We start from the raw sequence: 72089 nt of genomic DNA on the forward strand, positions 1-72089 counted from the left end.
CTGAGCATTTTCCCCCAAACTCATAATACCACTTCATCATGACAAAGTATCAGACAAAGACAAATATGGAGACATTCTACAAAATGCCTAACAAGTACTCTTCAAACTTCTTAGAATCATAAAAACAAGAAAAGACCATCACAGATCAGAGCGACACAGAAGATTTGGTGAATAAATGCAATGAGACATCCTGGGCAAGATTTGAGAAGTGACATTAGAGAAAAATTGGTGAAATCCAAATAAGGTGTGTCGTTTAGTTAATAGTATGTGACAATGCTAATTTCTTAATTTTTATGATTATATTGTGGTTAAGTAGGATGTCAATATTAGGGGACACTGAGTGCAGGATTTGTGAGAATTCTGTACTATTTCTGCAGTTTTTCTGGAAATCTAAAACTATTTCATAATTGTTTATTTACTATAATAATGCAAATTCGTGAGACTATTTATATTTTTGAATTGAAACATGAAGAAAACAACTAAAAGAGAGGAGCCATGGCTCGCTTTGAGTCTCAAAGCTATCTATTGACAGAAAGAAAATGCCCCCAATGAGAACTGCTCTGGAGGTATCATCAAAATCTTTGAAAAGGAGGTAGATATTAAAATTACGATTGTCCAAAAACGTACAGTTTTGTTACTACTGTGTGGAATTAAGTGTTAAAAAGTTTTCATAGAACAAGATACATTTTTAGCTGTTGGTATAGATCCTAGATTATTTTAGCCAGTCAACTCTGAGGAGACAGTTGTCAAATGTAACTTCATCTGAACAGAAGCTTTGCAGGATTTATTCTGATTCTTTAGAAGGAGAGAAATGAAAGAAAAATTTTTTTGAAGTACAGAGTAAATGATTTTTAGAATGTTCTATATATCTTTAACGTCAAGAAAACTGTCACATGAATGTTATTTTAACATTCAATTGAATCAATGAATCCTGCTTTGTAGAGGTACTTATCAATCAATAAATACTGTCAAAGAATCAAGACAATTTCCTTTTTACTCATGATTAGTATAAATAAAATTTGCAGTATCTTTTGGCAGCCCCACAAACACCCAAGCGTTCAAGAGGTGTCTCATCATTGCTTTTCAAAGCACAATATTTCCAAAGCCTATTTATTGTCCTTTCTTAAATTATTCACCATGTCTAGAAGATTTGTCATGTGACAGGAACACTTTGAGAAAACAGAAGAAGCTGTTTTTGAAAAACAGAATTAGATTCAAGAACTTGCATGTGGCCACTGAAGTAATGCTTTTCATTTTTGACAGAGAATGTAGGAAATTGATTGTAAAAAAAAATGTGTTGAATTTTTATTTTACTTTACTTTTTTCAGAAAGAGAGGGACACAAGTGCTATCTTGATACTAAAATTGGACATTAACTTGCATATATGTGTGACATAGTCTCTCTCTCTCTCTCTCTCTCTCTCTCTCTCTCTCTCTCTCTCTCTCAAGAAAGAAGGGATCAAGAAAACTTTGGTCTTGTCCTATTAGAGAATAGTTTCATCTTCTTATTGACAGTGAGGGAGCCTGTCTGGCCTTTGCTTCAACTTACGGAAGAAAAATCAGTATTGGTTCACTCTCTTCTGTCAATAAAAAGCACACCTTGCCACTTCTAGGCTGAGGGATAATAATGAGAGCAGTTGGAACAGAGCCATATGGTAAGTCAACTACTATCTTTTCACCACTGGGATCCTAATCAGAATCATTACCTACTTTTGATGTATTGCAAAGGTATGCCTTTGCCAAGAAAGTTTGAGACAACAAGTTTCTTTGTGCCTCAAATATTACACTTTCTTACATAAAATTGTTACCATCTGCTTACCACCCAGGTGTTCAATGATGAAGTATTGTGAATGAAAAGCTTGTATTACTAAAAGCTTTGAAGACTTATGCTTCATTCTTCACATTGGTATTTCTAATCATTTGATTTTCCAAGCTATGTTTAAGGTTTTGTTTTTCCAAACTATATAAAGGGATAACTAGCTTCAAGATTTAGGGGCTTTTTCCACCTTAGGCCATTTGAGTATTTCCAACTTTTTATACTAACATATATTTTATTAGGGTGAAGATATTTAAAAAACTATACATAATATTATATTATAAATGAACATACACAATGTTTAATAATTGGAAAATTTTTAAGAAAATAGATTGCTTAGCAAATCCTAATTTTGGTACAGAATTAAAGAGCTCAGCTGAACTATCATAGAATCTATATATTCTACAAAGAACCATGTTTGGTCATTTTTTAATATAATTTAAAATTTATCAAACTGGAACCACTTTCTTCTTCAATTTTCAAACAGCCAGTGGAAACACATTGAAGAGAGTATAAGCAATAATAATTTTGTCCCCCAATCATTGGTTTCTTCAAAAAAAAATTGAGCCTCTTCTCAGCTGACAAGCACTGGTCTTTAAGATTTGCTATTGCTATGTTGACACCAATTCTCTCATATTTGTGTGACATGTAATCTGTTTAAACAATCATTAGGAAAATTTTCAAGTTCTTTTTATTATTGAGAAACAAGAAAAAGACAGTAGAAGTCAGATTGTTAGGAAAAATATCCAAATAAATATGATATACAATTATCTCCTTTGGGGAAAATAAGTCTCTGTTTTTAATAATTTTGTTTATATCACTAAGAACCAGCAATGAAATTGTTTTGATTTCTGATCAAAAATTCTGAATTTAAAGAAAAAGCAAGAAAGCAATAGAATTTATGAATAAATATACTAATCACAAAATAGATAATTTTCAGAGGAATCATGAATGTCCAAAACTGACAAAAGAAATAGAATATTTAAATAATAAAGTGTCCTTGGGAAAAAAATGGATTATACAAAGCAAATATAACCCTGAGAAAATATTATAGAAATACCTTTAAATATATAGTGAAGGAAGAACACCAAGGAAAAGTGAAATTTTAAAAACAATAAGTCAGATCATTGAATGTGGTGGCAGCTTTTGAGATTTGCATTTTTTTTTTTTTTTGGAAAGTATATTCTGGCCTACGGAATATTCTGGCCTATGGAATCATGTCTAAGGGACCTGCAGTCAGCATTGATCTTCAAACCACCAACTCTTGTGTGGGTGTCTTCCAGCATCGAAAAGTGGAGATAATTATAAATGATTGGGGAACCCAGCTATCCCAAGCTATGTCTCCTTCACCGTCATTGACAAAGAATGATTGATCAGTGATGCTGCAAAGAATCAGGTTGCAATGTGCCCAACACATTTTTTGATGCCAAATGTCTGATAAGACAGAGATTTGATGATGCTGTTGTCTAGTCTAATATGAAGCACTAGTGGTGAATGATGCAGGAAGGCCCAAAATCCAGTAGAATACAAGGGTGAGACAAAAAGTTTCTATCTAGAGGAGGTATCTTTTATGGTTGGGACAAAGATGAGGGAAATTGAAGAGGCCTACCTTTACCACTGGCCTACTATTACCACTGCTGTGGTCACAGTGCCAGCTGACTTCAGGGACTCTCAGCATCAGTCAACCAAAGATGCCGGGACAATTGCTGGTCTCAATGTACTTAGGATAATCAATTAGCCAACTGCCACTGTTATTGCTTATGATTTAGACAGAAAGGTTGGAGCTGAAAGAAATGTGCTGATTTTTATTTAGGAGGTGGCACTTTTGATGTGTCAATCTTCACTACTGAGGTCAAATCCACAGCTGGAGACACCCACTTGGGTGGAGAAGATTTTGGTAACCGTGTGGTCAATGTTTTTATCTCTGAGTTCAAGGGAAAGCATAAGAAGGACATCCGTGAAAACAAAAGAGCTGTCCAACGTCTCCATACTGCATGTGAAAGAGCTAAGCATACCCTCTCTTCCAGAAAACAGGCTAGTACTGAGATTGATTCTCTCTATGAAGGAATCAACTTCTATACCTCCATTACCTGTGCTTGATTTGAAGAGTTGAATCCTGTTCCGTGGCACCCTTGATCCTGTAGAAAAATCTCTTTGAAATGCCAAGTTAGACAAAGTTACATATCCATGATATTGTACTGGTGGGTGGTTCTACTCATATCCCCCAGATTCAGAAGCTTCTGTAGGACTTCATCAATGGAAAAGAATGGAATGAGAGTATCAACCCTGATGATGCTGTTGCTTATGGTGCAGCTGTCCAGGTAGCCATTTTATCTGAACATAAGCCTAAAAATGTTCAAGATTTTCTGCTCTTGGATGTCACTCCTCTTTCCCTTGGTATTGAAACTTCTGGTGGAGTCGTGATTGTCCTTATTAAGTGCAATACCACCATTCCTACCAAGGAGACACAGAGCTTTACAACCTACTCTGATAACCAGCCTGGTGTGCTTATTCAGATACATAAAGGTGAGCATGCCATAACCAAGGATAACAACCTGCTTGGCAAGTTTGAACTCACAGGCACATCTGCACCCCTTGGTTTTCCTCAGATTCAAGTCACTTTTGATATTGATGACAATAGCATCCTAGATATCTCTGCCATAGATACGAGTACAGAAAAAAAGAACAAGATTACCATCACTAATGACAGATTGTTCAGGCAAGGAGGACATTGAGAACCTGGCTTAGGAAGCTTAAAAGTACAAAGCTGAAGACAAAAAGCAGAGGGACAATATGTCATCCAAGAATTTGCTGGAGTCTTATGCATTCAACATGAAAGTGACTGTTGAAGATGAGAAACTTCAAGGCAAGATAAATGATGAAGACAAATGCAAGATTTTGACAAATGTAATGAAATCATTGACTGGCTGGATAAGAATCAGACTGCATAATGTTAATCTTTTCTTCCTGCTCTTCCTCCCTGCTCTGTTCTTAGTTGCTCTCATTATATCAAAGAAGACATTTGGAATTTGTTTTTTAGGGATTGGCTAGCTTCACTAACCATAATCTGCTCTAGTGCCATCCATTTCCCTGCAAATTCCATGATTTTGTCATTTTTTTAGTGCTGCATAATACTCCATGGTGTATAAATGCCACATTTTTTTTTTATCCATTCATCTATTGAAGGGCATCTGGGTTGGTTCCACAGTCTAGCTATTGTGAATTGTGCTGCTATGAACATCGATGTAGCAGTATCCCTGTAGTACGCTCATTTAAGGTCTTCAGGGAATAGTCCAAGAAGGGCAATAGCTGGATCAAATGGTGGTTCCATTCCCAGCTTTCCGCAGGAAGAAAAGATTAACATTAAACAGAGACGTGAGGTGGGAGGGAAAGAAAAGGGAAATTGCATGGAAATGGAGGGAGACCCTCATTGTTATACAAAATTACATATAAGAGGTTGTGAGGGGAATGGGAAAATAAACAAGGAGAGAAATGAATTATAGTAGATGGGGTAGAGAGAGAAGATGGGAGGGGAGGGGAGGGGGGATAGTAGAGGATAGGAAAGGTAGCAAAATACAACAGTTACTAATATGGCATTATGTAAAAATGTGGATGTGTAACCGATGTGATTCTGCAATCTGTATTTGGGGTAAAATTGGGAGTTCATAACCCACTTGAATCTAATGTATGAAATATGATATGTCAAGAGCTTTGTAATGTTTTGAACAACCAATAAAAAAATAAATAAATAATAAAAACATAAAAAAAAGAATCAGACTGCAGAGAAGGAAGAATTAAACATCAGCAGAAAGAGCTGATCTGCAACCCCACCATTGCCAAGCTGTTCCAGAGCGCAGGAGGCCTGCCAGGAGGAAATCCTGGAGGGTCACCTCTCTTGTGGTACTTCCTCTGGGCCCACTATTGAAGAGATTGATAAAGTTAGCCCAAATACAAATGTAGCATTGTTCTGCACAGTAAAATATGGAAGGGCTCAAATTTGTAGCAAATTTAAAGTTGCTTCTATAGAAAATTACTGGGCATTCTCAATATTTGCATATAGAACAGGTACACAGGTAAAGAAAATAACATTGTACTTTATAAGCACTGTATTGCAAATGGAAAATGCAATGTCTTAAATAAAACTATTTAAAATTGGCAAAAAAAAATCCTCAATAGGTCAAAGTATATGACAATTTGAGTCTTCAATTTCAAAATGAAATATGGCAAATTGAATTTAGCAATACACTAAAATAATTGTTCAGAATGGTCAGGGAATTTTTATTCTAATATGCCAGAATGATTGAACATTAGGCAATATTTGCATATAATTAATCATAAAATAAAATACTTGAAAGAAATTACATGGTAATCTTGATTTTTTTCACTTTTTAAATTCTAATTTGTTATATATGACAGCAGAATGCATTACATTCATATTACATATATAGAGCAGAATTTTTTATATCTCTGGTTGAACACAAAGTAGAGTCACGTCATTCATGTCTTCATTCATATACTTAGGGTAATGATGTCCATCTCATTCCACCATATTTCCTACCCTCATGCCCCCTCCTTTCTCCTTCCTCCTCTTTTCCCCATCTAGAGTTCATCTAATCCTCCCATGCCCCATCCCACCACATTATGAATCAGCATCCTTAAATCAGAGAAGACATCTGGCATTTGATTTTTTAGGATTGGCTAACTTCACTTAGCATTATATACTCCAAATCCATTCATTTACCTGCAAATACCATGATTTTATTCTATTTTAATGCTGAATAATATTCCATTGTGTGTATATATTACATTTTCTTTATCCATTCATCTACTGAAGAACATCTAGGTTGGTTTCACAGTTTAGCTATTGTGCTGCTATAAACATTGATGTGGCTGTGTCCCTGTAATAAGCTGTTTTTAAGTTCTTTGGGTATAGACTGAGAAGTGGGATAGCTAGGTCAAATGGTGGTTCCATAACCAGTTTTCCAAAGATTCTCCATACTGCTTTCCTTATTGGCTTCACCAGTTTGCAGTTCTACCAGCAATGTATAAGTGTGCCTTTCCCCCCACATCCTCATTTAAATACATCTTCAGATTGATTTTAGAAATTTACTAATTCAGTAAGAGTTAAAGGATGGTTTGGAACATCCTGTTTCAAACAAACTGCTAAGTTTATGTTTACAGGTTTGACTTAGTGTCATCACCACTAAAATAAGTGTGATAATCAGGATGTGATGATTGCTATAACAAGCAGTCCTCCAAGTATGTGACTCACCCAATAAAATTTGCTCATACACCATTTCCCCATGAGAGTTCTCAGCCCAGTAGTTTGGGTCAGCAGCTCTTCACTAAGTGCAGAGTCAGCAGTCAGACAGTGGTTTTTTGGTCTGAAATCCAGTGAGGAATTGGAACATTCCTAAGCCCCAGTTAGGAAGAAAGAAAGAGTAAGGGAGATCACTTGGGAAGATTTTAAGGAACAGGCTTTGAAATGATGTATATATCGTTTTTACTATATCCCTTCTAATTCTTTGAGCAAAGAAGGGTGGATAATACCATTTAGTTGTATTCCACGAAGGAGAAGAAAACTGTGGTCTGGTAAATGCATAGAAGTTTCTTCCTTGAGAAAATCCAGCCAAGACTTCCTCCTTCTGTTACTAGTTTGAATAATCATTCCAGGAATGCTACCTAAAACAATCATCTGATACAGACACAAATAGTAAAAAATATTGATAAGAGTAGGAAAAATAATAATTATTTACTGATGACCCCATATAAAAAAAAATAAAAGTTTTAGAAATAGTAGCAATTTGGTCAGTATACCAGTTGCAAAATGATTATACAAAATACAATAGTTTTCCTATTCAACAACAATAATATCAGTTAAATAGCATAAGGAAAACATTTAGGGATACACATAAAAAGAACTATGTGAATCCTACCGGAATAAGCCATTAAAATTATACAACTACATAGGGAAAACCTTGTATCATTGGAGAAATATGTTCCTATACAGAAATATTCAATGGAGTAAATAGATCTATTCCCCCACCCTCCAAAAAATAAAACTATAAATTTAATGCAGCTTCTAGTAAAATCTCATGATAATTTTGTTTAAATTTCATAAAATAGTTCTAGAATTTATGTGAAATAATAAATAGTGTTTTGAGAAAAGCAAGTCTAAGTTTGTCATATCAAGCAGTATTTATTCTAAAGCTATAGTATTTAAAACAATGTATTAGGGATGCCAAAGAGCAGAAGAAAAATATTTTTAAAAACACTAACACTAAAGTAATGATAAAGTGCCAGAATGATGCCACTCATAGTTATATGATGAAAAATGCAGGATAAAGCAGGGGAAAACTCAGGAAGAGAATATAGCTCAGTGGTAAAGCACTTGCCTAGCATGCATGAAGCCCTGGGTTTGATCCCCGCCCCCTGCGCACACAAAAGAAATTGAAAAAAAAATTCTGTTTTTCAATAAATATTTTTTATTTGTAGAAAATACTTTAGGAAGGTCAATTCACAATTTTAAATAACATGTCAAAATATATTGTATATTGATAGATGAATTAAAGATGCCATAAAGGCAGTAAAAGTAGCATTAAATATTATGTACTGGGGAAGTTATTTTTAAGGACAATGCCAAAGGTAGAATCCATCCACACAATTCTGTGTTTTAAAATTCTGCAAATATTCACTGAGAGCCAAATATATACTGGACATGAGTGCTCCGTATTGCCCCATTTTCCATGTTCTGAACATCTAAACTATTATAGAAATATTGAATGTAACTGAATGCTAACGTGAAGGATAATTATGGGAAAATACAAGTCATGATGTGTAAAGGTGAACTTTTTCAATCCAAAATTTTTCATCACAAAAAGCTCTGCCCAAACAGTAAAGATATTAAGAAAATAACAGGTATTTGATCATCACTGAGGCAAAATACATGAAAAAAAATCAACTTAATAACATAAAAGCCTTATTTTCTCTCACAGTTCTAGAGTTTCAGCCTGTGGTTGGTTGGTTACGTTGGTTTTGGGCCTTGGTTGAAGCAGAATATCATGATAGGGAATATGTGGTGGATCAATGCTGCTCACCTCATGATGCTGGTAAGCAAAGAAAGAGTCAGAAGGGGCTAGGGTCCCAATATTTTCTCTGAGGGCACCCAAATGACCTGACTTCCTTATAGGAGGCCCCACCTCTTAAAGGAGAGCAAGCATTCAACACATGGGCCTTTGGAGAACATTTCCAAACCAAAACATGTAGATACAAATGGAGCATTTTATTTCTGGAAGGAAAGGATGACTAAAAGTAATGCAAATTGTATTATTACCTACTTTATGGAACTTCAAATTTACATAGTCAAATGATGATATCACCAAGGGAGTTTCATGTACATAGTGTCCTTTTAAAATGACTCAATCAGTCATGTATGCAGTCTTTTCATTTATTCAGCAAATCCTTTTTGAGTATTTCCTAGGCTATACTAAGGCATTGATGCATGAGGAGTAACATCCAAGTAAGGACCAAGTCTAGCAAAATTATCACACAGCAAGCAGAGGGAAGAGGTCTTAAAAATGCTTAGTGGCTAGAGGACCACACCACACATTGTAAAACTTAAAACAATGACTGAGAAGGCCTGGAATAAGGCAGAAAAGCTATGGAGCTTCTCAGTCACTTGACAGATTTCGAACTAAGAAGAATGACTTTATGGCATTTCCCAATAAATGGATAGAACTGGAGACAAGCCAAAAATCAACTCAAGATAGATTAAAGACCTAATATTTAGATAAGAAACAGTGAAATAATTGGAATAAGACATAGTGAAACACTCCAACATATTGGCATAGGCACCAGCTTTCTTAATAAGATTGCTAAAACTCAAGAAATAAAATCAAGAATCAATAAATGGAATGGCATCAAAGTAAAAAAAGCTTCTGTGCAGCAAAGGAAGCAATTAAGAATGTGAAGAGAGAGCCCACAGAATGGGAGAAAATCTTTGCCAGCTCCTCTTCCAATGGGGGATTAATATCCAGAATATGTAGAATTCAAAAATCTTTACACCAAAAATAATAATAACCCATTCAATAAATGGTCAAAAGAACTGAATAGACATTTCTCAAAAGAAGAAATGCAAGAGGCAAAAAATATGAAAAATTGTTTGATATCCTTAGCAGTTCAGGAGATGCAGATCAAAAAAAGTGGTAGATTTAGAACCTGTTTGTTCAAGGTTCTATTCTGACAAGTAGATTTAGAGTTGTGGGATTGACAAATGGACTTATTTTCCAAATATATTGACCTTCCTTTCTAAAATCAAAGAGGCAACTTTCCAGCTATCTCTACCTTGATTTACAAATTCTTGCTTAGGAATTATCTTGTCCATTCAACTCATGTAGGTGGTTTTCAGAGTTCTTCCAATTTCTCACATTTGCCAGCTGCTTTCCCTCACATGAATAGGCCACAGCTGCTCTATTCATCAGCTGATGTTGCTCAAGTTATTGAAAGACATGACCTTAGTTTGCCTGGGGAGGCTTATTAGCAGTGAACATGTGCTTTTGCTTCTGATTTTAAATTATTGTGTTCAAGTGGGAAGGAAAATAGCACTGCTTCACCATGCAATTAAAACGGATTTATTAAAATAGGAAGATTTCTTCCTTTATTTTGGAAAAAAAAGTTACACAAATTTTTACAAAGTTCCTTTGTTGGTGAGGACCAACACCGTTCCTTTTCTTCATTTTCAGAAATTCCACGTTACAGAGTTTTCAATTTATGATTTTTTGTTATTGATACACTTATGTGTACACATAAACATAGTAGATGGTGTATTTTCATCATACGGAAATTTTCATAAATGATATACTGCACTGCATGTATCTTTAGTAATCAGCTTTTATTCACATATTATATGTTTGACATCTCTTCATGCCAATACCTCCATGCAGATGTATATTCAATATTGGAATTTTTCAAAATAAGATTTTTTCTAGGATTTGAACAGATTTACTCTCCAACCAGGCACAGGAGTTTCCAGAAATATGTATTGTCTTTCTGCTTATCCATTATGGGAGATGTATACTGGTTTGCATTGTTGTTACAATTTGCATTTTCCTGTCTTCTATTTATTTATTTTTATTTTTTTCACTTAAAATTGAGATAAAATTCACATAACACAAGATTAATCACTTTAATATGTGTGATTCTGTGTGTTGTATTATATTCACTTGGTTATGCAAGCATCACCATTATTTCATTCCAGAAAGTTTTCATGTCCCAAAAAGAAATCCATGATTGTTATCAGTTTCTCTGAGTTAACCCCTCCCCCATCTCCTAGTAATCACTAATATTCATATAAATAGAATTTGCTTACTATTTTAGTCAGCTGTGACCTACTCGACAGAAACAATTTTAGAGGAGAAAAAGTTTATTTGGTGCTCATCCTTACAGAGGTGTCAGTCCACTCCTTTGTTCTGGGCCCAAGTTGAGGTAGAGCATTATGGCAGAAGGGTATGGAGGGGGAAAGCATCTCAGGACATGGCAATCAGGATGCAGAGAGAGCTGTGCTCACTGGAAACAAAACAACAACCTCCAAGGCACACCCCAGATATCTCACCTCCTTCTGACACCACCCACCTGCCTACAGTTACTGCCCAGTTAATCCACATCAATGGATGTATATACTGATTGGGTTAAGGTGCTCATAACCCAACCATTTTATCTCTGTACTTTCTTGCATTGTCTCCCACATGAACTTATGGGGGACATCTCATACCTACACCATAACACTTACTTTAGACATTTTATATAATGAAATCATACAATTCTTTTAGAATCTGATCTTTTAACTCAACATCTGTAATGTAGTATGTCATCAGTGCTTCAATTTTTCTAATTCCTGGATAAAATTCCATTATATGTGTATACAACATTTTATTTATTTATTCAGCAGTTAAAGGATATTTGGGTTATTTCCACTTTTTGGATATTATGAATAATGTTACAATGAGTATTTCCATACAAGTTGTGGTTAGATATGATTTCAACATCATATGAAATGAAATATATTATGATAATTAAATGTAAGAAAATTAAATATGTGAATTATATCCATATAAAATACATGTTTTCAATACATAGGAGTGGAATTTCTTGGTAACATTCTAAATCTGTGTGTAACTTTTCTGGAACTGCCAAACTGTTTTCTACAGCAGCTGCACCATTGTACTTAACACCAGCAACGTTGTAGGTAATGATTTCTCCACATCTTCACCAACACTTATTATTTTTCATTTTTAAATTAGAGCTATTCTAGCTGCTGTGAACAGGCATCCACTGTGGTTTGCATCTGCATTTCTTGGTTGACAAATGATGTTGAGCATCTGTTCATATCCTTATGGGCTGCTGTGGTCTGGATGCATCTCTTAGAATTCCAGTGTTTTAAATTCAGCCACCAAAGTCATAAGTTAATGGTATGTGGGAGGCAATTAGGATTAAATGAGGTTATATAGGTGGTGCACCCATGATTGCCTTAGCAGTTTTATGAGACGAGAGACTTGAGTTAGCTCACTGGCTGTTTTGCCATGTGATGCTTTGGGCTGCCTTGGGACTTCGCAGAGTCCCCACCATGAGATGGCCCTAACTAGATGTGGCCCTTCAAATGTGGACCTCCACAATGGGTAGCTAAATAAACCTTTAATTTTTATAAACTACTTGTATGTAGCATTCAGTTATAAAAACAGAAAATGGACCAAGACATTGGCCATTTGTATATCTTATCTGGAGACATATCTATTCAGGTACTTTAGCTATTTTTAAATTAGGGTTTCTGTTTTTTTCTTCCTGAGCAGTAAATATTCTTTACATATTCTGAATACTAGCCCCAATCAGATATGTGATTTGCAAATATAACCTTCTTTATTCTGTAGGTTTTTACTTTATTTTTACTTCTTTATAGGTGTTTTGGTGCATGAAGGTCATTTATTTCAAATAAAGTTCACTTTTTTTCCCTTTGGTTGCTGGTGTTCTTAATGCAATGCCTAATAAATTATGGGTTAATACAAAGTCATGAAAATTTACATGTATGTTTAATTATTAAAGTAGATGTATCTTTCAGAGTTCTCCAGAGAAACAGGCCCCAAAAGATGGATAGTTAGATTGATAGAGAAGTTAGAAATAAATGCCTACTTAGAGAGTCATTTGATATTAAACAAAGATTCCAATGAGAAAAGAAAGTCCGTTAAAAAAATGGTACTTACTAATTGGACATGTGCTTTTTTTTTCTCTGTGTAAAATTCTTAAAAATTCCCTGAAGACCTTAAAAGAGCATACTACAGGGACACTGCCACATCGATGTTCATAGCAGCACAATACACAATATCTAGACTGTGGAACCAACCCAGATGCCCCTCAATAGATGAATGAATAAAAAAAAATGTGGCATTTATACAAAATGGAGTACTACGCAGCGCTAAGAAATGACAAAATCATGGAATTTGCAGGGAAATGGATGGCATTAGAGCAGATTATGCTAAGTGAAGCTAGCCAATCCCTAAAAAACAAATGCCAAATGTCTTCTTTGATATAATGAGAACAACTAAGAATAGAGCAGGGAGGAAGAGCAAGAGGAAAAGATTAACATTAAACAGAGTCATGAGGTGGGAGGGAAAGGGAGAGAAAAGGGAAATTGCATGGAAATGAAGGGAGACCCTCATTGCTATACAAAATTACATATAAGAGGTTGTGAGGGGAATGGGAAAAAATAAGAAGAGAAATAAATTATAGTAGATGGGGTAGAGAGAGAAGATGGGAGGGGAGGGGAGGGAAGGGGGGATAGTAGAGGATAGGAAAGGTAGCAGAATGCAACAGTTACTATTATGGCATTATGTAAAAATGTGGACGTGTAACCGATGTGATTCTGCAATCTTTGTAATGTTTTGAATAACCAATAAAAAAATTACAACAAAAAAAGAAAGACAATATATATATATATATATATATATATATATATATATATATATATATAAAATTTATGTAAGAAAAAGGCACACTTCCTTTAAGTTGAATATAAGAGATTGCCTGGGAAAGAGATAAGTTCCCTATTATTCTTAGAATGTATTATAATTTCAAAAAATGTTCAGTAAGTAAAGAGGAAGTTTTTATTGTCTGCCTTCTGACAGAGACTTCAGGTTATTGTTGTATGACACCTGTCAAATTGTTTGAAGACTGTTATTAAAGTGGTAGCTCATGTGGAAAAATATATTTATTTTTCAAAAATTAGTTTCTCAAGGTTTTAGTCCTAGTTCTCACATTTCTAGTTCTCATTCATACCTTCCACCAAAAATCTTAAGCATCAACGTTGACAAATCTGCCTACATTTTTTTTTCTTTTTGGGGAACTGGACTGATTAGATACAGAGCCTTGTGCATGCCAGGCAAACATTCTACACTGAGCTACATTTCTAGCACTTTTTATTTTTTATGTGGAGACAGGGCCTTTCTATGGAGCCTGGACTGGCCTTGAACTTATGATCCTCCTGCCTCAGCCTCCAAAGTAGATGGGATTATAAGTGTGCACCATTGCATTTGATCCTGCCTACTTATACTTAAATATTCTATAAGGCATACCATAAATATATAAAATACCATCCTTATCTGGTATTTTCATAACTGTACCCTTTTAGTCTTAGTTCCTCATTGTGAATGAACATTAACTATCATAGATAGGAAGAGTGGATATCTTATATATATATATATATATATATATATATATATATATATATATATATATATTTAAACGGGATATTTAGTCATTCCACTAGAATCAGTATCATGTGATGATACAGGGAAATGTCATTTTACTTATAAGGTCACAGGATTCATTAGAGGGGATGGAAGGGGAGAAGTACTTTAGATTAGACAAAGGGGAATGGAGGCAATGGAGAGAAGATGGGAATAAAAAAGACAGTAGAATAAATTGGACATAATTTTCCCGTGTTCCTATATGATTACATGACCAGCATAACTCCACATTATGTACAACCACATAATAATGGCAAGTTATACTCCATGTATGTATAATGTCAAAATACATTCTACTATCACATACAGCTAGAACAAAAACAAAAAATTTTTTAAAATAAACATAGTTCAGTGACCTCAAGGGGAAAAAGGAGGGCCACGGGATTGTTTAATGTGAATTGATCTGCATGTGACAAACTGAAAACATTTTGGATACAGCTGAAATCCAATAGATGGCAGTGAAATACAGAAAATCCACTGATTTGGGGATCCTTATTTGATTGCTTTCTGTGGTAAGCTGTTCGTTTATTGCCAATTAAAAGTTTCATCAAATTGTAGAAGATCTTTAGAATCATATTACATCTTAAAAATACTGTGAGATCGTGGATAAGACAAAGCTCCCTACTTACTGCACCCATGAGGATGCTGTGGCTTTGTGGAAGTAAAGGACTTGAGGTTATGCAAGCAAGTTTGGGGTAAATTCAAGTATGAAATCAACAGGATCAATGGTGCTAGTGTAGATTCTACATACTCTCACAGCTGGATGTTTCTTGAAACATTGGAGCTGTTTTAAAGGAATGCTAATAATCCATGAAAGAATGGAGGAAAGGTGCGAGGTGAATCTGGAGATGGCAGCAGGGAAACCATTAAAGGGTCACCTAAGCCACAATAAGTATCAGCAGTGTCACTGTAAGTGTCAAGCCTAATGCAATGGAGCATAATTCCGGCTTTCATCATTATAATCTTCTGAAGGGTTTTAAATAAACAAAATCACATCAATAGACTATCTGCCTACAACTCCCCCCGCCCCAGAGATGCTTGTTGAATTTTCCTGGGAAGAAGTCTGAGAACTGGCAATTTACAAACTTCTCCAAATGTTTCTAATATGTAGCCAGGACTGTGAACCTTGGGCACAACTGTAAAAATAATTTTATTTCTGTGTGAACTTTAGTGTCAAAGACTTGGGATTTGGTTTGTGCTCTTCCGCTTCATCACTCAGTGAACTAAATCTATGGTATTTTATTTTCATGTTAATTTGTGAATTTCAAAGTTATAATTACATATTTTTGAAGACATTCATGGTAACCTGAATACATGTTAGAATAATCAAATTTGAAAGAAAATGATATTGAACTAAAATGGTATTTTCCTGAATAAAGTCAGCATTAAAATACTTTTTGTATCACAGATGTAAAGATTGTCATGTAGAAAGGGAATTTATCTTTATATCAGTTAACTATGGCTACAAACCACTTTAAAATTCAGTGGCTTAAAAAAACTATGTATTCAGTTTTCAATTCTGTGTGTCAATTTAGATTGGTCTCGGCAAGGATCTATGGTTTCAGGTGATTGCCACTATAATTTCTCATGTGTTGACAGTCCTAGCTACTGATCTTTTATGGGTTGGTGGTCAAGCATGGGCAAAACCGAGGCGACACCTCTCTGCTCCAGGTGGTCTCCAGTCTTGTAGCATGCTAGCTGAGGTTTCTTCTCAGGGAATGGCAGGTGTCCCAGGAAAGTTGGCCAAAGCACACAAGGCCTCTGAAGCCAAGGGTCAGAATTGGCACACCATTACCCTTGCTGATTTCTGTTTGTCAAAATCAGCAACAAAACCAGCCCCAGTTTAAGGGAAATGGAAGCACTCCTCTTTCCCTAAGGAGCAGAGATGCAAGGAAAGTGGCCCAGAGGAAGTGTAGTGATAGGAGGCATTTTTGCAATTTACCTTTTTTTTTTTTTTTGGTGGAGCAGCAGGGTGGGGGAGGTTGTCCTGAAATGAAAAATCTAGTCAATTGCTAGAATTACAGAGAAATGGATACAAAACAACAACAAATTTATAACAGTTGAATGGATGAATAATAGATGAGCTCCCTGTCACTGCAAGAAAGCAAGCAAGCCTAGGCCAGCCAGATGCCATTCTGCACATATAATATAGAAATAACTGATGCACTGTTTAGAAGGTGTGATGAGGAACAATCGTGATGGTGTTTGATTATAAAGTTTCATTCTTTGATATATTTTATTCTGGAATTTAAAGGGTGAGTAAAAAAATTAAATGAAAACTAGATCAAGCAATCAAGGACCTAAATATACAATGTAGAAACTTTTACGTTAAAGAGAGTAGAATCTTTTTATACAGAATAAAAAACACTAAAAGATTGTGGAACTAATAGTAATAAGGGATACAAATGAAATACTGTTGTGCACTTCATAGGATGATAAAAAGTAATAAATAACCTGTCGATATTAAGTTTTGATAAGAAAGTGAAGCGATGGGAACTCATGAACCACTCTCTTAGGAATACAATTTGGACTACCACTTTGAAAAAAATCTGGCATTATTTTGTAAGACAAAGGGATATGCACCCTGCAGCCAGAAATTTTACTTTTCATTTAGGAGAAAATATTTCACAGGAACACAAGAAAGCACATAAGAGAGTATTCAGAGAAACATTATTCTTCATAACATGTTTTTGAAAAAGAAATGAGCCCTAAGATCATCACTAGAATGCATAAATAGATGACGGTGTACTCACACCATGAATACAATACACCTGTGACACTGAGGGGATTACAACTAGAGGCGTCAACATGGGTAGATCTCATAGTGTTGAGCTATAGAAATGTTCATAATGTTGGTAAAAGGTCATCTACTAAACATTTCCTTTATAGAGAGTAAAAATTTTGCAAGGCAAAATAATTTATTGCTTATATATGCATATATACATATATACATACATATGTGTGTATATGTATGGTAAACTATAAACAAATGAAATAAACCATTAACTATAGTAGATACCTCTGAGAAACATGCTATTTCTTAAATTGGCTGGCGATCATTAAGTGTTGGTATTTTTTAAGATTATAAATGCATATGTACAAAATACAAATAGTTATTTCTAGTTATTTGTATGTGTATCTCACCTTAAAGAAATTTTGAGGAACTGACATTGGCACATTCATCTTTATGTTAAATATAAAAATAATTTGTTTTCTCCTGTGTGAAAAAGTAGCTGCCTTTGTTGGTTTCACTGCTCAAATTTCTCTTGTGATCATAAAGAGAGTTTTAACAATTTCCTGTTTGGGAAGAATGAGTTAAAGTTTGTAAAAAAATTTTTGATGGCACTTTTTTTTCCCCCTGAGATGCTGTCAGATACTAGTCACTGCTAGACCAGGTGTTAACACAGAAATTCAATTTGAGGATCAAAGAGTTCATTCTAGGATAAATGATACAAAGGAGACTCCTCATTCCTCTGCACGCTAGGGATGGGTACTTACTCTTGTTTAAGACAGAATTAACCCTATTAGGGAGGTTGAAGCAAGAGGACTGACAGTTTGAGGTCAGTCTGAGAATCTTGGTAAGATCTTGTCTCTAGGCAAAATGAAAATAGGTTGGGGATGTAGCTCAGTGATGGAGTGCTTGCCTAGCATGTGAATGGCCCTGGGTTAGATCTCTAATACTTAGGGGGAAAGAAGGGGAAGGGGAGAGATAGGCTAAGGGAAACGGGAATGGGAAAGGGAAGGGAAGGGGAAGAGGAAGAAGGAAGAGGAGGAGAAAAAAAATCATGAAACTAGACTCACCAAATCTTTTCAGAGGTGATTTCTAAATCACCACTTCACCCAATTAGGGTAGTAAAAGAGCAGGCTCATTCTTCAAATCTTTTAGTTACCTGTATCATACCCTTTGTTCATTTGCCACCCCACCATTGGACCTCCAAGGTCAAGTCCTGGTCCTGAACCTCTCTCCACCTCAAGCATCCTACTTAGATAATAATAATATCCCTTTTGGTTACTTGATTATATTCCACAACTACCCATTAGTGCCTCGAATATTGCACCTCCTGTGCTGCAGTCCTGCCCATCTGCGGATGATAATGACTATCTGGTTGAAGGCAGATCTCTATCCAGATGTCTCAATGTAGATCAGATCTAACCCAATATGTGGGCCTTCTTCTCACTGCTGAAAGGACTCTTGCAACAGTCTATTTCTAAAGCAAATATCCCTAGAAGGTAGCTGTAGTGACAAAGATTCAGTCCCAGATGACCTATAAGAGCACCAGTTGTTATTTTTCTTCATGATTCATACTAAGGAGGACCATACTGTTCTGTTGGCTTGGACTGAATTCTGTGCCCCCAACTGATAGTGGATACACAGACCTCTCTCATTGTTCCTCGTATCTCTTGACCCCTTAGACTATTTCAAGTTTTCCTGTCAGGAGAAGAGACCAGGGCATCTAGACTCTGCTACTTCATGAACTCTCCTGCTGCCACACCCTCTTCTCTCAGTTTGGTGACCTCAGTCAGGGACTTTAGCTTGGGTTGAATTGAAGTCCAGATGTTTCTCTTGGCCTCTGATTCAGACAGCTGTCTCCTTCCTGGTATGGTGATGCTCTTCCCTGCTGGTTGCCTGTGAGCTATGTATTCAACCCCTGCAAATTTTGTGCACCTGCTTCCTGAGCTCCTAGCAGTCTCTGGGTGGTAGCCACATGGCTGGTGAATTCGGTCATCTACCAGTTCTCCTTGACAGAACCTCAGGCACCACTGCTTAACCTGTGGACACCTGATAAACTCTTCCCTGAAAGGCTGAATACTTCAATCTTCAACCTCTACCAAGTGTCATGGAAATTTGATTCAAGAAGTATTTCTAAAAAGAAATGTTTCCTACATTTCAAATTCTTTCATTCTCTCTTTGGATATCCCTTTAATAGCACTCACTTTCAATGTTTTCTTTTTTAAAGCAGTGTGTGTTGTGTGTGTGTGTGTGTGTGTGTGTGTGTGTGTGTATGTGTGTGTGCTTTACATTTATCTATATGAATTGTAAGACAGAATGTCCTCTGTAGGTGATGATAACCAGATGTTAAACATTTTCTAAAAAACTGATACTTAGAAGAAAGCAAACATCAAAATTAAACTTATAAACATGATCATTTTGAATATGATAACTCACACACAATAGGTGCACCATAGGTGGTGGTGGATTAAGATAAATTCTTCTTAGGTTAATTGCTTTTAACAGAGCTTCCTTGAATCATTTAATTCCCTGGTCATTTTTATAGTTACACCCCGTTAGCTACTGTTATCTCAGAGGGCATTGACTTGATAGTTGTTGAAGATGACAATTAGGATGAGAGCATCAAACTAGAAGCTTTCCTAGCAAGGCCCTGGACAGAATGAAGCATATTAACCATGTACAGTGTTTGTGTTCCTTTTCTTTTTCTTTGTAATCCCTACCTCTGAAAAGGACTTCTAATGCAAACATGGAACTAATTAAGTCCCTTTGAAGGGCCCAGAGTGGAAGGAGGGAAAAACAGCTGAACTGAAGGATCTCAGAAAAATGGGTAGGAGAGAGAGATTTGTGGAAAGGATGTTAAAGTAAAAGAGAAAATAGTGATGATTGAAATAAAAACAAGCCCTATGGAAAGTCAACACATTTATTTGTTTCCTGAGGTAGTAAAAACCTTAATACACAAACACACAGGACACTGTGAGCCACTGTGGGGAACTTGTCATTATTATGGGCTGGAGGCAGGGATTCAGTGCCATTTATTTTCCTACTCTTTGTATTCCCTTCAGCCCCATTTGGCAAATTACAGAAGTTACCAGAAACAAAGTGAGGAAGAGAGGGGAGGGAAGGAGAGAGGAGGGAGGGAAGGAAGGAAATTTAAGAAAAAAACACATCTTAATAGATGTGATCCTTTCCTTACTTTGGCCCCTCAGATAGCCCTTTGTTCCTAGAACAAAATCCAAACAAAACCCCTTCTCTTGGTTTACACCATCCTGCATAGTCTGGTTGCTCACCATTCACAGTATCCCACCTCCCTCCTCATATGAGGCACCCCACAGCACTGACTGCTTTTTCTTACTTCACTGACCACCAAGGTCACTGACCACTTTTTCCTGTGGAAAGTCACCTATGAGAAGAAGGATCCCACTGCTTAGAATGGTCTCTGCAGGGAGAGACCATTAATTCAGGCCACTCAGAACTCAGCTCAAATGTCCCCACCCTGCCAATTATAACCAATTACCCTTTATCCTGCCACCTTATTCCATTCTCTGTGCAGCACTGATCAATAACTGTTATATTTCTTGCTCATTACTTTATGAATCAATTAATAGATAACCCCCCTGCCCCAGAATCCAAATGCCATGAAAACAGATGTTGCTCGCCTACCAAGATAAAAGCAGACTTTCCCCTTAAAGATTCTAGTGGAATAGTAGAAATACACCTAAATAATATTATGGAAAGGAGAAAATACCATTTAAGGGAAAGTTCAGTTCAATGGGCCATAAAAAAAAATGATGAAAATGATCTACACTGAAGCTATCAGAATAGGCTTCCTGAAAAGAGCTCGAAGATAACATTTAGAGAAGTAATAGAATTGGAAGAGAGAATAGAAGGAAGAGATTTCAGTCTCAAATTTAAAAATGGAAGAAAATTCCAGAGCTTAGCAAGGCCCATGGGGCTTTGTCACGGAGAACAAGGTTCATGGGAGATCATCACAGTGAGAAACACAGTCATGGGAAGTCCATGATCACACAGAGGACCCTTTGTGAGGAGGGAGACATAATTTTTCACATACTTTAAGGAAAGGGTCATGGCCCAGGCACCCTCACCAGCTTCTCCAGGGAATATTCCTCATGACCTATACAGTGAACTTACTAATGGCAGATCTAAGTAGTAAATTCACTAAGCAAGTCACTACTTATTGCTTCCGGTGTGCACTTACAGTCTTAACGAAAATAAACAATAAGCATTGACAATAAAAAGAAGTTGGAGAAGTAAAGAACTTAAAACTACTAAGTGCAAGATCAATTTGTGTTTATCTTAAGAAATAATTAGAAAACATTTATGGGCCAGGAGCTATCTCCAGCAGTGAGCAAGGAGATAAGGTCCTTGTCACAGTTTTGTCATTTTGAAGTGCAGGGACAGAAAAAAATATATATATATATATATATATCAAAAATTAAATATATAGCTTGTTCCACAGTGGTGAGTGTTATCTTAATTCCTCTGCCCCACCTAGTCATGTTCCCACATAGTCAGTACTGTGTATGTAGCTCAGACTGCAGTGATCCAACTTCTATGGACCATGTCCCTAGATAAAGCTGGGAGATTTGTTTTATTAAGTTTTTTTAACTTTAAAATATGTGTCTCAAAATTTGGTAGGAATCATTGCAATGCTTGAGACTATCTTATTACTGTGTAATTATTATTATGTATATTTATAGGTTGTGATGAGATATCTAAGTTCACTCTTAATTTCTCTTCAGTATGCCCCCTCTGCTATCTTAGACACATTCTAAGAGAATTTAATAGTGTTTGTATAACATTAGCACATGTTTCAGCCTAAGGATATGTAAAGTGCCCATTATGCTATCTGGTAACATTTCGGAGGTTTTACTACACTCTTGGACCAGAAGGATTTTGTTATAAACTATAGCATTTCTGGCATATGTCTTCAATTTTGACTCTGGGGGTAGTATTCACAGGAAATTAGATTTCACAAAAAGTTAATGAAGAACTGCCCTCTTTGGGGAAAAAAGTAGTTGGACCATGAACAATTAAACCCGAGGTAAAATGTGATAATACCCAAACAAAAATGTATTCTATCTGAAGAAGTTTCTGGAAAACTATCAAAAACTCTTGAAATGGACGGTGAACTGTAAAAACGATAAATGCTTTTTACCTCTGTAAAAAAACTACATCTGTGTTTTAGTCTTAATTTTTCTGGTAACACATAAGGGTCTGATTGGGCATTATAGATAAGATTGTAATAAGGATATAAAACTCTTTGAATTTTCCCATTTTCTTTGTTTTTGCCTCACTTTAAACTAGCTCTCTTTCCTTCCACAGTTGATGATTATATATTTTCCACAGTTACTCATGCTGAGAAATATGGTGAGTTCTCAATGCATATACCTGTATATTCTTATATGTCCTGGAAATAATATTCTATGCTATTATTTCTACACTAAGAAAGAATAAAAATGTAAACATGTTTCTTTTTCTCTTCAATCCTGATTTGACCTTTGTGATCTTTTAGAAGTATCTATTTCCAAAAAAAATATTAAACTGTGTTTTAGAATGTTATTAACTAAAAGTCAGTGAAGCCATTATAATTTTGGAAATCCTTTTACCATAGTTCAATAAATGTGGCAAGCACACAGCAGTAGAGTTTTTCCCTTAATATTACTAATTCAAGGAAACGTAATATAAGAAATGAAATAATTATGTGAATAAATGAAAACAATAGCTGAATAACGAAGACTTCAGTGGAAGATATCCCTCCACAAAGAAAAGAAGGGGCGACAAACCCTAACTATCCTATGGAAATCACTTAGTATCTTTTGTTTCCTTCATAAAGTCCAAGTCGAATCAAAAGTTTCCAGATCACTACAGAGAACTACTCTAACCAAGAAACCACAAACTAATATTTGGAGGTGACTTTCCAGCGGCGAGAGGTGCCAGACCTCATAATTAGCACTCCTTCAGAATTGTGCTGAACAAGGCCACACTTGTTCATGTTTTCTTGTGCAAGGATTGTTCTCAAAGGGCAGACACGAACTGCGGTGAGAGAAAATAGAGATACAGAGTCACAGAAGTCTTCAGATGATGGTGTATGCAAAACCAAAGAGCTTCAGTCATGACCATGGCTAATAACTGTTATTTGGACAGTAAAAAGAAAGAGAAGGAGGCTGCCCAAGTCAACAACCAATGTACTTTCTCAAGGACAACAAGGTCCTGATGGGTTCTGGTCTAGTAGAAAAGTAGAGACTTGGAACAAAGAGAGCCAGTTCAAGTTCTCCTTGGACTACTGCTTACTTTACCTCCTTGTCCTCTTGTCTCTTAATATGAAGACAGTGAAACTGAGGAGGGCCACATCTCACCCTTGCATGGGTAGATATGGCTCCACTACCATCACACACCTATTGCTTCATCCACTTTCCCCTGTTTTACAAAAGAGCCTCCTGACGGGATTCCCAAAATATTTGCACTGTTCTCTCTTCGCTAACTTTCTAAAGCAGAAACATGAATATGGTACACTCTGCATTAGTTACTCCTATTCAAAGTTAATATATAACATGTTGATGTTGACGGAAACATGCACACTATAGGATCTACCCCACACAAAATTTTCTTGCTTTGGAAAAACACCTTGTTGCACTAAGATTGTGGTTCTCAAGTTTTCTCATTCTATGACCCTTCACCTGCTGAAAAAGAACTGAGGGGGCTGGGGATGTGGCTCAAGCGGTAGCGCGCTCGCCTGGCGTGCGAGCGGCCCGGGTTCGATCCTCGGCACCACATACCAACAAAGATGTTGTGTCCGCCGAGAACTAAAAAATAAATATTAAAAATTCTCTCTCTCTCTCACTCTTTCTTAAAAAAAAAAAGAACTGAGGACTCCAAGGGGGTCTTTGTCTATAGTTTATATCTATGAATCTTTATTTTATTTGAACTTAAACCTGAAAACTTTCTTACGAGACAAGTAAATGTTTTATTAGCCATCAAGGGATGCTGTGTCCCTACAGCACCTGGACAGCTTCTCTGTACAACAGTGAGACCACAAGAATGGAAAAGGACATGATTGCTGACCAACACCATGAAGATTTGACCTTGCACAGCCACTGGGAGCAATGCAAAACCTTTGCAGAATCACTACGGATAGGAACAAATTCCTGAGCCCCAGGAATTCTCAGGAATCTTTAGGAGAAGATTTAGTCTTTCATAGGTTCTGGAAGTGGCAGTCATGTGAGTATACCTACAAAGACCTTAAAAAGCAGGGAAACCCTCAGATATATCTGGGCCACATTTATGTATAATGATAATAAATCAGATGGCAACCCCCAACCGATACCAAAATGATACTTAGATGATGAAATAATTTTAATGTCAAGTCAAATGCTAAAAGTGATGATTTCAACAAATTACTTAATGGAGAGTATAATGCTAACTTTCCCCAGCATGATTGAGTAAAATATTTTGTAAATCAGAAAATCTCTAATTGGAAAGGTTTTAAAAGGTTTTCCTTGCCCTCAGGTAATAATGCAAACTGTTTAACGTTGCCTTCCAGGTATTCTGGTGGTGCCTACTTCTCCATCCCTGACCTCTCAGTCTTCCATAATGCACTCACCTTTAGAAAAATGTACCTGCTTGAAATATATATGCCATGCTTCCCCGTGACTCACATACTACTCTAGATACATGAAATATCCTTTTCCCCTTTTCCATGTAGCTAACTTTACAAACCAATATTTGGCTTATTGGCATTCTCTTTAAGAACTTGCATTCCTTTGCTCCTGTGACAAGGTTGCGTGCATATCTGACCCTTGGGTGTCAATTGTATTTCTTCCTCTTCTTCTAAATGGACAACTACTTAGAGTTGGGATTTCTTTTCTTTTCTATTCACTTGTTTGGTTTTGAGCTTCTGGCTGTTTATTTTGCTCTACTCAGATACTGAGAAGCCAATACCGAGGGAAACTAAAGAAGCTTTTATGTTTATGGAATACACTCTCCCGACTTCTGCCTTTTCAACAATATGTGAAGCAATATGTTTACATGACTGTGGTTCACTTTGACTCAAAATAGTTGAAGCAGTATGATGAGATCCAAAAAGTTGGATATGTAGAGAAGGAGTCAGGGGATGAGGCTTTTAAAAATGTATTTCCTATAAGACAATCTCCTGGTCTCTCTCACCCCCCCAACCCAAGACTTACTTTCTTTGATTTTTCTCATTTAGTGTTTTATTTTGTGACTAATTGCTAGAAGGCACAGGAATGAATTGTGGTTGAGAAGAATTCAAAGTGTGATACATTATATACATTGTTGGTGCAAAGCCCTCTACAACAAAATTTTGTCCACGTAGACATTTATGACTCATGGAGGGCAAGAGAAAGGCAGAGCTGCTGACTCGGGAAAGAAAGTGGGTCATAAATTACAAACAAGAAAGGAAGGCAAGAGAAGAAACCACTTCACATGCTGGGGCATAGTTGAAGTCAGCTAGGAAACTTCAACCAATGTAGAGCAACCAAGACAGGACAGTCCAGGAGATGAAACATGGGAGCTGTAACGAGGGGGCATGTTATGCAAATGGAAGGCTACTACATAAAACAGGGGGTGTCCTTAATGATCTTTACTGTAGTGAGGGAAACATATATACAGATCATCAATACACCTAGCATATCACTCTCAGATTTTAAAAAAAGCAATGCAAAACAAACACATGTATATGTACACAGATCATTAAACATCCCTTTTTTTCACAACAATAGTAATGTTTCTGTAGAACACTTTTAGATAGCACTATGTTAAAATACTAACCAGTTTATATTCATTGCTGGAAAGAAAATTCTAACCCATAGATTTAAAATCCATGACACAAAAATTTTAATACATAGGTAGATAATTTATTGAGCACAATAGTACAATTGCGTTTGTTCACTTCAACTTGTATTTGGGCCACATAGTCACTTTAGATCTCATTGTTTTTTTATCTGTAACTTGAGGGACTTACATTGATCAGCTTTAGAGTAATTTCCAACTCAAAACTTAGAACCCAACGAATGGGTTCAATCATTCATAATTTCTTTTTTTTTTCCTGACATGTTAAAAATTTGTCACCTTATGGGTAAAAAAAGAGATAAATTTAAAATAACATTAAATTTGAATAGAACCACAGAATTGAGGGAATTTGTAATACAGGAAGAACAACTGTATGTCTGTCTTTATTCGATTGTTCTTGTGTCGTGATTGGGTGGTTACTTCAATCTGTAAGCCTAATGGGGTTAATTAAGGACCTCAAATATAATTTGAAAATGTTTACAGACAGCACATTTCAGGTTGCCAATCCCATCTGTGGACTCTGCTATATTAATGACACAATATTTGTTTTAGAGGTCATCGTGCTGTTTGCCAGGTTAAACATTTGTAATCTGGATCCAGCTCTAATATACCCTTTCAAAGAAAGCCACAGGCTGCTATACACTACATCAACAGGGCTCTTCAATTGAATGGTTTGTCAGGATTACAGAGGCAACGAAGCCAACAATAACAGGCACCTTCCATGTGGATGCTAATTAGAATGTTGACATACTAAAACCCTTCACTAGAGACAAGTCGGCGTTCAGTACTCACAACCCAACATCATGCAGAAGGCAAAGCTGTTAATAGAACTTGTCCCCAGAGTGACCAAAGGCAGAGCTTGAGGAGCCTCCACCGTGTTTGTCTCCTGTGGTGGTGGAGAGTGTGGGGGTGTACGCTGCTGGCTGCACATCGGCCTCGGATGACCACACAGTGGTTAATTTGTACTTCTCCTTTCAAATATCATTTTTAAAGGTCACTCTTCTGTTGACTAAACTATAGATAGGTAAGCAACATCAGGAGAGAGACCTAAGTGTGCATTTGAGGTTTGCTTTCATCACAATTTTAAAATGATTTCCAGAAAGTTTTACCTTTGTCTTATTTTTTAATATATTAGGAGAGTTTGGGGTCTATATTGTGTCTCACTCTTTTCAGCTTAAAATATTGAATGTATCTTGTATTTGTTTTTAATAATCCTATGAGATAATAAAATGATTTTTTTGTAAAAAATTAGCAATAATATGGACAAAAAATTAAAAGAAAGAAAGATATAACTGCCAGGTGTGTTTTATTGTAGAATGCAATAGCAATACCAGCAATAAAAAAAGAAAATATTGAAACTGGGTATCAAAGGAGTAGATGATTTTCAGAGGAGAACTACCATATAACTTCCACAATCTCAGAATTGTATGAGTTCGCTTTTGTTCAGAGAGGATATATTCTGAGACCCCTAGTGGATTCTATAAAGTTCAATTTATATATAAAGTAAGAATTTAACAATAATTAACAATAAAGTGGGGCAATTATAACTATGCACTATAATAAAATTTATGTGAATTTGGTCTCTCTCTCACTCAGAATACCTTGCTGTACTGGACTCACCATTCTTTTTGTGTTGACATGAGATTATACAAAATGGTTTGTATACTTTCTGGCCTCTCCTTAGCATACTGAATTGCCAGCATCACTATGCTTGCACTTTGGGGTTATTATTAAGAAAGAAGGGTTACTTAAATACAACAGTCTGGGTATGATACACAGCTTGGTTGATAACTGTGATACTGATACCCAACACAGCTATTAAATAACTAATTGGTGGGTAACATATACAGTGTGGAAAAGCTGGACATAGGGATGATATAAGTCTCGGGCAGGATGGAGTGGAGGTTTTGGAACTTTTTCATGCTACTCGAACAGCATGCAACTTAAAAAACTTCTGAATTATTTATTTCTGAAATTTTCCACTTCACATTTTTGATCTGTTATTGACTGCAGGTAACTGAAGCCAGGCAAAACAAAATGAAGATAGAAAGGGACTCCTGTAAAACACAAAAAGACAGTCCAGCAACCTATCAATCATCATTAGGCATCTATGATGCATCTCATTCTGTTGTCACAGATCTTTCATAGAACATCATTATGTTATTTACTTTGAGAAATTCACCTTAATTGGGCATTGCCAAAGAGAAGAGAAGGAAGAGTGTTAACAGTCCCTTATAATTGCCATGGAGCATGTCCTATTTTTGTCATAGTGACTTGTTTTTGCTCTGTCTGAATTTTTTTAAATTTTTTTATTTTTTATATGTGTGATGCCGGGAATCCAACCCAGGACCTGAGGCATGCCACATCCCCAGCACTCATGTTCTTGCTGATCCCCTTCCTTTGAGTGTGCACTGGCCTAGCCATTTGTTTTTAACTAATATACTACAGAAAAGATAACCATGTCATTTCTGTGATTACATCACATAACATAGTTACTTACATCTTATTCCAGACTCTTTTCCTTCCTGGTTTTGATGAAGACAGCTCCCATATGGAGAGGCCATATGGAACTGAGAGTGGTGTCCTGCTAACAACCATGTAGGAACAGAGAGGTCCTCAGATCAGCAACACTCAAGGAACTCAATCCTGTCAGCAACCACCCAAGCTTGGAAGTGATCTTTCCTAGTCCAGTCTTCAGATGACACCCCAGCTTGGCTGATAACTTAATTGCAGTCTGTAAGAAACCCTGGAGCACAGAACGCAGCTGAGCTGTCTGGATTCCTGACCCACAGACGCTGTAAGACAACAATATGTTTTGCTTTAAACTGTTAAATTTCTTGTGATTTGTTATGCATCAGGAGGTAAATAATATTGTATTTGATGTGGGGAAAATGTATTACAGGCTCAAGTTAATTGTTTACTTCAAAGGATGCCTTGATTTAACTATTGGCACAGATTGACCCAAGAATTTGACACTGTTAAGGATACTCTGGTAAATTACCAGGTACTATAAATTACTGCTCATCTTCATGTCCAAATTAAGTTCAGAATGGCTAACTATTGACATCATCAGGTATTACATAAAATATATTGAAACATTCTTTATCCATTAGCCATTCACCAAATGTCTTCTGTATTGAAATATCTAAAAAAAGTAGAAATTTAAACTTGTGAAAAAAATATAGTTCACATCTGATTATAACATAGAAACATTAGAAATTATTGGTCAGATCAATAAATCATTCTGGGAAGTTTGTTTTTGATGGAGGAGGGCAAGGAGAATCAGGCTACACTTCACAGTGTTGAATCTTGATCAAAATTACTTTCAGGGTTTAAAAACTACTGTGAAAGTCCATGGCACTGTTTGGAGTAATGAAGATGTTAATGATGTTATGAGTTACCATATATTAGAGTATTCATTAAATTGGATATGAATAAAACTCCCAAATTTCATTTAACTTCATGTACTCATTTTAATATACAGTGATAAAATCTAGAAAAGGTCAATGTTCATATTACTCACACAGGATTTCTGATTTTATAGTTTTGACCATATTTCTGTCTACTTTTTTTGACCTTAAATAATCTTATTTTTTAAAAAAAACCTGTTATCACATGAAAGAGGACTTTTTATTATTTTAGCAACACATTTGTAAAATGAGTCCTGCTTCTTTATGTCATCCATAATGTGCCCAAAGTATTCCAGATGCACAGTAAGAGCATATTCTCTTCCAGCATCCTGTTCCAGGAGGCTGTCCATTCTGCTTGGCCCAGCTTTCCTGTGTCAAGCCATAGAGTTCCCCTGAGCATGGAGCTTAGGAACAGATCACTTAGAACCTACTGTATAACACTGAGCAAAATATTAAACTTAGTTTTAGATTCTTCCTTCATAAAACAGATAATGTTTTTAGAGAATCCTAATAGGTAATGCAAGGAGGAAAATAACTTTTACATTTAAAAACTGAGAAACATAAAGGGAATGTATCTTTTTTTTTTCCATTTGACTTTATCTTTGCCTACAGATGCAAGGAAGTGAAACAGTCAGGGATAATTTTTCAAAAGGGAAAAAATAGAGTAAGCTGAATTTCTCAGCACTAAGAAAATACACAGACGAATTGGAGTAAAGGAGATCAAAGAAGAAATCAGGTGAGTGTGTGGATGACAGAGGGATTAAATACACAGTGTTAGCATAAAGGGGTGGATGGCTGTGAATAGTAGACTGAGACTTTCCCAGTGATGGGTAATTCTAAAAACAGTGGAGTGACACAAGGTAACCCTATTGCCCCCAAACTTAATAGATTCTCTTTCACATAGAACTTCCTGTTGTGAATGTTGGGGGAAAGCATGCACAGGGGACAACTGAGAACCATTTCTGGCCCAGGAAAGAGGAAAGGACCCTGTTAATGGTTTGCAGTAATAAACCATTAAGAATGGGGAAACAGGAAACTGGAGAAATAACTGACTTTGAGAAAGAACATGCAGAAACCATCATCAGGAAGTCAAACTCCCAAAGGAATATGAAATAGAAGGTTTAAACTAATTGTCTGCAAATCCCAAAGATCAGAGTGATTTCAGTGACATCTGTATTATTTAAAGATTCAAGAGTTCATAATTAAAATATTCAGCACTAAATGAAACAAAAATTGAAATAAACTTACAGAATCCTAGGAACTATTTGTCCCACATTGCTGCAAATAATTCAGGCAAAAATCAAAGAATTTAACGTATTAAAGAAATTCACTTCTTTGGATTTGAATTGTTTCCAACTAATTATAAGGATTTTTAATATTATATCTGTTATCTGTAAATATGTGTATTCTCTATACACATGTAAATACCAAGCCACAATTCAAATTCATTGAAATTTCATTATCAGTATGTTCTTATCACAGAATTCCAAGAATACTGTAGCATGTGGACGTTAGCTAAGTGGCTCTTTCTTTGGGAGCCCTCTGTTGGGATCTCATTCCATGTGTGAGAACATCTGTCTTCCCAGCACGCTCTGACCCCATTCCTGCCTTTTTTTTTCTCTAAAACTCACTATGTTTCCTACTTGTTTACTTATTATTTAACAGATTTCTCTCCATAATATAAGCTTCATTAAATGGAAATTTTTATTTTCTTCACTACTGTTTCTCTAGAAGTGTCTGTCATATAGAAAACGTTCAATGAATATTTACTAATTAAATAAAAGCATGAATGAGTTATTAACTAAGAGTGGCATTAGGAAATGCCGTACCCCATGTTCTATCAGGGCTTTTTAAAAAATTAATGTCACCGGTCCTGTGTTGCTCACCTGGTCCTATATCCTCGACCTATTTGTGCAGCATTCATCGTGTTTTTTTAAATAGGACCTTGTTACACACAAAACATTCTCATCATTTCAACCCACAGAAAGTTCTTTAAACTTTCATTTTAAAGAACAAGTCTTTTGAGGGTTTTGCATTTTAAAAAGATGTTTTGCAACATGGCCATGTCTTACTCTCTTCGGGCTTCTGTAATGAAATATGCCTCACTAGCTAAACTATGGACATTTATTCCTTTCATTTCTGGAGGTTGGCAAGTCCAGGATCAAGGAGCCAGAATATACAATGTGTAGTGAAAGTTCATTCCTCATAAAAGGTCCCTTCTATGTACCCTCACATGGTAAAGAACAAATCAGCTCCCTTGGCCTCTAGCAAAAAGGCACTAAGTCTCTCATGAGGATTCCACCCTCATGACCTAATCTCCCCCCACATCTCCCCACCTTTTAAAACTATTGCATTAAGAATTAGATATAACCATACAAATGGGGGAGTGAGGGACACAACTATTCAGACCATACTAGATGATAAAACCTTTTGCTTATTTTTAAAAAATAACTTGTAAATAGTAGTACTTGCTCAAGTTCAATCACTTTATTTAAAAAATGTTAAAGATTAATTTTTGGGCAGCGCACTCACCTGGCATGCGTGCGGCCCGGGTTCGATCCTCAGCACCACAAACAAACAAAGATGCTGTACCCGCCGATAACTAAATAATAAATATTAAAATTCTCTCTCTCTCTCTACCTCTCTCTACCTCTCTCTCTCTTAAAAAAAAAAAAAAGATTAATTTCTATGCCAGAGGAATATGGCGGGGACTGACCTTGCCACTGGACCCTTGCTCTCAGGAACTAGTTCATTTTCTTTCTTCTCTGGAATTCTCAGTTGCTGTCATTGATAGCCACTAAGCTGCTGTTGCCACCAGGTCTTTGCATTTGGCAAGTATCTCCCTCTATGAAAACTATTCAAGCATCTCACTCTTCTATTACAAGGTCACTCTGAAGCTAAAGAAGGTAACACTTAAGGGATGCTCCCTTGCATAGCCCCATTCAAGTCCTTGTGCCTAATTTTGTATTTATAGTTTTGTTTTCTTTTCTTAAAGCCTCCTTCTGCCCAAGGCCCTCCACCTGCCCCTCCCACAATCATGTCAAATTGTGTAAGCTTCAGACACCATATAACCCAACCTATTCTGCTCTAGAATTTTCCAGAATCTGAAAAAATTATCATCTATTATCATAGATATTTGTTTATCATTCTATTTGTACAGAGTTTGAACTTCTCAGGACTACAGATCATTTTATGTCATTTCTATCCTAGGGATGTGGCACAGAGCGGGTGTGTGGTGTGTGGTGGTACTCAGTACTTTCTACTTTTTTTTTTTTTTTTTAGAAAAAAAAGTCTGCCATTTCCAAGACTCCATCTCACTACTCTCTCCACTTATAACAAAAGGCTACTTATTTCCTTTCTACAAATCATTTAAAAATTTCCTTTGGGAAATACAAATAGTCAACAAATACATGAAAAAGTGTTCAATTAGAGAAATGCAAATCAAAATTCCACTGAGATTTCATCTCACTCTAATCAGAATGGCAGTTATCAAGAATATAAGCAACAATAAATGTTGGTGAGGATGTGGGAGAAAAGGTGCACTCATACATTGCTAGTGGGGCTGCAAATTGGTGCAACCACTCTGGAGAGTAGTATGGAGATTTCTCAAAAATCTTAAAATGGAAACACCATTTGACCCAGTTATCTCTCTTCTCGGTATATACCCAAAGTACTTAAAAGCAGCGTACTACAGTGAGGGGCCACATCAATGTTTATAGCAGCACACTTCACATTAGCTAAACTATGGAGCCAACCTAGGTGCCCATCAACAGATTAAATGATAAAGAAAATGTGGTGTATATACAGAATGTAATATTACTCAGCCATAAAGAAGAATGACTTTATGATATTTGCAGGTTAATGGATGAAACTGGAGATTATCATGCTAAGTGAAATAAGCCAATTCCCCACAAAACAAAAGTAGAATGTTCTCTCTGATATGTGGATGCTAACACACAACAAGGAGGGAGAGTGTGGGAGAAAGAACAGAAGTTCAGTGGATCAGAGTAAGGGGAATAAAAGAAAGGGAGGGTGAATAGGGATAGGGAAGACAGTGGAATGAATCTAACATAACTTTCCTATGTACATATATGAATATACCACAGCAAATCTCAACATCATGTGCATCCACAAGATTGAGATCTTAATTAGAATAAGATATACTCCATGTTTGTATAAATGTGTCAAAATAGGCTATCATGTATAACTAAAAATAACAGATAAAAATTTTTAAAAATAAGTTTTATTCTGGTGAATAGCCAGGTTTAAAAAAAGAGCAATTACATTTTTTTTCTTTTTTTGTCTAAGTTAAATTAGTTTTAATGTGAGTGTGATGTCATGGAGAGAAGGGTGAATTTCTTAGCTTTCTATCTGAATCAGTCACCTACTCTTTGATTGTACAGAGATCATTTTCCATCTGTATGCTTCAGTTTCCTTATTTATAAAAACAAACAAACTGAAGGAAGGAGGAGCCTGGGGGAAAAGCAATATTTGTCCTGGTAGAGTCACAAGCTTTTCCATAATCAGATGAAATTATATATTTATATATGTATATGAAACCCCTGCACAACATAAACTTAAATTATAATATTATTTTGAAAAGTTAGAGGATAATGCTATATAATTTTATTTATATAAACACATGGGTTAGCACTACTCTTTAGTTAAATGATTATTATCGCCCACATTCACAAATTTAAACTTCAGAATCAGAAGATCAAAAGAAAAATACATAAGTGTACTCATAATTAAAATGCCATAATAATAAAGTTTACTTGCTACTTTTGATTTCCCCAGGACTTAGAAATAAACAACTTGCTCAGCATATTTTGGCAGAAATTCTTTTTAAAAAAACAAGAAGGTTAACTACCAAATTATGAGGACAGCAAATGGAAAAAAACAACCGTCATGCTGCTAAATAAAGATATGAACACAAATTCTATATTGGAAATCAAACTAGTGTGTTTTAAATTGGAGGTTGTGTGGCTTTCTTTCTTTTTTTTAAACTTTTTTCTTATATTGGATAATTTTTCCAAGAGTCTTACTTTACTTAAAAGGGAGTTCCATTTTTTTGGTTCTTTCACCCAGAAGTATGAGCATTTTTTTAAAAAAGAACCATGACGTCTATTGACAGAGAAATAAATATGTTCCTCTATTTTTGTCTTACTTAAATACATGTGGTACATAAAGGTGTGATTAACACTAAAAATACATACTCCATGTTGAGAAATTGTATCCTTAGGATATAACATGTAGAAATATAGAAAAGAACTTGGAGTTACATCGAGTGTGAAATAATATCCCACAGCTTATTTTTCTTTAACTGAGAACATAAGTGTGGATTTTGATCATCAACTAGGGAGAATCATAAAGGAAGCCAACTTCTTTGGAAAGAAGACAGATAACTTTTCCAAATAATGCAGTTCTGAAGGATTTACCTCAAGAAAATCCCAAAGCTCTACCAATTTTGAGGGAATTAAATAGATAGATCTAGTGTTAATCCCACTTATACAATTTCTGGAGTCAGTTTAATATATATGTGAATTATGTATAATCATAACAGTTTAATGTATAATGTATAATCATAACAGTTTAATATATATATAAACAGTTTTATATATGTATGATGTATCACTTTTATTACCAAGAAAATTGGCGGACTTCAAAAAGTTTTACTAGTAAAATCAGTGAAGGAAACAAATTCAAGTAAAGAAAATATAAAATTAAAAGAAAAACCACCAAAACGCTGGCTTGCAGAAAACATTGAATTACTATCCTAAGATGATTTTAGTCACCTCAGGTGTGGTGAAGACTAGATGTGCAGCTTCAGGTTCCTTTCCTCATTGACTTGGCTTGTTGAAACTCTCGAATATGGAGACCAGCCAGTGAAATCTCCTCAGGAACGAGTGTGAATCAGAGATTCCCAGAAGCTTCGGCCAGGATTACATTAAGGATATGAAGACATCACTCAGGCTCTGGTTTCGGAGTTGAGTGTATTTCTCCACTCCACTTCAAATCCCTTGGAAATGGAGGGCGTTCTCCTCCTTCCTGGCCCTGGGCTTCCTTCTCTGAGTTTCAAATCACTCATTAGAAACTTGAAGGCACATCTCTGACTCCCTGGGCCCCTTATTTTGCTGCCTTCTTCCAACCCTCTCTGGTTTGTTTGACACATATGCCTAATTGAGTGTTTTCCAAATTATTAGAAGGCAAATAAAAGTTTTCATCAAAAAAGGGATTCCATGGTGAGATTAAATCTAGAGAAATTGCATTAGTCAAAGTTAACAAGAATCTACTGCTGAGTTCTCCAGTTTTAAGTATGAAATGTTTATATCTAAAATGGAGATAAAGTGTGGAACATTTCCCAGAATCATTTTATCATGGAACACCTTTTTTCCCTCCCTTCAATGGATTATACTTTGGAAGTGATGTTTCTGAAGCAACTGATGCACAGGTGTTTTGTAACATATGCAGAGCCAAGGATTTTCAATTTTCATTCACCTTTAGCATCTGGGCTTCATTAGCCAGTTCCCACTTTTAGCCATATTGGTGAGAAAGGATAGAGAGTTGGAGCAGGGGAGAAGGAAATGTAGTATACAATTCAAGATCCCTGAATTGGCCTCAATATGTCTTTATTTTGTGGGACAGAGAGAAGACTCTTTTTTTTTCTGTTGAGAGCCCTTTCCCTTGGCTGAGAATTCCTGCTAAATCCCCCAGACCCTCAACTGTTTGAAAAGTTCCGACTGATAATAGAAGGTCTGTGGACCTTGAGTGCCATAAATACTCAAGCTCTGGCTCACTCTGCTTCCCAAATAGTTTCACGTTGTCCTGTCTAGAATAGTGTTCTGTGATTTTAATATGATAATTGAACAATTAAATTATTAAAACATGCAATAATAAAATAATGTAGAGTCCTTATGAGTAAAGTTAATCTCTTGCAATCTTGCCCTACAGGATTCTAAAAATTAAATAAAAATCTTGTGTGAGTGGGACACATATTGCCATTTAGATATTAATTGAGTAAATGGATAGGGACTTTTTCTCTCCGACTAAATTCTCATGGTACAACTCATTTTAATCAACAAATGCTATGTTGTATGGCGATGGCTAATTGAAACATTCCACTTGAACTAAATCAGACTTTTTTTTTTTCCGATTACCCCAAGAGTAAGTCAGAGGTAGTCACTCCTTCTAAAGAAAGGGAAATTAAAACCCTAACCTGTTTCTACCTAGATTTTAAAAGGCACAAAGACTTGGAACATTTATCCGACCTAGAAAACATGAATTCCTATTGTGTATTTTGTTGAATCACAATATTTAGGAATGGCTGCATTATTTTACCTTGGTTATCCTTGGTGGACAAATTTAGATATTTTAAAAATCTATTTTCCTATTATTCCTACATCGGGTTCATTTCAATTTTATGTATGTAGTACTAAGTGACAAGGTCATCGTTTGACTCTCTGAGCTCATAATTTCATTGACAGCAGAAGGATGAATATGAAGTTTTGAATATAATCAAATTTAGAGTAACTCGAGTGAGATATGGCAAGGATCTAAAGTAACGTTAAGGAGGTGAATGTTATATATGGTTTTGAAGATGATGAAAGGCTTCTGAATTGCGGTACTATTGTCTGGAGGGCTGGATAGGCTTTCAACAAATGGGGGTAAGGAAAGAATTACCTCAGATGTGGAAAAAACAAACATAAAGCAAATATTGAAAGATGAAAAAGAGACCAACATATTTAGGTAACAAATTTAACAGCAGTTAGGAACCCAAAAGATGGTAATACAGAGAACAAAGGAGAGTGCTAAGAACAAGGGTGTGTCTTCAGAGAACAGCATCCCTTCTCAAGCTTGGAGAACTTGTCAATGAAAATTAAGGGAGAGTTTAAGGAAAGAGGTCCAGATAGAGTACTTCTGAGAGATTTGAGAAGGGCGAGGGGTAAAGGGAAAAAAACAAAAAGAAGAATTTTTTTTTTATTTTGGTGATGGGAAAACTTTAAGAGATGAATATACCGTTTCCGCAGAAAAAGTAGAGTGTAATAGAATCCATAGAACAAGAGATTAATTAATAATTCTAAAGTGACAACACACCAGAAATCTTTGTAAAGAGCTCATTTGGTAATTTGATAATAAAAGGAAGGAAAGCACACAGCATCTTAAAGAGTTATGTGACTGAGGGATCGGAGGATGCCACAGAACAGAGGAAAATGCAAAGAAGAGAAGTTACACTCTGTGGGTCAGACTCAGGAGAGAGAACAGAGAGTCCTTCAGAGAGCACAGGAAAGGATGCTGACTTTGGAGATAGGGAAGTGAAGGGAAAATGAACAGAGAACAACACAGGAGATGTTACAGTCTGAATCATGAATATCCCCCAAAAGCTCAAGGTAAAGGTTTGATCCCCAGCTTTTAGTCCTGTTAGGAGGTGGTGGAACTTTTAAGAGGTGGGGCCTAGTGGGGGGAAGTGAGGTCACTGTGCATGTGCCCTTGAAGGCAAAGTTGGGATCCTAGTCCTTTCTTCTTTCTTAATCTTTGCTTCCCAGCCCCCATGAGGTGAGCACCTTTGCTCTACCATGTGCAACTGTCTTGATCTATTGTCTTGCACAGGCCCGAAGCAACCAGGCCAGGAAACCAGGGGATGAAACCTCTAAAACCACTAGCCAAAATAAAACTTTCCATCTTTTAAGCTGAATTATATCAGAGTTTTTTTTTTTAAACAGCAATGCAAGTTGACTCACATAGAAAATTGGTTCTGGGAAATGGGGTTGTTCACTTGACTATTTCTGAAAATGTGGTTCACAAGCCTTTGGAATTGGCTGTGAGAGGAGTTCGGAAAAGTCCAGAGAAGAGTGTTGGAGAAATCCTAGAATGCTAAAGCATAATGTGCAATTCTACTGAGGACTCAGAAGACCAGAAGGTGGACAGTTAATGTTATACTGATGAGGTTTCAGACGGAAAAAAAAAAAAAGGACTCTAAAACTGGACTTAAGGCCACCCTTATTGCACCTTGGCAAAGAATTTGAATGTACTATGTCCATTCCCTGAGACACTGTGTGAAGCTAAGTTCAAAGGAAACAGATTCATTTATCTGGCAGAAGAAATTTCGAAGTAGCAAAGCATTCAGACAATGGCATGGGTACTACTGGCTTGGTTTAGCCAAATTTACTGTGAAAATAAAGAAACAAAGCAGAAAGATTTGGGAAACCTGCTATTTGATAAACGCTCCTCCTCCTCTTACTACTACTCCTACTCCTACTCCTACTCCTCCTACTACTACTGGTACTATGAAGAAGGGGAGGAGGAGGAGAAGGAGGAGCATATAAAGTTTCTACCAAGTAAGGTGTGGTTGCCAAGGAAATAAGCACCATTAAAAAGAAGACAAGTACTTTGCACTGGGACAGTATAGAAGATGACTTAAAGGCATCTCAGGAATTGGGAAGACCTATCCATTTCAGTCTTAAAGGTGTAAAAGTATAAGCTTTGTTCAAAGACTTTCATGTGACAAGAATGTGTGCCTCTGGTTTCCATGCTTGCAAAGATCCTACAGGGCACTGTTCCCCTGGGGCTCATTGTCCTGTGTCAGCCTTAGAAGCACTCAGGATTGCTGCTGCTGTGATTTAAGTGTATCCAGGTACAGCTCACAGCAACAGCAGATCTTGGTGCTGTACCTGTCCTCTGGCTTCGTAGGCATGGAGAATGCAAGAAGTATGCATGCATGGATGCTTCTACCAAGATTGCAAAGGAAAACCTGAGAGACCAGGCAGTATTTGGCAGGGTTAGAGTCTCTGTAAACAGCCCTGGATAGGGTGATAGGTAAAACTGTGAGAAAAAAACAGTGACTCGGTGGAGACTTCAGGTTGTTAGAGATGACAGGAATATGGAACATCTGCTGAGGAAAGTCACGGGCAATAGCAAGCAGAGCCAGCCCAAGAGAGAGGCCATGTGGGCTTCAGCCAGCAAAACCACACGGAAGGGGCAGCCCAAGATTCTGGACATGGAGCCATAGGACTTAATGTTTGCCCTGCTGAGTTTCCAATCCATCCTTTCTATGCACCTACTACCCCCACTTCTAGAATGAGATATTTACCACATTTTTCTAAAAGCTTCTCTTGGTTTTGTTTTGTTTTTACAGGTGCTCACAACTGAATTTGCCTTTAGTCTCAGAGGAGATTGGATTTTGGAGCAATGCTGGGACCATTAAGACTTTAATGACTCTTGGAGATGGATTGAACGCTTTATTAGGATATGAACGTGAATCTTTGGGAACCTCTCTCACTGGGCTTTCGATTAATTCTTTTGATCAAAGTCTTTATTTGGGAGAACAATTTTACAATTTATCTTTGTTTAGTGTTCATCTCCCTGTGCATATTTTCATTTTAACAGATTAAAAAGATTTTCTGATGGAAATAGCAGACTTTTTTGTTTGCTTGACCTAACAAATAGAAATAAAGGATGATATAAGTAAAATTACAATTTTTTGAAATAGCTAAATGGTTCAGTACTTTTGATATTCTACATCAAGTGTATGTGAGGTAAAATGGCATCACTCAAAACACTTGAACCAAAGTTCCTATTTTTTCTTAATTTATCAAATACAAGTAAGAAATTTTAACAAAACTGCAAATCTTTCCTATGTAGATTTTTTTGGGATTGTTCTCACTTGTTTGTTTTAGATATATATGACAGTAGAGGATATTTTGACATATTATACATATGTGGAGTATAAATTCCCATTCTTGTGGTTGAACATAATGTGGAATTACACTGGTTATGTTCTAGATGAACTTAGGTAAGTTATGTCTGATTCATTCTACTGTATTTCCCATTCCCATCTCTCCTCCCTTTGCTTCATTCCTCTTTGTCTAATCAAATGAACTTCTATTCTTCCCCTCCTCGCCCTCCCTCATGGTGGGTTAACATCCATATATCAGAGAGAACATTCAGCCTTTGGGTTTTGGGGACTGGCTTTTTTTCACTTGGCATGATGGTCACCATTTCCATTCATTTACCAGCAAATGCCATAATTTCACTCTTCTTTGTGTCTGAGTAATATTCCATTCTGTATATACACCACATTTTCTTTATCCATTCATCTGTTGAGGGCACTTAGTTTGGTTCCATGGCTTAGCTAATGTGAACTGAGCTGATATGAACACTGATGGGGCTGTGTCACTATTGTATGCTGATTTTAAGTCTTTAGGGTATATACCAAAAATGGGATAACTGGGTCAAATGGTGTTTCTATTCCAAGTTTTCTCAGGAATCTCCATATTGCTTTCTAGAGTGGTTGCACCAATTTGCAGTGCCATCAGCAATGTATGAGTGTACCATTTCCCCACATCCTCCCCAACATTTATTGTTATTTGATTTCTTGATAATTACATTTTGATTGAAATGGCATGAAATTTCAGGATAGTTTTAGTTTGCATTTCTTTCATTGCTAGAGATGTTGAGCATTTTTTTCATATATTTGTGGACCATTCATATTTCTTCTTCCACAAAGTGCCCATCTAGGTAGATTTAAAAAAAAAACAAAACTAAAATTCAAGAAATTCCACAAAAACTGATCCAGGAGGTCAATGTCAGAAGTATTTTCTCCTTTTCTTCGAGTTGCCCCAACATTCAAACACTATGAATCTATTATAATAATTGATACTCTGGGTTTGATCTCCAAGACAATAAAAAGAGTTTAAAAGAAAAAGAAAGGAAGGAAGAAAAGAAGAGAGGGAGGGAGAGAGGAAACAAAAAGAGTAAATTATTACAAATAAAAGCATTTATTTTGTAATCATATCAAATTCAATTCGAATCTAGGGTCCAAAACAAATATATTTTTAAGTGTCCAAGACTCATTTTCTTTATTTATAAAAACTACCTTATGGGTTCTCATGAAGATTAACAAAAGAATGCACAAAATACTGTCACCCTCATTAACCAGATGTGACTAATATGATTCGGGAAATGTTTATTGAAATATTTCCACTTAAAAGAGGTACAAGATAAGGTAAAGAGCACACTGGTTTGGGAGACTAAGAGACATGGTTTTGAGCCACCTAGAAACTATAACATCAGGTTCGTGGCTCTCAAGCCACATTCTGGCATAGGAGCATCTCCATGGGAAAACTACATTACCAACACAACACAGAACACAGAGACCACAGCATTGTTTTAGTGCCTCATCTCTAAATATGAACAAATAAACAAATATTTGCAAGCATTTGAAGAAACTCTTCAATATGAAAGCAGGATAGGCAGATTAAAACAACAAAATAAAGCAAAAAAGAACTGGGAGCCAAATTTGAAATACAGAGAATAGAATAAAACTCTAGAGATGATAAGCATTATTCTCAAAATATGAGAGAAGTACATATAACATCAGGATGCAATAAAAAATATATAGGAAAAAATGTTTGTGGGTGTATGTATAAATATACTTTAAAGAATTAAGAACACATGTGCATATATGTAAAAATATATGATAAACAATGAAAATATAAATCCACAAAAGTTAGAAGACAAAGCTTAAAATAGTCCATAAATAAAAACTAATTGGAAAATGATAGAGAAATAAACATTTTTTAGATTGCAAGATCAATATTCGAGGTTACCAACAACTAAAAGGAATCCAAAGAAGGAAGAATAACTATGACAAAAAACAAATGGATTAGTGGAAATTACAGAAGAAATAATTTTGAAAACTATGCAAATGCTGAAAAACACGGATCTTCATATTGAAATGATCAAATAAATATCCAACAAAAAGACTAACATTAAAGCATTTTATAAGGAAGTTTCAGATCACTGAGAATAAATGCCAAGACCTAGATCATTCCAGAAAAAAAACTTCTCAACAACTGCACTCAATGGTAAAATGAAACACAAATAACACCTTCAAAATCTGAGGAAACTTTTTTAACCCCAAATTCTGTACTCAGATAACCATACATCAAAAGGGACAGAGAATAAAGACATTTTAAAAACATACAAAAATTCTGAAAATGTTATTCTTTGTGCACCCACATAGTAACATTTTATTATTTTCAAATTTTTAACTAGTGCATTGTTGTACATAATGCTGGGATTTCACACATGCACACAATTTAACATATAATTTGGCCAACATCACTCCCCAGCACTTCCCCACCTCCTTTCTGCCTCATGCCTCTTGGTTCTTTCCTCTACTGATCTCTCTTTTATTTTCATTAGACCCCCCACCCACCTTTCTTTTCCCTTTTTCTCTATAGCTTCTATATATGAGATAAAATATGACCCTTGATCTTCTGAGTTTGACTTATTTCTCCTAACATAATGGCTAACATAATGGCTATTAGTTTCATATATTTTCCTGCAAATGACATAATTTAATCTTTATTTATATCAGATTAAAACTCCATTGTGCATATTTACCACATTTTCTCTATCCATTTATCTGTCAATGGACACCCAGGGAGGTTCCATAGTTGGACTACCGTGAATTTTGCAGCTATAAACATGAGTGTGCATGTGTCATGGTAGTATGATGACTTTAATTCTTTAGGATTAATATCAAGGACTGATATAACTGGGTCATATGGTGGTTTCATGCCTAGGAATCTCCACATTGATTTCTACAGTGGTGGTACTAATTAACAATCTCTCCTAGTATGATTTTAAATAAACGGTTCAACAAAAAAGTGTAGTAAAACAATAACACAGCCATGTAATACATGATGCAGTTTTAAAAGTTAAGGTAATCTCTAGATCTGACCTAGAGCCAGTTCTAAAGAGCAATCAACACAGACTGGTGTAGAAGTATGGAGATCCAGATGAGGGAGAAATTGAAGAGAAGGAGAAACAGAAGGAAAAAGGAAGGAGGAGAAGAGAAAAAAGAAGAACAATAGGTTTTCAAGGGATATGATTATTTCACAAAAAATATTGCTACACATTGACATTTATCTTGGAATATTTCCCCCAAAAAATATTAAGGTACATCAGAAATTAAAGCAACAAAAAACCCAAAGTAACATCACAAAAGCAAAATATGATATATATTTCACAGTATTAATTTGAACATTTATAACATAAAATGATTGTAATACAGCCAAAAGATTATGATATAGTCATTTGTGATGATGTGGGAAAGTGGTTCCATAACAGGTAACTACTATGTACAGTGTTATATAGAAATAAAGGTAAATAACAATAAACAGCAAAGAATAAAAGTGGTTCCCTCTGTCTTTTGGAGAAGAAACGAAAAGATGCAGTTCATTTTTTTTTCCTTTAAAAGAAGGCTTTTAATAATGCTTCTTTTAAATCAAATGTCTAAATTACTCTGACAAAAGCAAAAACATGTTGTAATAAATCTATTAAACTTCAGATCATTGTGGCTTTCTGCTAAATAAATGAAAACAAACAGTACAGTCCATTAGCCAGGTAGGACATAGAGCAGCACATAAACACCTGTTCCCATGGAAATAGATTTTGTTGACAGGAAAGATGAGAAGTTCCCTGTGTCAGATCACAGGGTGTTGAAGGTGGAGACTCCATAGAGCAGATGGCTATGGGCCTTGAATGTCATGCTGAGCACTGTGGTCGCTAAGAAGCTAGTTTGGGTTGTAAACAGAGGGCAAAAATATCAAGTTTATTCATTGGAAAGGCACCTGGCACCAAACTAGAGAAAGAAAAGAATTTTGGAATGCAAAAAAATGAATAGCTACTGCAATAATTTTGAGACATGAGGTCCTAAAAATGGAGTAGGATCCAACTCAGGAAATATTTCTGAGATAAAACCAGCAACATTTCATGAAAAATTGAATGTGGAGAATAAGGGACATCCTCTAAGATAATTCCAAACTTTCTAATAAGCAATACTGAGGGACTAGTGACCCATAAAACTGAGGCTAGAAAAAGTGGAAGGGAGAATTCTGGTGCTGTCAATTTGTGAACCCATCAATCTTCTGATAATGCAGTTTTCCAGTGGGCATAGACTTCACCGAGTCAGGAAGTCAGATGTGCTAAAAGCATTCCCAACTTATTCATACTTAAGGTCAACTTTGTTCACAAGTCTTCAGTTCCTGTTATAATGTTACAATAGAAAATATAATCTTGCTATTTTAATGTAACTCTCAACCAGACCCAGTTAATGCTCAGTCACCTTTAAGCAACTACTTAGGATCCTCAAGGATTTCCTCAGTGACCTCTTTTTCTCCTTTTTGACCTAAGGAGGGAAATGTTTTAAGTTCCTGGTTCAGGCAACCCAGTGAGAAAGCAGAAAAATAAGTGGTGTGGCTTGTGAATTATACTGGCATGGAGTGTGTCCATTCTATGGGCTTCATCTGTCCCTATTGACCTCAGGTTCCACCTCCCTGTCTTGCACCATGGCCTCTGTCGCTAAGGCATCTTCTGCCAATGTCCACAGTCCTGCCACCACCTCCACATCTTAGAACCAAACATGATGCATCCTCCTCTCCTTCAATAAAAGTTTCCTTCTTCTTTACTGGTCTCCAAAGCTATCTCCACACCTTGTTCAAGGGTATCAGAATTCATCAGTATTTTTCCTGCAACTTTATGGAGTAGGATAAAACCTGCAGGCCCCAGCTCTAGACACAGACTTAGTTACTCTGCAACTCAAGGGCCATGTAGAACTTTAGGTTTCCCGATAAAAAGGAATAACGATGTAGGAAAGATAAAATTTTATCTCTTCAAGTGTTTCAATTCCTCTGAATTTTCCTCTGGTTGAATGCAATTTTTTTTTCTTGAGGATTTATGAGTTTTCATTTAAGCTATAAAATATCTTCACATGGGCACTCAAAAAAATGTGGGTTGTGTTTGATCCATTATTGAATTTAGGTCTACGAATCCATGCTTATTATTGTTTATTAATCCTTCCAATCAATGCATTTCTGTTTGTTTTATATATGTGTGTGTGTGTGTGTATATATAATATGTACGCATTTTACTCTCAATAAATTAACCACTTTAACTTAAATCCTTTAGTAGGCATGAGGAAGATCAAAGTATATGATAATTTCATAAATAAAGGCCATGAGAAGACTATGGAAATCAACAGAACTGCTCTAAGGACACTAAATAACAAAAGTCATGGGAAAGTCTTAGAGACATTTGTCTTGTTGGAGGTCAGAAAGAACAAATGATGGGACACATATCAGATACTGTATTTCAGGACACATCATAATTCATCCATGCATTAAATGGTATAAAAGAGAGAGAGAGAGAGAGAGAGAGAGAGAGAGAGAGAGAGAGAGAGAGAGAGAGAGAGAGAGAGAGAGAGAGAGAGAAGGGCTTGGGGGTCATGCTAAATTCAGAGTTATTTAAGTAATTACACAAACAAGCAATTAAAAATTAGACATGAATAATGTTTTTCCTTTTTCCAAAAAGTAGAAATAATATGCATATTCTTCTATTCATTAGAAAATATAAGTAAGGATTAAGAGCAAAATGAGATCAACACAAACAATACACAACTTATCATCTAAAAATTTAGAAGAAAAATGCTTTTTAAAAAATCAATAACATCTTATTCAACACAAGATATCCAATATATTATTGAAATGTAATGAATATAAAATTACTGAGATATTTTGTATTTTTATACTATTTGAAGTCATGTATATTTTACAATTACATTTCTCAAATCAGAAGCTAATATTTTAATAGAAATACCTCAGCTATATTCAAGATGTCTTAAATTTTTAGTTGCAAAATTGGATTTATATTCTCAAGCATCTAAGCATTTTTAAAAGCATCCCAATAACTGAATTGTTCTATCCAGATAGTTTCCCTTTAATATTTGTAACCAGGTTGATAAAACTGGTTCTTCTTTTGTGGAATAATTGAATTTTAAATGAGCATCATATTAGTTTCAATCTTTATCTGTGCAAAATATACTATTTTGTCAACCAAGTAACATTAATATTGATTTTAAGAGAATTTCCCCAATTAAAAAGCAACTGTAAAATTATGAGTATCAATATTTTTATTATAGTTTTAGAGTTAATTTATATAATAATGTGAATTAAAGTTAAAATATTAAGTATATTGATTTTTGTTAAAAGAATGTATAAAATCATTATTATTGGTATATACCTCAAAAAGTTTCAGTTTCACCCTAGGTTTTATGTTTTTTTTTTTTTTAACCTGCTTAGCTAGTTCATTCGATTTTCTTTTTCTTGCTTGGAGCTTCAAATTTAGTCATTTTTATGTGGTCTGAATTTGATGAGGAAATATAACTTACATTGCCATTCTTGCCATTATTGTTAGAATAAGAGAAATGCTTTATTTTCTGTCAAAAAGAACTTAAATTTGAGCTCTGTAAAACAAATCTTTGTAAAACTCTTTTCATGACTCACTTAATAATCATTGTTAAAGAGCATTATTAATTTTTTATTTTTATTTGTTCTTTTCAGTTATACATGACACTAGAGTTGATTTTGACATATATATATATATATATATATATATATATATATATATATATATATATATAACATGGAGTATATCTTATTGTCTTGTGGAGGTACGTGATGTTGATATTCACTGTTTTGTATTCACATAGGTACACAGGAAATTTATGTCAGATTCATTCCACTGTCTTTCCTATTCAGATACCCCTCCCTTCCCTTCATCCCCTTTATCTAATCCATTGAACTTCTATTCTTAGCACCCACCCCGCTTGTTGTGTGATAGCATCCAATAGGGATTGGCTTATTTCAGTTAGCATGATAGTTTTGGGTTCCATCCGTTTACTAGCAAATGTCATAAAGTCATTCTTCTTTGTGGATGAATAATATTCCATTGTATCTATATATCACATTTCCTTTTGTTTATTCATCTATTGAAGGGTATCTAGGCTAGGTTTCATACCTTAGCTATTGTGAATTGGGCTCCTATAAACATTGATGTGGCTGCATCATGTAGTATGCTGATTTTAACTACTTTAGATATATACTGAGGAGTGGTATAACTGGTCAAGTGGTGGTTCCATTCCTTGTTTTTTGAGGAATCTCCACACTGCTCTCCAGAGTGGTTGCACCATTTTGCAGTCCCACAAACAATGTGTGAGTGTACCCTTTTCTCCACATCCTCACCAACATTTATTGTTACTTGTATTCTTGATGATTGCCATTTTGACAAGAATGAGATGAAATCCTAGTGTAGTTTTAATTTGCATTTCTCTGATTGCTAGAAATGTTGAACATTTTTTCATATATTTGTTGACCACTCATAATTCTTCTTTTGAGAAGTTTCTGTTTAGTCCTTTTGCCCATATATGGGTTGTATGGGTTATTTGTTTTTGTTTGCTGTTGTAGGTGGTGGTGATTTTTTGTTGCTGTTGTTGTTTTGGGGATAAGCTTTTTGAGTTCTTTTTATACCCTGGAAATTAACACCAGATCAGAGGTGTGAGAGAAAAGATTTTCTCCCATTCTTTAGGCTTCCTCTTTATAGTTTTGATTGTTTCCTTTTTGATTGCTATAACAAAGCAATTTATTTTGATACCATCCCATTTATTGATTGTTGATTTTACTTCTTGCACTTTAGGAGTCTTGTTAAGGAAGTCAGTTCCTAAGCTAACATGTTGAAGTGTCGAGCCTATGTTTTCTTCTAGTAAGTGTAGGGTTTCTGGTCTAATACCTGGGTATTTGATCCACTTTGAGCTGAGTTTTTTTAGGGTAAGAGATAGGGGTTAAATTTCATTCTACTATGTATGTATTTCCAGTTTTCCCAGCAACATTTGTTTCTCCAATATATGTTTTTGGCACCTTTGTCTAGCATGAGATAACTGTTATTTATGTGGGTATGTCTCTGTGTCTTCTATTATGTCCCATTGGTCTTCATGTCTGTTTTGGTGCTTCATATGCTATTTTTTGTTACTATAGCTCTGTAGTATAAGTTCCAGTATTATGATTTCTCCTGCTTCATTTTTTCTTGCTGAGTATAGCTTTGGCTATTCTGGGCCTCCTATTTTTACAAATCAATTTTATGATGCTTTTTCTATTTCTATGAAGAATCTCTTGGAATTTTAATAGGAATTGCATTACACATGAATGACACCTTTGATAATAGGGCCATTTAAACAATATTAATTCTTCCTATCTAAGAACATGGTATATCTTTTCATCTTCTAAGGTCTTCTTCAGTTTTTTTCTTTAGTGTTCTGTAGTTTTCATTGTAGAGGTCTTTTGCCTGTTTTGTTAGATTGATTTCCAAGTTTTTTCCTTCCTATTTTTTTTCCTTTGAGGCTATTGTGAATGGGATAGTTTTTCAAATTTCTCTTTCAGCTGATTCATCATTGAGGTACAAGAATGCAATTGATGTGTGAGTGTTGATTTTCTATCCTGCTATATTGTTGGATTCATTTATGAGTTCTAGAAATTTTCTGTTGGAGTTTTTTTTGGATCTTCTGAATATAGGATCATGTCATCAGGAAATAGAGATCGTTTAAGCTTTTCTTTTCCTATTTGTATTTCTTTAATTTCTTTCTTATTCCCAAATGTTCTAGCTAGAGTTTCAAGATTAGTTACATAGAAATGGTGAAAGAAAATGCTGACTTCATCTCCAAGTAAACATGGAAATAAACCAAGTAAGAAACATATGGAATTGAACAATAATGAAAACTCTACATATCAACAGACACAGCAGAAGCAGAAAAACCAAATAGCTTTATCTATTTGCATTAATAAAAGAATCATAAAAATAAAAGCTCACATAAATCTTGAGAAAATAGCAAAAATCATTTGAGTTGAATTGAACATCAATTAAAAGCATAGACTAAAAAGGTAAAAATAAAAATAGAACTAATGAATCCCAAAAAGCAAAAAAATTTCATAATTCCAAGAGTACATCTTCAAAATGCCAACCAAAAAAACTTAAAACTAGAGACAATCTAAGTAAATATAGATATTATAATGATACAAAATACCATTGATAATTGACCTGGGTATTAGAAGAAATATAAGATACTATCTTTCTCAAAATTATTCAGTTGTTTTGAAATTCTGAATTGAAACGGCTAAGAAATTGAAAGATTTCAACAAATACAGATGAACTTTTTAAAGATTCACCCCTTTTGAAAAATAATAGACTCTAGGGAAAAATAGATCATTTCTATTAACATCTTAAAAATAAGTAACTTTCATATTTTTACTCTCATTTAGAATGTAAAAATGCAAAGTAGAAAAATTTTAACATTCTTTTATGAACCCATATAGCACTGATACCAAAATTATTTAAATATAACAAAATATATTTTACTTCATACAATTAAAGAATTTCTGCATGAATAAAATGCCAGATATAATTGAAAAAGATAAATGAAAAATACAGGAAAAAAATGTTTCTATATAAAACTCCAGAAAAATAGCTAATTATTCAATAATAAATATTATATTTGAATATGGAGTTAAAAAACTAATAGTTATAAAGGAAAACCAGTAAAAATTTGAAATTATTTTAAATTAGTGCTACAAATAGTGTGAAAAACACTATGAGATGAAAATATAAGTTAAATCTATCATAAGATATCACTCTTTAAAGCAAATATGTAAAACTAAAAACTACTGGTTAAAACAATAAGTTGGTCAAGATATAGATGTAGGTTGGAGATAAAACAAGCAATAGCTATTAAAAAGATAAATGTGTATACCTTGGATTTAATAATTTTTCTTCTATACATTTAGTCTCTAAGTAAATATGGATGCCAAAATTTAAGTATGCCAAAATTTCTTTTAGAACTTTTATAGTAACAAAAATAGTTAATAAGAAAATGTTCATCAATAGGTTAAGATATTCATATCTACACAAATGGTATATTTTATATGCATCAAAAGCAATGAGTCAAGCCTGTGTTTATTGACATGGACTAATTTCTAAACCTATTAGTTGAAAAGAGGAAAAAAATGCAAATGATATGCACAGTATGAGTGCCCAAAATAGTGAACATATATGTGTGTGTGAGTGTGTGTGTGTGTGTGTGTGTGTGTGTGTACATTTATTTGCATTGCATGTCTGTGGGAAAATATCTAAGTTATTGACAATAACAGCTACCTCTGAAAAATTACTTCTGATTAGTTTGGCTTTCAACTGCATAAATCATGAATTTACACAAAGAGAGATATGGTGGAAGGGAAACGATGGATAGAGTGGGAATCAGGGAGGGTGGGATGAAAGTAAGAACAGAAGAAGAGGAATGCAGAGAGGGAGATAAGGATGAAGGAAGGGGAAAAAGAAAAGGGGAGAGAATTAGAGAGGAAAGAGCCTTTAGAGGGAGATAATGAGCTAAGCATTAGACCAATGAAAGAGGTGCTGTTTGTAGGACCTTTTCAGTATATAACTGGAATTTCATTCTATAAAATGAGGAAGAGGGAGAATCTAGAGGTTTTAAAAAATAAAACGGTGATCCTTCAACATGCAGTAGAATGTGGAGAAATGGATAAGATCCTCTTAAGACAGAATAAAAGGGGGAGGGAGTTTCAAGGAGATAATGTGACTGCACGCCCTGTCACATGTTGTAATCCCAGGTACTCAGGAGGCTGAGGCAGGAGGATTACAAAAAGGGTGTTGGAGGGCTACTTCATGAGACGCTGTCCCCAAATAAAAATGTTCCAAAGGACTGAAGGTGTACTCAGTGGTAGAGCACTTGCCTCGTATGAGTAAGGCCCTGGGTTTAACCTCCAATGTGACCAAAAGAAAAAGGGAAAGAAAGAAAAATTATATACCATCCTATGACCTAGGATTTAATGCAACTGAGAAGACCACAGTGTATGCTGGGTCAACAGTGCCTGCAACACTAAGCAGAAATCCTTTTGTTCTTCTAATTAAAGACTAGAATATCACATGTGCTTCTATGTAGATATAAAGTACCACATTTTGAAATGGTAAAATAGCCATAAATCTCTCCTATTTATGACAACTATTAGTTTTGATTCGTAGAAGCCTAATTTAAAAAGTCCTACCAAAACCTATTATTTAATTTTATGAATCAAAGTAGGAACAAACAAAAAATGCTTGACATGTTGTAGTAAATCTGTAAGTAGCTGTTAAATAAATGTACAATAAGCAAAAACACTTGGCAGTCTCAGCATGCAAAATGTTTACAGTCCAATAATTATAATATGTTCTACAACCATAAATTAAATCAAGAAGCTGTTAAATGGAGATGTAGCCAACTCTGAAAGAATTCTATTTATACCCTTTCTAGTGCTTCTCCCCAATTATAAGCAATGAATTTAAAATGCCAGTTCATTTTCCAGCTGTGATGTAGGAAAAGATAGAAGGGGAAAGAGGAGGGAGAAGAGAGATAGAAGCTATTAGTTCATTGCTGATATCGTGAGCCACACCATGGTAGACACAGGCATGCACAGATACAATCAGACATGTCATAAAGAAATAATAAGACTTATGAAATTCTTTTTCTTTTTAATATTTTAAAGATTATTTATAAATGGTGTGAGCTATACCAGGGAGTAGGGACCACCAGTATACCAGTAGTTAGAGACCACCACAGACACAAAGGAAAGATGCATTTCTCATGCCTTAACTCATGAACTATCAACCATGAAAAGTACCACAAAGAATGGATTAGTCAGAGCTTCCAATCATAACAAGAACTTGGGTTAGAAAGCACTGATTTCACTTGGCCTAATGATGCCTGATGGATAACTAAAAGAAGAATTAAGATTTGGCCCCTCTGCCTTCAATTTGTGCCTGTCTCCTTTGCCTTAAACTTTAGGTTGTATTCTCCTCAACTCTGTATATAGTCATGTCAATCACTTAAGGAGTGTCTGTTTAGAAACTGGTTATACAAGGTTTTAGTCTATTTTTTTCACCACTGTGACCAAAAGAACTGACATGAATAATTTTAGAAAGGAGAAGTTTATTTGAGTCTCACAGTTTTAGTTGTCTCAGTCCATGGATGGCCAGGTCTATTGCTTTAGGACAGAGGTGAGGCAGAACATCCTGGTGGAAGAGTGTCCTGGAGGAAAGCATCTGGGGAAATTGCCCCAGGAAGCAGAGAAACAGACTGACTTCTCCTCTCACAAAGGACAAAATATATAGTGCAAAGGCATATTCCCAGGCACTCACCTCCTGAGCCACACCCTACTTGTCTAAAATCACCACCCAGTTAATCCCTATCAGGGGACTAATGCACTGCTTAGGTTAAGACTCTCATAACTCCATCATTTTACCTCTAAATTTCTTGCGTTATCTCACACCTGAGCTTTTGGGGGCTATCTTCTATCTAACCATAACATATGTACAACCCACCTTGAACCCTTTCAAGGCTGAGGACACCAAGATAAATGTTACTGAACTATTTCCAAAATTTTCAGGAATATTCAATAACCAATTTTTAGAAGGTCCTGTTCCAGACACCCTGGAAGAGCACCAAGAAGTGTTTAGTCATTGCTCTGTATCTAGGAATATTAGAGTCTTGCGGATGGATCACCCTATAATAAGATCACCATCCCCACCCCCAATCAGTAGTGATCACTTCATCACTTCCAGGATGATAGGTCTGATAAATGAACATCCTACAAAACAAATGGAAATACCCACACACTGTGATAAAGACTTCTCTGGAGTCACCTGGCAAAACCACAACTGAAATAATGACCAGCAAGAACTTAACCCTCACAAGTAACTTGATAAAAGATTTGTCCCTTCTCTTATTTGGGGACCAGCATCGTCTCTCTAGATTTCAGTGCTGTCTCCCCTTTCCCTGAGGTAAAACTCCCAATTAAAGGTTTGCCTATTTGTTCCTTGACTTTGTTTTCATTTTAATTGTTACTGAATCAGAAATTTCCATCTCTGGTATTATTAGGACTCCTTAAGACAAAGAGTCAGCGGTCTCTACATGGTCTGAATGGGGGAAATTAATCCTAAAGAAACAATTCTCCAGGTGGCCCTCTGCAAGCAGTATACCCTAAGGCTCTCTTCTCAAAGGAAAGTCTTTAAAACAAGTTTATATTTTCTAATAAGTAGAATCTTGATGATTCTTGAAATGTCCTCAAGTCATCTTTCCCATTGTTCCATAGCAAAGTACTTGGCTTCTTTTTAATGGTGGTAATCTCTTTAGCAGCTACACCCTCCTTGGCAGAACTTTTAAATTCAATCCTCTTTTGGCCAAACTACAATGTTTTCAGAACTTTCTGTTCTGCTACTCTTTGTTCCTATATTCCCACAGAAAATTGGGGTAAAGGCAGACAGTGATAGTCATGTTGCTGCCGGAATGCTGCGCTGCCTTAAAATTTCCTCTACCTGTTCAACTAAACTGCCACCTCTACATTCAGTGTTATATGGTCTCAGGGCATTGACAAAATGTAACCAATTCTTTGTCAGAGTGGAACATGGGTGTTCACTAGTCCACTTCCTAATAGTCTTTATTTCCATCTAAAACCTCATCAGCATAATCTTTATTGTCTGCATTTCTATAAGCAATATTATCTTCTGAATCCTTACCAGAATTTCCTATGAAGTTATGCTTACACTCCTTTATGATTTATCTAGTCTGCTTCTCCACACTTTTCTAAATCCCTCCCACATACCAATTTCAAAGCTTTTAAACCACATTGTCATAAAACAAACCCCATTTATTGATACCAATTTTCTATGGTAGTGACATGTCCATCACTCTGACAAAATACCTGAGATAAAAGAACTGAAGGAAGAAAGATCTATTTTGGTTCACTGTTTCAGAAGTTTCAATCTCTGGTAACTTGGCCTTATTGTTTTGGGCCTGTGGTGAGGCTGGATATCATACCAGGAAAAGCACAGTAGATCAAAGCTGCTCAGGTCATGGTGGCTGGGAAGCAAACCCACACAGAGAGAAAAGTGGGACCAGGATCCCAGCATCTCCTTCAAAGACATGTCTCCAATAACTTAATTTCCTTACACTAGATCCCACCTCATACAGGTTTCAGCTTCTTTCAATAGTGACACAGGCTAGCAATCAAGTCTTCAACTCATGGGACAGTGGGGGTCATAAAAATCAAAACTGTAGCAAATTTACTGAAGGATATATATGATAAATTATATGTGTATCTTTTGTAGCGTTACATTCTAAATCATAAATATCCTCCACTCCTGAAAAACATTTTGTTATTTAATGCTTAAGTTTTTCTTACATCAATTATAATGATGATTTTTAAAAAGAAATAAGCTCACAAACACTGACTTTTCATAAGATTATTAACCAAATCTGGAAAAAACAAGTACCTATATATTCATTTGAGATAAAAAGGACAAATATGTTCCTTGTCATATTTATACTTCTATTTGAATTAAATCAAAATACTTTGAATTTTTAGAATGTAATATTAGTTGAGCCTCTCATTAAGGAAGAAATACATTTCTTCTCTGCTGATTTTTAGGCAATTTTAAGAAAATGGTCCTTAATAATTATTTACTTAGTTGTTTCTGTTTTGAATGGTTTAATTTTGCAAAGGTAATATACCTCACAATTGACTGCATTTTAGGTAGATATGGACACAAATATTTTGTATGAAAATTCTTTTTAATGTACTTCTTTTTAAATAACTTTTTTACTCTTATATAACCATCAGTAGAATACACCATAGGTCACAGGTTCAGACAAGGCCATGACCCATTTGTACTTCCCCCAATATTGTGGTCACTGCAAATTAATCTAGCATTTGATTAGATTTCCAGTTTTAGAACTCACTGTAGCTTTTCTGAATGTTGGCAGATATCTTGAGCCCAGTCCATTGGATGCAGTTGGATGTCAATGAAACATGACTTCCACAGAGGGGAAAAGGGCTTTGGCCATGAGATAACTCTTACCAAATGAAGTTTTGATGAGTTAAGTGTAAATGAATCAGAAACATACGTATTATATTTCCCCTGAAATACATGAGGATCTAAAAATTAAGGGGAAAATGGCCTGGCAAAATGTATTAGGAAGCTTTGCCAAACCCAAAACATTTGAAAAATAGTCTGGATATTTGTAGAATTCTAACTGCCACCAGTTTTGCCTATCCCTAATTTTTATAGTTTGACATTTAATCATGAATCTATGCAATAAGATTGAATATTTGGGGGAAAATAGGTTACTACCTAATTATCACTTATTCAGCACTGTTTTCTATAATTTGCCTTCTAATACATTTCATTTAGTTTTATTTTTGTTCCGAATTCTTGTTTGATTTAATGAAAGTTAATTTGGTTTATGGCAGATTTGACTCCTTCTTTTCTTCTTCTCTTTCTTCCTTCTTTATATTTCTTTGGACTTATAATTTTTCTCCTTCCATGTAGTTTTTTAAATTTCTTGATCATGGTGCATACTGTTGAACCTTTTCTTCATCCAAGAAGCTACTCATTACAGTACTGACCTGTGACATAGGACTAATTGGTCTTTATTAATTTTCTTTCTTTTTTAAAAATTTTTATTATTAATATTATTTTTGATGACAGATCATAATGTACACATTAATGGGCACAATGTAATGTGTTGATATATGCATACAATGGTAATGATTAAATCAAGCCAATTAACACAATTATTACTTCACTTACCTGTCATTTTTATAGTGGCATTTTTCAAAGTCACCCTCTTATTCTGAAATATACATTATTGTTGATCATAATTAACCTTCTATAATATAGAACTCAAAACCTATTTATCTTCTCTATCTGAAACTCTGGAATCTTGATCAAGAACTCCTCATTCCCTCTCTCCCCACCCTACCCCACCTTTAGTAATTGTCATTCCACTTTCAACTTTCATAAATTCAAATTTTCTTATTCCACTATAAGTGAGAACCTATTAGCTTTTCTCTGCTGACTTATTTCACTTAGCATAATATTTCAGATTCATCTATGCTGTCCAAAATTATAGAAGTTCCTCATCTCTTAAGGCTGAGTAGTATTCTATTGTGTATATATACCACACTTTTTAATTCATTCATCCATTGTTGAACACTTTGGGGGTTTCTATATCTTGGCTATTGTAAATAATACTGCAATGAGCATAGCAGTGCAGATATCCCTTTGAAATAGCTAATATATTTTAAACCTATCTTTAGAGCTATATATTTTATATTCCAATCTGGTTTAACTTGCTGTTTGATCTTAAGCAATAACTTAGGTTTTATCTGAGCTTTGGTTTCCTTATCTTTAAAATAAGTACGATTATATAATAGTACCTACATGCATAATGTACTTAAAAAACTGACTTATACTAACACCAAATAAATACACAGTGTATATTTACTCATAGTACCACTGATTGAGTTACCAAAAGTGTATGTATGTGTGTGTGTGTGTGTGTGTGTGTGTGTGTGTGTGTACATATTATACACTTTGCTCTCCTAGTCTCTTATAGAATTGGGAGAGTTAAATTTGTGAACACATGAACACTATTTATGATATTTGCTTTAAGATCCCACCCAATTGTTTCTCCAGGTCCTTCTCTCATCTACATACTTGTTTGAGGTTGTTATTGTGTTTCATCAAATGCAGAAATGTTGTGGTCACTATTTCTGTCAGGACAATTAGGACTATGCTCTTTTTCTTTGCTCCTGCTGCTCCATGGTTCACAGTGCCACAGTAACTTCATTCCTGGTCTCTTCTGTTGCTTTCACTGGGGAAGAAGGTACCTCACAGCATCTCCTCCAACTCCTGTATATGCATCTTGTCTTTGTCTATTTGTGTTGATATAACAAAATACCTGGGACTGGGTACTTTATGAATAATACAATTTATTTTTTCAGAGTTATCAAGGCTGGGAAATCCAAGATTAAGGCACCAGCAGATGTGGTGTCAGTTGAAGGCTTTCTTGCTGTATCCTCACATAGTAAATGAAAAAAAAATGTATGGGGTGAAGCAATGCTGTGACCCCCATATGATGAAGAGCAGAAGAACAAAAAGAGCCTAAGCTTGTTCCCTCCAGCCCATTTACAAGGCACAAATCCATTTGTGGGATTGAAGTCATCAAAACTGAATCACTTCCCCCCAAATTTCCATTTCTTAATGCCATCACAATGAAGATTAGGTTTCCACACAGATTTTTGGAGAGGACACATCCAGACCATAGCACACTCCAGCCCATCCCCAGTAGAGATATCAATACCAAAAAGACATAATTTCATATTGAAGTGGTAGTTTTCCCTGAGATTTGTTCAAACCAATCTTTTGTCATTCATTCCTTTATTTTCATTAAACATAGAAATGATTTGATCTGTTATAAGAATCACTTTCTAAAAAATAAAGGATGGGTAAGCTCATTTATCCTTGCCATTCAGAAATCTGTGACGCAGCTTCAGAGACAATGCTTACATAAATCAGAATGTCAGAGAACAGACTGCATTAATTTCAAGGATGAAACACGTGGAAGGAGCCAGAGAGAGGATGATGAAGGGTTGGGCTTTGCAAGCCAACAGGGTCCAGAAAGCCTTTGTGGAACAAGTAGGACTTGAAAGTCACATCTTGTGAAGTCAGATATTACAGAGCTCAAGGCAGAAGGGAAGGGGATTCTGAGAACCCAGAAGATCACAAACTGAGAATCAAGAAAGGAAATTCACAAAGGGTGATGAGATAGAAAAGGATATACAGTGGAGAGAAGGGACAGTAAAAGTCACAAGAGGGCAAGCACTGGAGGGCAAGCAGGAGATCAGCCATTTTAATATGCCCCGACTAGTTATAAAACAGTTCCTATTTCCCAAAAGCCGTAAATTGCCATCTGGCAGAGAGTGACCAGGCAATCTGGCCCATGCTCTAATGGGACAATTGAAATATCAAGAACCAATCAAGAGGAGTTTGTTAACTCCTTACATGACTTTAAAAGAAGTTATACTCCTGTAATCCCAGCAGCTCAGGAGACAGGCAGGACAGTCATGAGTCCAAAGCCAGCCTCAGAAAAAGCAAGGTGCTAAGCAACCCAGTGAGACCCTGTCTCTAAATAAAATACAAAATAGGGCTGGGGATGTGGCTCAGTGGTCGAGTGCCCCTGGGTTCAATCCCTCGTCCCCCACCCCACCCCACAAAAAAACAAATAAATAAAAGAAGGAATACTATTAAGATTTAAATGGCACTCTTGTCCCTCCCAGGCATGCTGCATCAGGAGTTCTGAGTCTTTTCTCACCTTTTTTTAAATATAAAATCTCTGCTTGCTTGCCAACAATCACAGTGTTTATTCTTTCACTCCATGAAACTTGAACCCAATACTGATTCCTGTGGTTAACAGTAATACAGAAATGCAGCTGGCTGGAGAGAGACCATGCAAGTATGGACTAACACTTTTGAGGATGCTTTGTATATATAGAATACCTGAGAAATAAAAAGTCATCCTTGAAATATGTATAGTTCTAAAATAAAGCAATGGGCTAGGGTGGAGTGGATGTGAACAGCCAAGGAAAACTGGGGAACTGGAGATGTGTCCCAGCTTGAATCTCCAATTCTCTTGGTAAGATAGGACAGCTGGTTGATCCTGACCTTAAAGCCTTTCTGTTTCCTGTCAAGGACACTCAGTGAGCTGAGTATTTAAGTAGAATGCAGTAACCTGACAGACTGAATGGTCTGCCCACTCAACCACGCATGTCTCCAGTCGAGCCAAGTGAAGATACTTGACACTCCCTTCTCCTCTCTGCTGTGGGGCAGGACGCTCAGAAAACTCACCAAGTCCCAATTGTGTCCGAATTGAAGAGTCTTTATTCTGACTGGTTGGGGCTTCTCACAGGACCAAGTTGTCTCTGCAGAAAGCGGCCCTCACCTTTAATATTTCAGGATATTTAAAGGCAAAAACTGCAAAACCCACATTCAGGTTGACATAGCAATCAGCAAGCAAGCATACAGAAGCTGAATAAAGCCATTAGCGAAACAACGCAAGGTCCTTAATTGTATTTTTATTCTCATAGGATTTTCCATAATTATAATTAAAAGAAATAGATCAAAGTGTCCCTAGTCAAATATAAGTTAAAGAAGGGCTACTAACATTTAATCAATTATTCAGTTATTTCCCGATAAGGTACATTGCTCACGAAAAATAGAAACCAAAGAGAACAATTTTACATTGTATAAGAATTGCTATTTTGTGTTGACAAATATGTTATGCTAGGTAACTATTAATGGGTACAGAAGCAGGGCTTTCCCAAGGGAGAAACATTTCTTACATGATATGGGGTCTCAGGGTAAAATGGAGTTGGTTTGCTCATTGCTCATACAACCTGGTCCATAATACTCTCCTCATCTCTTCCTCTTCCTTTTCTTTTCTCTTTTTTGATTTTAGGTGGGGGTGAAGATGAGAACATACAACCTCCATAATTTTTATAATGAGCTTCTACCAACCCTTCAACACATACACACACACTATTAGTACATATTCCTTATTTATTCCATAAATATTAATTAGAAATTTAATGTATACCAACTACTATTCTGGGAGCTGGCAATACAGCAGTAAACAAACGAAAAAAAAGAAAACTCATAGAATTTTCATTCTGTAAGAGGAAGGAGACCAAAACCAAAACAAATTTACACAATTGTTCCTATGGTAGTAAGTACCATGAAGAAAAATAAAGCAGAAGGAGTGGGCATGGTCACCTGACATACTCCAGGATCACTGCACTGTGATGGTCTCTGAGTATGACTGGATAATTTTCTATCTCAAATAATCCTGGGATTTTCAGACAGGATTGGAAGAGAGGGATCAGGGGCAACTCATACTCAATTTTTTTCCCTTTCTATGAAAAGAAAACAAGTATATTCAAAACAGCATAGTAAGTATTTCAGTTCTGTTTGAACTCATAAACACACACACACATGCACACTTTCTATTGGAATTAAAGTATTCTAGTGTATTCATTTGGGGGTTTTGAGGATATGACCATTGACATGAAATATTAACACTTTTCTTATTTCTTCTGGGGCTTTGGGTGCTATGTGCTAAAACTGTAAACAACCCCTGACATACCAGACTTTTAAGATCCAGCATACAACTGGGTCCTGACTCTCAAATTCTCCTCCCTCCTAGTCCCAAATGCAGAGAAATCACTGAAAATGAGTCTTGACCCTTTCAGTCCTGGCTTCCAGCATGATTCTCAAACCCTGTGAATCTTTTTCTAGTTATCTCACAGAGTTCCAAAAACTATTTGTTTATTTGAGTACAAATTTATACATTTCCTCTCATCAGGGAAAAATCAGTCAGGAATTTCACAAACCTGTGTGATTAGATACAGGAAAGGAGCATGTGACAAATGGTCTAAGCTCAGTGGTGCACTGACAACTTTTCTAGAATATATATATATAAATTGATTTAAAAAAGTGATTTCTTAATTGAAGTGAATAAACTATAAATTTAAGAAATTTTAACAAATAATTTTTACAAAAGTCGACAAAGTTCCAAGGAGAATTGTTACTGATTGCTGTGGTTTGGATATGCGGTGTCCCCCAAAATCTCATGTGTGAGAAAAGGCAAGAAGGTTCAGAGGAGAAACGACTGGGTTGTGAGAGTTTTAATCCAAACAGTGAATTAATCCCCAGATAGGGATTAATTGAATGGTAACCCAAGTGATAGGGTGTGAATGGAGGAGGAATTAGGGCATGGCTTTGTATCTGGCAAGTGGAGTCTCTCTCTCTCTCTCTCTCTCTCTCTCTCTCTCTCTCTGCTTCCTGATCACCATGTGAATTGCTTCCCCCCACAAACACTTTCTGCCCTGATGATCAACCTTACCTGAAGCCCTTAGGAATGATATTGGCCTTCTATAGATTAAGACCTCTGAAGCCTTAAGCCCTCAAGTCAACTTTTCCTCCTCTACAGTTGTTCTGTTTGGGTCCTTCTGTCACACTGGCAAAAAAGCTGACTAAAACACTGATCACAAGAATGGTCGTGTAAGCTTTGCAAATTCATAGTTGGTAGATACTAGCTTTGTTTTCCTGGAATGCCTTTCCCTTTGACCTGTGAAACTCATATCATTTTCAGTTCATTCCATGACCTATCCCTGCTTCTCTGACAGTGTGCTTATATAGAATTCAATGCATTTCTTTATTACCATAAGGCACTGTTCATTTTCTTTTGTTGACTTTTTTAAAAAATCAGAAGCATAATGGCTTAAATCTGATTTTCTCTTCATTACTATTCTCCAAGGTTGATGGTCAATGGTTATCAAATTGTATGGTTTTAAATATGTATAGTTTATTGTATGCTAAAAACTGTTATAGCATTTTTAAACTGAAGAAAGTAAGCTTTTTCTAGTCTTTCTGTAGAAAAATCTCTCCAAATAATTTACTATGCTAAAATCCATTAAATTTATTAATTGCTATCATATTCAAAGAAATTTTGCCTCCCACTTCATAAAAAACAAGAAAGCAAGACTCAAAACTGTTATGATACCATATGTGAGCAACAGTGGCTAATAAGGTCATGCCCAATCTCTTTGGCTCATTGTTAAGCATTGGTAATGGCTTATGCTCATAAAAGGCATAATAATAATTTAATCTGAAATTTCTTACCACATAATCCAGGCCTAAGCTTAATATTTGGATCTACTAAAGGGATGTTCAAGTTCTTTCTCTGAAAGTACTACCAAAATCAAAACTGAGAGGGACATGCTTAAATGTAGGCTCCAGAATGTGTCTCCTCTAAGGACATTGCTTTTCATTATTTGGTAGTTTTCTCATTGACACCATCAACATTAATTGACAAATATCTTAGTAAATAAATAATTAGCATATAATGTCATAATTACAAGTAAACAAAATCTTGAAAGATTTTGAGGTGCATTGGTATTATTATTAAAATACATTGAAATAGCTATAAACTATATTTGAATTTTTGTTGTCCTAATATATGAATTGTTGATTAGCAGGTTTTTAACTAGTACACATTATTTGCTTTTTTCTCATGAAATGCTCTATATACCTTGAACATGACCTATTTTAATAGGCTCGTGTCCTGCCTATAACAGAACCCTGGCCTCATCACACTATGCTGCTTGCTGATTTACAAATGCACTATGAACTTTTGAAGTTCTATGCCTTTTCCTATGCTGTACTCTATCTCAAACCACAAAGTACCATAGGAAAAAACCATTGTTTAAGAACCAGATTTAAATGGTGAATGCAATAATTTAAGAAAAACAAAGTGCCATATCTAGTGACTATATAAAATAACTATGCAATAAATAGAAGTTTTATAATATTTAAAAATATCTGTAGAATCATTATATTTCATAGTGAAATTGAGTTACTCGAAAATTGCATTTACCTATCCTATTGGACTCCATATAAAGTGCAGAGTTGAGCCATACCTTACCCACCTGTATTCTTGATGGCTGAGTTATGCTTGCTACAAGGCACTTAACATTTAAGCAAGATTGAATTGACTAAAAATTTATACCATGGTTTGAGATATTCAGTTATTCTCAGGATATATCATCTTGGAGAAATGCAAGATACCAAATCATCATCCTCATTTTTTTTCCTTTGTTATGATCAGGAAAGTGGCAAGAACAAAGAGTATAAAAAAGCTAAGGTGCATTTACACACTGAGGGAGAAACTTGTATCACTTAAACTCCTAACTCCATCAAGCCCAGGCTTTCCCAAATCAGGAGGGTAAATCAATCTGCCATTGATTATGTTTTAGGTAGTACCTTAGGTAAACTTCAAATGATGTCATGTTCCAATTCAAACACAAATTTAACAAAATTAGTGCTAGGTTTTAAAAGGATCATCAAGATTATAAAATATTGAATCAAGGTAGGACTATTTGGGGGAAAGCAAGTAAACAGTGTTCTGAGAATTTTCTGAAAATATCTGAATTTCTCTAATTTTCCTCAAGAAAGCAAATGTAAATTGAGTGTTTCTTTTTTTGAAACTTCTGATGGTTTTGCAGTATTTTAATATTCACTTCATATTTATATTTGTATAAATATGAAGAGAATATTAATGTATTAATATATGTTAATATATTAATATATACACTATAGACACACTGTATCTCCTATATTCCCTCTCATTATACTTTCTATTTAGTGGTGGTCACAGACAAAAATATAAATATCAGATCAATAAAACAGTAAAAACTTCTATAAGGAAAAAAATAAGCAAAGTCAAAGATAGATAGTGGTGAACTTTAGAAAGCACGACCAGGGAAGGTCTCTTTAGTGAACTGCTATTAAGTTGAATTTTGAATGATGGAAAATTATTTGTTCAAAAGCTCAGGCACAAGACAAGAATAGATTCAGAACTGAAGAAGGAAAACACTGAAACTAATTGGGGACTATTTTAACTTAATGTATACTGTAAAAAGGACAGATCTACCCAAGAAACTGCAAAACTCTCTTCAAGAGCAAAGACTACCTTGAAATGGCAGATTTCAAGCTAGTTGGCTTTTTGTCCTATTCATTGTCACAGCCTCCTTATCACCAATTGAAAAAAAAAAAGAGCAAAGACTAGATGGAATAGCCAGTGTTTCTTAAGGAACTTCTCTGGGACAGGCACTGTTTAACATCCTTTATATATATTAACTTTCTTAATCATCTCAACTTTATGAGGTCTTATTATCCTCATTTTATAGATGAGAAAACTGAGATACAATAAGCATAAGGAATTTCCCAATGTGTTAAAGCCAGATTTCAAATAGGGCTTTTAGTTCTAGAATCCCTGCTATTCTGCTATTCTTCATTATTTGTGTTCTGTTAGCTAGTATGGCAATATTAGAATCAAGCTCACTTGAACAGTAGTGGGATAGAGCAGAAATAGTTATACTGGGCTGAACTATAAGCCAACAAAGGCATCTCTCTCTTATATTCTCCCCTCCCTGACTCATCCCTCTGCAAAAATCTCCATAAAAATTTCCTTGATATATTTCTGAATGCAAATACAGAATATAAAGACAAAACTGTTATCTGTAATGTGTGCAAAACTTTCACATACCCCTTAGAAAGAGTGTGCTAACACTGAGACCAATACCAAAAGAGAAAGGGAGAATGAAATAATTAAAACAAGTTTCCACTTGATGCCTGAGCAAAGCCTCAGCGTTGTGTTTCAGGTTACACTAAGTCACTTAGGCACCAGAACACTTTTCCAATCACTGTTTCAATAAAGCAAAAGACTCCTCAAAGAACATGAAGAGCTAATGGAACTTTGAGAACGGAAGCTGTCCAGTTTTCCATTCAGTGTGGTACAGGAAAGGGGGAGGGCTAGCTATATTAAAATCAGGTGAGCCCACATCCACAGTGGGAAACCAAGGGAGAATCCCGTGTTGTTTTAAGTCCTCAGAGAATTAATGGACTAATATTCTAAATGCAGCAATGTGAATAATGTAGCCAAACAAAATGCACTCTTTGATTTTGCTTTTGTTTTCCAAGTTCTCCCTAAGCTTGTTTTCTACCTTTGGAAAAATTACCATGTGCAAGCAGGCATTATGGCTTTTGCTCAAGAACCAGCCAAACTGATGACTGTGGTTCATGGAAATCTTGTTTGTTCTGGGAAACAAAACCAGTGGAGAGAGAAAGGCAACTTTTGAACAAAATTCTGAGAAGAAACAGATCTGAGGAATCTGGTGAAATGGAAACATTTAATCCAAAGGAGATAATAATGACTGAATGGAAAATAATCTTCATACTCTCAAATTTAGATTTCAAACGCTGGAAATTCTTTTATGGTCTAGAATTGCTGCCATTGCAGTGGGTAATTGTACTTGATCAGCAGAAGTTTATGGGAGATATTTCTTTTAACCTCAAGGTAACTGATGGCAGAAAAAAACAAAAAAGAACAAAAGTCGTTGGGAAATTGCTTTAAAAATAGCTATTTAGGTGAAAGGCTGTGAACTCTAGTACTGGGCTCCTTCAGTTTTAAGGGAAAGTATAATTATATTAACAAACTTCTTAGTTTATCTATCTAGGCATAAGTATAGATGGTTTCTAAACTTGGTAGTTGAACCTGTTTCAAGAAGGTCTCCTTGTAATGTAATAATAAATTGATAACACTAATAAGTTAATAATACTAATGTAATAATAAGTTGATAATACTAATTATTTCTAATGAACAAGTTGACTTGCACTTTAAGGGACATATCATCATAGATATTTGTCTATTGATATCCATATCCAAAAGTACCATATTGTTTTCCAGTTAACAAATTCAAGCAGAAATAATTAGAACAAACTGGAAAACTAGCCTCTTTTACTCATTGCTCATACTCTCCAAGATGTAGTTTACAAGCCTCTTCTTTCCCTAGTAGGTACAATCACAATCTCTCAGTGGCATTTTTTTTTTAGTAGAAACTTTAATTTTTCCCTAAAGTCTCCTCAATTCTCCATGAAAAGTTATTGAAATTTTTTCTTTTTTTCTTATGAAAACCTGAAGTGGATTGAAAATTGTGTCCACTATTTTTCACAGTAAATTGATGTTCTACATTTTACAATATATTTTGTATATTATATTATATGTGAAATGGTAGCAGAAAGTGATCTTTTGAACCCTCTTTATTTCCCAAATCACTTGCTCTATCCATGATTTGGTAAAGCAATTGATTATTTGAATAATCCATCAATAAAAATACAGTGCCTCCAAGGCAAGCCTCAAGTTCAACTCCTTTCTATAAATGACAGTGAACTCCAACTAGTAAACAAATTTTATCTGTAGATCAAACCACAAATTTAGTAAAGCAGGATTAAAGTTAGCTTGTGATTATTACTATAACTATTGCTTTGCATATTCTTTAACATCCATTTATTGTTCTCCAATGCACCATCTACTCTTTTTAAAAAGTTTTTAATTGTAGATGGACACAATACCTTATTTTATTTTTATGTGGTGCTGAGGATCAAACCCAGTGCCTTTCATATGTGAGGCAAGCACTCTGCCACTGAGCTACAATCTCAGCCCCTCTATCTACTCTTTGTCCAACTCCAGAAACCAGATAGGCATTTGGAATACTAATACAGCATTTATTTATTTATTTATTTATTTATTTATTTATATTTATTTTTTTAAAGAGGTTTATTTATTTCTGCTATCAAAGAACAGAATATGACAGTGTAATTTAACAATCCTAATTGGCTTCATTTTTAATTTTAAAATCAGGTAACACTTCATTCCATAAAACAGAATCAGTTTTCCTATGAGCCAAGCACTTATCAAAAAAAATTTGATGAGTTAACATCAGATTATTTATTTTGCTTACACAAAATAAGGACAAGGGAACTTCACTATTTCGCCAGTTGAGAATGGCTGTTCTCCCTCCAATCCAGATTTCTCTTGGTGGACCAGATGTGTCAGCTTGGTTTGATTGACTCCATGTTGTTGTTTCCCACCCCTCCCCACCCCAGGAATATTGTCTATATTGAAAAACTGGCTTCACAAAGAAGGTGGCAGCAGGAAAATTTCAGAATCCAAATCTTAAAAATACGTCTTGGGCAGTGTGGGGTTATTTCCATCTCTGGGAGGGATCATCCGGTGTCTGAGGCCTGGGGATAGAGGCAAAGTCCCCAGCCACTCATCCAGGATATGTCACTCTCAGTAGCATCTGGTGTCCTGACCTTTGCTTGCCCAGGATGACTGTGGGTAAGAAGCAGCAGGTCACAGGGGCCTCCTGACCCTCTGGGAGACAGAGCTCTCCCTGGGCAGACCCCGAGGCTGAAGGTCAGCGGCCAGGGGAGAATCAACGACTGGCCCTGCCTGTGGTCCCTGAGGTCCTGGGGCAGGGATGCAGGAGGCAGCTAGTGTCATAAGACATCCCCATCCCCAGCCAGTCTGGGCGCCTGGCTAAGCGAGGAGAAAGTCGGTGTCCCTCCTCAAGGCCTGGCTCCTGCGCCTGGTCTCACTTCCTCCCTGGCACTGCCTGGAAGGGGAGGAAGTGACACCCAGGGGAAGGCTGGGAAGTGAGGCCACCACCATCACATTCAAGTTCAGGGTGCGACAGCTCAGTCTGCCCCCCAACAGGCCCCATACTCAGCTCCCCTTCATGGGCCACGTCCCTTCTGAGAGTCACTCCCTGCCCTTTATAGGCACAAGGACCCAGAAGTTCCAGGGACACGTCCATGTTTAGGCCCTCGGATCCGGAAGTGCCTCAAACATCCATATTTAGGCCCCTGGATCCGGAATGCCTCAGGCATCCATGTTTAAGTCCCCGGATCAGGAAGATCCTGAGGTGCACATCCATATTTAGGACCCCAGATCAGGAAGTTCCTCAGGTGCACGTCCATCTTTGGGCCTTCAGATCTGGAAGTGCCTCAGGCATCCATGTTTAGGCCGAAGCATCTGGAAGATCCTCAGGTGCACGTCCATGTCTAAGCCCCTGGATCCAGAAGTTCGTCAGGTGAATGTCCATGTTTAAGCCCCCGGTCCGGAAGTTCCTCAGCATCCATGTTTAGACTCTAGGATCCAGAAGTGCCTCAGGCATCCATGTTTAGGCCCTCAGATCCGGAAGTTCCTCAGACATTCAAGTTTAGGTCCCCCGGATCCAGATCCAGAAGTTTCAAAGGTGCATGTCCATGTTTAGGCGCCTGGATCCGGAAGTTCCTTGGGCGCACATCCATGTTTAGGCCATAGCATCCAGAAGTGCCTCAGGTGCACATCCATGTTTAGGCTCTAGGATTTGGAAGTTCCTCAGGTGTCCATGTTTAGGCCCCTGGATCCAGAAGTTCCTCAGGCATCCATATTTAGGCCCACGGATCCGGAGGTTCCTCAGGTGCACACCCATGTTTAAGCCTCTGGGTCCTATCCAACTGTAACTCCTACACCTGTTAATCATTCTCTCTCCACACCCCTTTCTCTCATGTTCTCAACCACTGTTCACCACCTTTCTACTCTCTACTTGTATAATATCAAGTTAGATTGAAAGTTTGTGCAGAGATGTGACTCTGTTTTTAACAGTGTGGTAATAATGTAAATGCCTTGAAAAACCATCACACAAAAGATTATTCAAATTCTATCATGTTTATTTGCTTTAATGCATTCCTGGCCAACACAAGAGAAGGAATCTGGAGAATGATGTAATAAAAGGGGACTCAGGTGGGCAGCCTCATAGTAGACTCCACATGAAGCCAAATCCCTCCAATATAAGAAGACAAGAAATAAATCCACCACAAAGAAGGGGACAGTGGGTAAACTGAGCTGACTTGATCTTGGCATGAGGTGGTAAGTAAATAAAATTGTCCTTGAGAATCTTCAACCACAAGCTTGCCCTTACATGACAAATGTTTCCAGTCCAAATCCACACTGTCTTTGTGGTCTGAAAAATCTGAATCAAGGAACTTAAAGTAGTTCCAGATTGGTAGCATCCCAGTGGGACAAACTGAAACAAAAGAAGCTCCTCTTAAGAGGAACTTGGCTTCTGCCTAGGCCTCAAAATAATCCACAGATAAAGTTTCTGGTGTGAGTGTGAGGTTGGTGTGCAGGGAGGAGGGACTTCATGTAACAAATCACACCCAAACCAAACTAGCAAGTACTTCAGATATTAGAATTAGCAAATGCAGAGTGTAAAATAACTACATTTAATTTATTCAAGGACTCTAAAAGCCCATAAATATATAAATGGAATAAGACCATAAATAATGGCAAAGCAATTTTGAGTACAAATCTGTAATTTCTTTAAAAAGGTCACGTCGAAGTTTTTGTTACTTTTTAGAATTATAATGCTTATTTTGCAAATAATCAGTAACTCAGGATCCAAATACTTTTATTGAAGTTCATGAGAAACTATTTCTCTCTGTTCATGCTTTCCTTTTTTTTTGTTTTCTTAATGCCATATTTCAATAAAAAGTGGTCTTAGTTTTAATGAAATCTATTATTAATCTGTTCTTTTAGGGTGATTGATTATGGTGTCCTAAGAAATGTTTGTCTATCCCAAAGTTACAAAATTATCTCTTAGGTTTTCTTCTAAAAACTTGATTATTTTTCATTTGTATGTCTATAAATCTATCTCAAATTAATTTTTTGAACCCTGTGAAATAGAGCCTAATACTGTTTGTTTGCTTTAAAATGGGTATTTAAATAATAAAGTCACTTTTATAGAAGATGTCAATCTTTACCTAATGAATGGCAGTATTACCTATGGTATAAACCAGAAAACGTAAGTCGGGAACCCTATTTGCTTGTATTAGTTTACCCTTGTGCCAATACTACACTAACTTAACCAATGTCATGAAATTAGTCCTAAAAATCTTTTCCTTTTCAACATCTAACATTTATTCATCTTCACTTCATATTTACCTTACTGGTAATGCTGATTTTATTTTTGAAGCTTCATTTTTTTTTTTAAATCTAGGTTTACCTTCCTTATATCTGAAGAAATCCTACTAGTGTATTTGACCAATAATCTTCTCAGCTGTTCCCTTTTAATCTGAAAATACATTAGTTCATCTTTATTTTTGAAGGATAATTTCTTTGGAATTTAGCTCGGAACTTTTCTTCTCATATTTTAAGGATAATTTTCCTTTGGATTCCATCTTCCAAAGTTCCTATTGAAAATCACCTATCAATCTTCCTGCTGCTCTGTTAATGATAATGGACTTTTTTTTTCAGCTACTTTAAGATCTTCCATTGTTTCTCAGTGTTAGCAATTTTACATGATGTGTGCAGCTGCAGTTTTCCTTTTATGTGCTATGATTAAGTTCTAGAACATTCCAGATCTGTGAGCAATGTCTTACATCATTCTGGGGAAATTCTCAAGAATTCAAGGAATGTGTATAGCTTGAGCTATAATTATGATCATGGAGAAGTGGGAGGAAGGTTCTGATATCACCTCCTACAGAAAGCTTGGAGAGAACCTGCAACTACTGGCAAACCTCAGGCCTTCCTTGAAGTGTACTAGTTCCTTCCTTGGAAGTTTGCATTACAGTACATTTCACACTAGACTGTAACTGGATACGGTTTTGCTAGTGAGAAGAGCAGAATACAAAAAATATGGACACTTTTATTTAATTTTTAAAAATATGATTAAATATATGTGAAACATAGGTGTGTGTGAAACATAAAGTAATATCATTATACATTTTTGTTTATTTTTTTTTGCTTGTATATTGTACTTCTTAAAGAAAAAAAAAAGCCTAGGAAATTGGATAGGTACTTAAAAATCTCCCTGAATAGTATTTTCTTATTGAAGGGCATTACAATTGTTTATTTAAACTATAAAATTATATTTTCCCTGAAATACTAACTTAACAAGGTCAGCTTTTATATTGTAATTGGTCTTAATTTTAGCAAGTACAAATTTCCTGTAGTTAATTAATTTTGAAAACACTTTCCACTAACCATAAAGTAGAGCTCTGTGCCAAATTTTAAAACTTACAATTTTATATCAGTTCCTACATTCTAGGTCAATGTTCTTTTTCAACTTCCTTCTCAATTTTTTTTCATAAAAATCTCCACAAATTTACTTCTACACCTGAAGAGTGAATTAAATTCCTTCATCAAAGGCTGGTAAACAAAATTATTCATATATTCTCTGTACATTTTTTATGGACATGCACTGAATTTTTCTTCCATATTTAATATAAGGAGAAAGTCATATTAAACGTTCTTATGATATAACTCTTCTAAGTTTCTCTACATTTTTAACAGAAAGATGCCACTGCAGACAGTGATGAGAGTGGCACCTGTTGGTCATTCATGTACCTACGGGAATGTAATTATGGCAGAGATAATACAACAGCTTGACCAGGGTCCTGCCCCAAAACATCAATTCTTTCAATGGAGAGTGACTGCTCTGTGCTAATATTTTGAGATACAAAGATGATCCCAGTACAAACCTTGTAGCATATTAAGAAATATTTGTTGAATGTTTGCAAATATGGGAAACTAGGAGATAGAGTAATTGAGAAATTGACATAGCAAGAAATTTGAAATTTCTCTTTTAATGATGAATAATATTCCATTGTGTGTATATATATATAAATATGGTATATATATATATATATATACCATATTTTCTTTATCCATTCATCTACTGAAGAGCATGTAGGTGGCACATATACACAATGGAATATTATTCAACATTAAAAGAGAATAAAATCATGGCATTTTCAGGTAAATGGATGGAGCTGGAGAATGTAATGCTAAGCAAAATTAACCAATCACAAAAATCAAAAGGCGGAATGATTTCTCTGATTTAAGAATGCTGATTCATAGTATGCTGCGGGGTTTGGTGGTTGGGAAGATTAAATGAACTCTAGATAGGGCAAAGAGTAAAAGGGGAGGGAGGGGAAAGGAGGGGGCATAGGGGTAGGAAAGATGGTGAAATGTGATGGTCATCATTACTCTAAGTACATATATGAAGACATGAAGGATGTGACCCTACTTTGTGTAAAATCAGAGATATGAAAAATTGTGTTCTATCTGTGTAATATGAATTGTAATGCATTCTGTTGTCATATATAACAAATCAAAATTTTTTAAAATGTCAAAAAAAAAAGAAATTTGAAGTTTCTCAACTGAGAAATTGAGAAATCAAGCATTTGGATGCATTAAAGAAAGAATGTCTGTAAATGGGAAAGCAAAGATCCCTAGAGGGTACAAAATTCAATCCATAAAAGAACCCTGACATGGAGTACACATAT

At 35.7% G+C, this 72089-nt stretch overlaps 1 pseudogene; it reads left to right on the forward strand.

Moving 5' to 3' along the window:
* Window positions 1-3032: 3032 nt before the first annotated feature.
* Window positions 3033-16456, forward strand: LOC101969326 (heat shock cognate 71 kDa protein-like; annotated as a pseudogene).
* Window positions 16457-72089: the final 55633 nt, after the last annotated feature.

The sequence above is a fragment of the Ictidomys tridecemlineatus genome, chromosome 7, assembly GCF_052094955.1.
Source record: "Ictidomys tridecemlineatus isolate mIctTri1 chromosome 7, mIctTri1.hap1, whole genome shotgun sequence".
Classification (NCBI taxonomy): Eukaryota; Metazoa; Chordata; class Mammalia; order Rodentia; family Sciuridae; genus Ictidomys; species Ictidomys tridecemlineatus.